The 72089-nt window shown below is 33.8% G+C and overlaps 7 protein-coding genes across 9 annotated transcripts in view; 5 read left to right on the top strand and 2 right to left on the bottom strand.

Moving 5' to 3' along the window:
- LOC109712040 lies at positions 12675–14299 on the top strand. The gene is made up of 2 exons (XM_020235459.1): positions 12675–13308; positions 13806–14299. Exons 1-2 carry the CDS (start codon positions 12898–12900, stop codon positions 13818–13820), a joined length of 426 nt encoding a protein of 141 aa, XP_020091048.1. The 5' UTR covers positions 12675–12897; the 3' UTR covers positions 13821–14299.
- Positions 16905–26412, bottom strand: LOC109711356 (DNA repair and recombination protein RAD54). 2 transcript variants are annotated; one of them, XM_020234354.1, is made up of 22 exons: positions 26089–26412; positions 25191–25346; positions 24969–25115; positions 24485–24571; positions 24110–24350; positions 23891–24016; positions 23584–23640; positions 23399–23485; positions 21864–21959; positions 21626–21676; positions 21366–21440; positions 21168–21254; positions 20123–20214; positions 19916–20048; positions 19546–19665; positions 19351–19464; positions 19168–19251; positions 18958–19032; positions 18827–18885; positions 18214–18403; positions 18009–18107; positions 16905–17616 (listed from the first exon to the last, which is right to left on the bottom strand). In XM_020234354.1, exons 1-22 carry the CDS (start codon positions 26358–26360, stop codon positions 17269–17271), a joined length of 2796 nt encoding a protein of 931 aa, XP_020089943.1. In that variant the 5' UTR covers positions 26361–26412; the 3' UTR covers positions 16905–17268. The 2 variants fall into 2 exon arrangements, with proteins under 2 accessions (XP_020089943.1, XP_020089942.1); XM_020234353.1 differs by having other exon boundaries at positions 24969–25346.
- LOC109712074 (cell number regulator 1-like) lies at positions 30112–39065 on the top strand. Its single transcript, XM_020235502.1, has 4 exons — positions 30112–30348; positions 30659–30730; positions 32867–33076; positions 38816–39065. The coding sequence occupies exons 1-4, from the start codon at positions 30186–30188 to the stop codon at positions 38905–38907; spliced, it is 537 nt and encodes a 178-aa protein (XP_020091091.1). The 5' UTR covers positions 30112–30185; the 3' UTR covers positions 38908–39065.
- LOC109711907 (calmodulin-beta-like) lies at positions 39306–40375 on the bottom strand. The gene has a single exon (XM_020235269.1). It carries the CDS (start codon positions 40264–40266, stop codon positions 39721–39723), a length of 546 nt encoding a protein of 181 aa, XP_020090858.1. The 5' UTR covers positions 40267–40375; the 3' UTR covers positions 39306–39720.
- Positions 43390–48829, top strand: LOC109712093 (protein TIC 22, chloroplastic). 2 transcript variants are annotated; one of them, XR_002216779.1, is made up of 9 exons: positions 43390–43943; positions 44061–44123; positions 45276–45350; positions 47454–47504; positions 47860–47919; positions 48008–48079; positions 48155–48190; positions 48274–48423; positions 48485–48805. XR_002216779.1 is itself a non-coding variant. In XM_020235524.1 (8 exons), the coding sequence occupies exons 1-8, from the start codon at positions 43497–43499 to the stop codon at positions 48361–48363; spliced, it is 894 nt and encodes a 297-aa protein (XP_020091113.1). In that variant the 5' UTR covers positions 43390–43496; the 3' UTR covers positions 48364–48829. The 2 variants fall into 2 exon arrangements, 1 of the variants encoding a protein (XP_020091113.1); XM_020235524.1 differs by having other exon boundaries at positions 48274–48829.
- On the top strand, positions 61755–65392 carry LOC109712201 (galactoside 2-alpha-L-fucosyltransferase-like). Its single transcript, XM_020235634.1, has 2 exons — positions 61755–62266; positions 63772–65392. Exons 1-2 carry the CDS (start codon positions 61912–61914, stop codon positions 65229–65231), a joined length of 1815 nt encoding a protein of 604 aa, XP_020091223.1. The 5' UTR covers positions 61755–61911; the 3' UTR covers positions 65232–65392.
- Positions 70476–72089, top strand: part of LOC109712124 (galactoside 2-alpha-L-fucosyltransferase-like) — a 2086-nt gene continuing 472 nt past the window's right edge. The window contains exons 1-2 of the mRNA XM_020235549.1: positions 70476–70716; positions 71072–72089. The exon at positions 71072–72089 is cut by the window's right edge and continues 472 nt beyond it. Coding sequence (XP_020091138.1) covers positions 70476–70716; positions 71072–72089 — 1259 coding nt within the window. The remainder of the gene's footprint in view (positions 70717–71071) is intronic.

Genomic DNA, 72089 nt, shown 5'->3' with positions numbered 1-72089 from the left:
ACTATTTATTTTTTAACAAAATTATTTTTACAATTCAAATTTTCAATTTGTTTAATTTGAATATGTCAACAGCATGCATTTTGACTCTAACATTTAAATGTATTATTTATTTTTACAAATTTAACTAGCATATTTNCAAGTTAGAGTTATTTAAAAAAAAAAAAAAACTTTGCGTAGAAACTGTTATTAAATTTTTCCTCCCATTCAAATAGTCAAAAGTAATGCTGGCTCCAGCCTAGCACACAATTGAATACGGGACGCGAATCTCAAGGCCATAGTTTCAGTAGTAAAAGCCTCTTTATTATTTTTACATCAAAATAATATAAAATTTATCTAAATTATGAATTATGTTGACTTAACTATTTATTTTTTAACAAAATTATTTTTACAATTCAAATTTTCAATTTGTTTAATTTGAATATGTCAACAGCATGCATTTTGACTCTAACATTTAAATGTATTATTTATTTTTACAAATTTAACTAGCATATTTTGCACAACTCGTGCAGCTGTATATTTATTAAAGGTTAACAATTAACTTACACTTTTTTTCAAAAAAATCATTAGCTTACACTTTAAAGTCAAAATAATCTTAATTGATTCAAATCAAACAAATTAAAATCTTGAACAATAAAATTCCAGACATTTTTACCTTATTTTTCTATTTTGGGCACTTTTATAAGCATATGATTAGTGTATCCTTTCAACTTTTTAGTTTTTAAATATATAATAGTACCACGACGGAATAGTAAATTCTAGATTTCTATAAAGGAAAAAAAAGTTAGGAGTATGTTCTGTTTATGTACTCTAAAAGTATTCTAAATCCTTTAGTATTAGTATTAAAGAGTAAATCTAAGAGTTAGAAACTTAGAATTGATGCTTCTAAAAGTATTCTAGCTCAATTATATATATATATATATAATGTTTAAATTTGATTTCAAATTAATTTAATTTGGAGCTTACAAGTGTACTCAAGCTCATTTATTTAATTTTAGATCTAACCTAGTCAATTTCAGAATCAAACCCGAACGCGAGCAAACCCTGCAAAAGCTTGCGACGTAACTAGTTGAGAAGTGAGAACTCCGATTTCTATACGGGCATCCAGCTTAGATGTGTTACGTGTCATGTTATGGTGATCTCTGGGGGTACATCACGTGATCTCTTGGTTGTCACGTGCTACCGAAGAGCTGTCAACGTCGCCAGCTCATTTTTTCCCAAGAGACCAGTCAACCACTGGTCAAACATGCTCCCCCTTTCGCATCAACATTTTAAGCACGCTCTGCACCTAGGGCTGGCAAATGAGTGAGGCGGCTCGCGTTCGACTCGTGTTCGAATCGATATTTGGCTCGCTCGAGCTCGACTCGAAATTAAATGAACCGAGCTTGAACAAAAAAAAAGGCTCGAAATTCATTTCAAGTCGAGCTTGAGCATTACTTTGCTCGTTCGAATTAGGCTCGAAAAGCTCGAATATATATATATATAGTATAATAATATATATATATATATATATATATATATATATATAATGATATGAATATATAGGCTGGATATACAATTAATAGTAAAACGTCTTTTTGCTATCAGTTTTTAACCCTTGGATGAAAAATTGTAAGTGTCAGGATGATATTAGTCGGTTAGAGTTGAGTGGTCCTCTAGGGTTGAGTGGTCCCACTGGGTTATAGTATTTAATCCAATGGTTAGAAATAATGAAAAGAGTTGATCCAAAGGCTAAAAACTGGTAGCAAATAATGAATTTTACTACTAATAGTAGCCCAGTCAAACTCTATATATATATATATAATATATATATATTATATATTATATATATATATATAGGGGATAATTTCATAGATGCCCTTCTAGGAACTATTAATTTCATCAATACCCTTCTAAAAATTAATAATATCAAAATGCCCTCCAAAATGTGAAAAATTATCAAATACCCTTCTCTAGTTAAGCTCCGTTAAAGCCCATTTGAATGCGAGTTAAATTTTAAAATACCATTTTTTACCCCTTTATCTCTTTTAATAGTCGAAATACTAATAGGTATTTCAAAATAAATTTTGTAAATCTAAATTTGAGTATTTAATATATAAATAGTAAATTAAATTATTAATATATATTAATTAATAAAAAATATATAAAATTGTATTTTAAATATAGTATTTTTTATGTGATTTTGGTTTTGTTTTTGGTTTTGGGTTTCGGTTCAGATTCGGTTTAAATATAGACCAAACTATATACTGAATTTACATACGACGGAATTTTATTTTTTGGTACCTATAACTAAAACTATCCTTATTCAGCATTGATTAAACTTACCCATTTAAATCGAGTTGAGATAAAATTCCGTATCTATATCAATTCACATTCCTAATTAGTAATAGTTTATAGATTTTATTTTTTCCTATTTAAAATAAATCACATAATCGTTTTGTCGATTGAATAAAAAGAGAGTTTTGTTCAAAAGCTAAAATATATTAATTTCAGTTTTTAATACACTTAATGCAGATAAAATTATCGAGAATAATTTTGATATAAAAATTAAGTTTTTTCAAGATTAAAGAAAGTCGGATAATTCCTTACATTATTTTCATTTAAATTTTTATATATAGTTATTTATTTGATAAAAATAAATAGAGCCATTAGATTTGTAAAATCATCAAAAAAAAAACTAAAAAATTCTTTTTTTTTTATACACTGAATTAGGTTTTTTTTAAAAATAAAAAGTTAATAGGATATCACTAAAAATGAAAGTTGAGGGAGCTGTTTCAAAATGGCATATAGTTGAGGGGGTTTCCATACATTAGTTAAAAGATATAGGGTTTGAGGGTAAATAAGTCATTTTAAAAGTTAACACCATCTTTAACATTTAATAACTATAGTAAAACTAACATACTAACAGTAGGGGTATTAATGATAATTTTTGTGTTTACAGGGGTATTGGTTGATATTTTAAACTTTATAGGGCATCTATGATATTTTAACTTGGGAGGGTGTCCATTGAAATTGCCCCATATATATATATATATGTAGAACTATTATGCTATCGAAAGTATAGAATCTGCGTGCATGCTTTCGATTTTTTGATTCTTAGATCAACCTTTAATATATTTCTAATCTTTGAATAATACTATATTACTTGTAGGGACGCACTCAATCCTAGGGGTATTATTTAATCTAGGAGAGACGCGCAATCATCAACCTACAATTCTTAATCAAAAGGTCAAAATTTGAAAACATCAAATCCTCTATATTGTCGATGCATATTAGTTCTAACTATATATATATATATATATAATATTATATATATTATATATTATATAATATATTATATATATATATATATATATATATATTAAAAAATATATAAATATAATATATTTTATTATATATAGGCTGAGTGAATAATCTCAGTTTAGTTAAAATTGGCCAATGTTGTGGCCGATAAAAAACAAATCTAATATACAAATAAAAGAGCAAAATTTAACTAAATTTATACATTTTTCTCTTTGTTTTTTCTTTCACAGAGCTCTAAATTTTCAATATGTTTCTCTTTTTTTTTTTTTCTCTCTCTCACCAAGTAGCCAAGCCGGAAGCCTCCAAGTTAACAAGTAACAGCATATGCCGCCATTGCCTACTGCTATTAATTGTATGCTTGAGAAAATATACACAATTATTTTTAATAAAAAAATTATTATTCTATAAAATATTATTTTAGTTATATATGATTGGATAGTTTAATTCAATATTTATCTATATATTTTATTTATTTTTGACTGCATAAATGAAAATGAATAATATGGAGATTGAAGGCGGAAGAAAAGACACGTGAGAGGCTGAAAGATTAGATATTCAACTCATAAACTATTTTTTCTTATATATAATACTATATTTCATATAATTATTTTGTACTTTGAACTATTAGATATAATTTTTGTATCAATTATAGATATTTTCTATACAAATTAAACTATTGATTGTTGATGTTGGGAATTTCAAGCGGTTCGTTTAGGGCTCGAGCTCGCTCATTCAAAATTAGGCTCGCTCGATGTCGCTCGAATTAATTAATTTCAACCACTTGAGCTTAAATTTAGGCTCGAAATTAATTTCAAGCTGAATTTGAGCCGAGATAAGCTCGCTCGGAGCTCAGCTCATTTCGCACGCTCCTACTGCACCCTCTGAAGAACCCTTTTGAGATTGATATATATAAATGAGAAAAATGCTATTCATATATACTATATACATCTTACATTTTTATAGGATAAACTTTAAATATCACCTTGTGATTTCGTGCTTTCTCATCTTAATACTTTATAATTTAAAATGTACTAATTTACTATTCTGTTATTTTATTTTTGTCTTTTCGTCGGCTCCTTCGTTAATATTTCGGTAAATTATATACAAAAACTTTTGTATACTCCATCTAAGTTTATCAAATATTCACTTTAATATCTTTTAGTTTTAACTTTCTCACTGATTTAACGAAAAAAAATAATGAAGAGGATAATAAAAAGAGAGTTTAAATATTTAGTAGAGTAGAAAATAAAAATATATAAAGCTTATTTAAACTATAGATCATTTTGATTCAACTATTTAATCTTTTAGAATTTTAATTTTACTATTCAATCTGTCAAATTATTTGATTTAAGTGGTTTGATGACTTTTTCAAGTATAAAATTTAAACTAATTGTTTATTTTAATGAATTTATAGCTATGTAAATTGTATAAAATTTGCTAACTAAATTCGTTAAAATAAACAACACATGCAAAATTTGAAGTTACAGTGTCATTAACTAGCTCAAATCAAATAAATTTAAAGGATAGATAGTAAAACTCAAATTAAATAAAATTAAAATTTAAATATATATTTAAAATTAAATTTAATTTTGATTATTGGTTGCAATAAATAAAAAGCTAATATAAGATTTAAATATTAGTGGATAGAATTGAGATACTTTTTAAGTATTCACCTAAAAAGAAAAGATATTGAATGATATAAAAATATTTAATAAAAAATGTCAAAAAATGATAAATATTATAGTAGATAGAATTGAGATATTTTTAAATATTTACCTAAAAAGAAAAGATATTGAATGATGTAAAAATATTTAATAAAAAAGATTAAAAATAGATAAATTAATTTTTTTCATTGTTAATTCATTCCCTTCCTATTCTTATCCTTATATTTTTATTCTCATCTTTATAATTTTTAAAATAAATCTGTCGACATACCAAAATTTAAAATATGTGCTTTTATATATAGTATAGATAAGATTCAAAATTAATTTTTTTCATATAAAGGATGAGACATAATAGATTAAATTAAATGGAAGAAAATAATATAATATTAAGAGTCTAGTAGGATTCAACCTTGAAATTTTTGGTCCGCGAACAACATTTCTAAATATTGGTTAATATTGGCACCAAGTGCCCTAATATCAAGGAAACATAATGAAAAGCGAGTTTTTTAAACAACTTCTCTATTTAAATAAATGAGAAAAGTTTGGGCCTTCCATGGAGTGAAAGGATACAACGATCTTCTATTTGAAACCTTTGCCTTTTGACTCCAATCGCTGAAAAAAATAGTGAAAGAAAAGTCAATTAAAGCTTCTTAAAAGCTCGATCTCTAAATCATCAAATCCACATATAATGCAACACAAAAGGAGGAAAAAAAAAAAAAAGTAGATGGTCATAATTAAGACAATTGCATGCGACTTCTCCCAGAAATTTTGGCACTGTTTACGGTCAACTCAACAAATAAATTGTTTTAATTCAAAAATATTTAAATCTATTCAGTTGACCACTTGTAGTTGAAGCAAAAACTATATATATTTGCATTTACACTATGCTAAATTTGAGCATATTTAAAAGTCAAATACAATTATATATATATATATATATATATATATATATATATATATATATATATATATATATATATATATATATATATATATATATATATATATATATATATATATATATATAGTAAGACTACTATACTCTTATGAGTATTGGGCCCTTCGTATTCATAAGTTGTTCTCGATGATGGAGCTTCCGAATCAACGATCCACTCCATTAAATATGATCTAAAGTATTTGAAACTTCTAAAAAATAAATTTCGTAATTTTTCGAAATCATAATAAAGTCCATCAAATGGGCATGAAATGAGTGGTCAAAATCGAACGACGTCCTAAAAATGGATGATCGGATCTTTCAATTTAAGGTCGGAGTTATTGATCTTTATCTAAGTAGTGAATAGAATTTTCTATCAAAAATTCAACCTATTCCAATTCTTTTACACCGTTAAACTAACAAATATCCCATACCGACCGTTAAAAATTGCCAATTTTGTGAGCTTTTGATCGTAAGGTAAATGATGTCGAAAAATTATAAAATTTGATTTCTAAAAGTTTTAAATGCTCTATATAACGTTTAACGGTGTGGATCATTGATTCGAAAGCTCTATCATCGAAAACAACTTATGAGTACGAGAGCGATCGTACTTATAAGAGTATAGTAGCCGGACTATATATATATATATAGAGAGAGAGAGAGAGAGAGAGAGAGAGAGAGAGAGTGGGCTGGTATGCTTCTGGAAGCACGGAGCCCTCCGTGCTTCCAAGTTATTTTCGATGTTCAGACTTTCGAATCGACGATCGGCTCTGTTAGAGTTGATCTAGAGTATTTGAAGTACTGAGAAAATAAATTTTGTGATTTTTCAATATCATTTGCCTAGTGATCGAAGGTGCTCAAAATCAATAATTTTAATGGCCGTAATAGCCATTTGCAAGTTTAACGGTGTAGAAATATCCAAATCACATGAAATTTTGATAGAAAATTCTTTATACCATATAAAACAAGATCAATAACTTTGATCTAAAATTTTAATGTCATATCATCATATTTTGTAAGATTTTTATTTTCAGCCGTTGATTTTGAGCTACTTCGATCACTAGGCAAATGATATCGAAAAATCGCAAAATTTATTTTCNTATTAATTATATATTAAAGTATAGTTATTATTGTGATTCATGAAGCTAATTACTTTCGGTTACTAATCATGGAAGCCAAAAAGATTATTGACAATATTAGGTTAATTATATGTATTAATTATATATTAAACTATAGTTATTATTGTGATTATATTTATATCAATTATTAATTATTAAATTTTTCATTTTGTTCTTTCAAAGAGGGATGAAAGATAACTTGCCATGTGGCAAGAATTATTCTGGCTTCATATAGTTTCATAGATATATATATTGTAAAGGTCAGATGTAACTCAATAATAAATAAAATATAAACACCTTAAAAGTCAAATTAAATACAACTATTCTTAATTCTATCCTAGCACTCAGGTAGATCCTTTAATTAAATTCGTCACACACGTGCAGGTACTAATAACTGATATTATGAATTCCTGTTATGTAGAGATCGAAAGCCTTTTTTTTTTTAGCACCTTCGCAGAAAAGCACAACACTACCGCAAGATACAATAACCTATTAATATTTTTTTATTTTTCAACTTATAATAACTAATAGTCCCACATATTGATATTATCTAAAAGATCATCTTTTTATTGGTGCCCATAAGAGTTCCTTTTTTTTTTTTAATCAAGAGGATTGAAAACTATTATATGATAAGAAACTGCTTTTCCTTTCTGCAGCATAATCGTTTATTAGCTCTTCTACATCTTCTTAATTAAAAATAACTCTAAATCTTCATATATATAAAAAGTGGGGGCAACATGTATCAGAGGCATAGTTTCTAAGTTCTGTGCTTCATTGATTTTGGCATGTTTGGTAAGTTTGAGATCCTACGCAAGTAAATAATTATGTAACTCGATCGTAAACATTGCTCACAATCTATCAAGTGGTAAGTTTGTGCCTCTGATTTACTCAGCTCTTCATCGATCCGCTGAGGAGCGAGCTCCGAAGGTAACTTCGTGCTTACCAAACACGCCAAACTGGTGTCGTAGCTGAACCATACTATGTCCATCAAAATTGTTATATAACATGTACGTGCAAAGCGTAGACTTTTTCACTTTAAGAAAGATTTTATTAGTCGAATGGCACGTCTACTTGTCTCTTACATGAACCATGCATGCAATATATTAAAAGAACGTACGTAGCAACCTACGTACGCTGCGGTCCCAACTCTACAAGGAGACATGCATGCACTACACAGCCAGTATGCAACAAATAACTAATCAAAAGCACAACTTCGTTTAAGTCTTGAAGAACTTTCCAACAAAATATCGCTGAAGCAGCTTGGTGAGACAACATGTGTGATTTATCACGCACACGAATTTTAAAGATTTTTTTTTTTTGAGAAAAGGTAGCGTGCTACCGCTTCATTCATTTGGAAAATGAACTTGGCTACAAAGTGAGGCAGCCGTGGCCTCTTAAGGAAAAGGAAAAAGAAAACACACTAAACTAAAAAAGCAAGGAGAAAAAGAGAGAAAAGATAGATAGCAGAACATCAACTCAAAGTACGGGTGCCGAAGCTACTCCAAAAGTCTTTGAGGGTTCTAATCTCAGCCAACAGGTACCCCAGCGGTCGTTTTGTCTTCTCGAAGATTCTTCTGTTCCTTTCCAACCAGAGGATCCACCAAGTAGCAGTAATAATCGCTAATTCTCTACCCCCTGTGCACCTCCGATGCTACCGCTCCCCTTCCAAATCCCCTTGACAGATGCACAATTACGTACGAAATGTTTGTTAGGTAAAAGTCTCTCCAGCAGAGCTTTGACACCACCACATTCTGCGAACAGGTGATTCACCGTCTCCAGTTCCTCCAAACAGTATACACATCGGTTATCCCCGCTCCAGCCCCTTCTCTAGAGATTGTCCGCCGTTAGTATTTTATTTTTCAATACTAACCACGCGAAAATCTTGACTTTAAAGATTTATTTCAATTTATAATTATATTTCCTCAAATCTCAACATTGTATTAAATGACAAATTTAGAAGGACCCGATAAAGAGGAATGAGGTGCTGTTCATTTTAAGCTTTTTCGTATAATAATATTATTAATTCTCCATCGAAGACTATATATTGGCTGCTCCAACTAGCGCAAATAATAGCTCCAGAGGCCAAAAGTAACGTGACATGTGTGATTTTGTATATGCGGGTCTCATAAGCCTGTCGTGCTCGTGTCCAGTGCCATCTCGAAAGTCAAACTCTTGACCTTTTTTTGGAGAAAAGTCAACTCGTTGGCTTTACACACACGGATGGATTAATTGTGGATTGAGAAAAAGATTATGATCCCTCAGTTTTGTTCAAAATGTATGGCTCAACCAATTAGAACACCGAGAGCATGCTGCTGCTTCGTTTTTTTTTTCCTTTTTCTTTTTTTGAGGAAAAAAATGATACAGAGTTTTTTTTTCCTTTTTCTTTTTTCGAAATGCGCTTACTTAGCTGTTAATGTGAATTATTACGCTTCAAACTTACAAACTCAAATACTAATCGACCGTCAAGCTCTTTGCTAGCTACTTGCACTAGAGATAGTCAGTGAGAGATTGAGTGATTAATATCACGTTAACGTAAATTCTATATAAAAATCATCTTGAGAAGAGTTTTACTTAAAAACCTTAGGGGCTGTTTAAATGCACTAATATCTAATTCTACATGTTTATTCTTTACTTATTCAAGGAATTTATAGCACTTAATAAATAAAAAAATATGATCAAATTAATACTCGGAAAGGCAAACAAAAGTCAGAATTCAAGTCATATTTTGGAATAAGACAAATTATCTTGTAATATTTATGTCACTAGATTATGACAATAAAGACTTTCCAGAATATAAAAATCGAACTTCTAATATGCCATTATAATTAAAAAAAAAAATCTTCATAGTGTATAAAATGTTATTTAATAATATATTTTGGCATTCAAACAGAATCTTAAACTTATTTTGGATAAGAGTTGAGCAATCTGGTAACTTGGGACACTTGAATTGTAGCAGCACTATTACAAATTACCAATCAAAAAGTTAATTAAAAGAACAAAATTCACTATGATGCTTCAATTAATTGACCACTCATTCCAGAAATAACGTTAATTCTATCAATAATTATATATTGTCTGGGAAAGTTCAAGTGTGTCACAGGTGTTTAAATTTTTAGAAATGGTGTGCACATACATATGTTCTACATATGTATGTAGGAGTAATTATTTAATATTTATGAAGTATCTGCGACACCTTCATTTGTCACACAAACAATCAAAATAATAGTCAATTTGGAGTTGGTACCTGAGGTCCCAAGTTCGAATCCTAGTTGATTCACATTTCCAGCTAAATTTATTTCTTAATGAAATAAACGGAACAGGTAGCGAGCTACCTATTTTTTAAAAAATAGTCAATTTGGAGTCCCTTTCCACGTTTTTACTCCAAACAGATAGTAAATACGTATCCGCAGGTAGTAGCTACGTACAACCGACCTAGATGCTACCCTAGATCCCCAAATCCAAATCCAACCACTCCATGTCATGCATTGGGAAATGCTCCGTGTCATCCAGAGTGCTACTTTTATTTTATATATTATTATTAATGTGTTGACATAATCATAAAATTTAAAATTTAATAATTAATATTAAAAATTTCAAATTCAATTTGTAACTGAGTTTATTTTTTTTAAAAAAAAGAATGAAGTCAGTAATTTGTTACTTATCTCTTAAAATGTTAACAAACACATATTAGTAGGAGAGATGGTCGGTTTACGATGAAAAAAGAATTATAATCTTAACTTTATAATGTAAGGAAAATTTCTTTCACATTAGTCTTACTGTTTTTTATATTTAATTCCAAAATCCAAAAAAAAATTGTTAATATTCTGGGATGGAGGTAGGAAAGTTACATCCCATTTTGAATGGTAACCTTATCAATTTTCTATTCCCACATGAGTATAACTCGGCGATTAAGGGGCGTTTAACAAATTATTTTGTAAAGATTTTATTCTCGTTGTGTACATTTCACTCAAATGGAATCTTTTAAATGATCTAATCTTGATTTTAGATAAATCACAATAATAATAAAATCAATGCATGATAAAAAGAGAGTTTTGAAGATATAGTTTGTTAGTGAATCTTTTACTAAAAATAAATTCGGACAACGTGGACTGCAAATTATAAATATTGACATTATATATACCAATATGTTAACATAGTTGACTTCGATAATATATAATATTGATAGTAAAGAAATAATATTTACTATCAACTTTCTATGATTTAGATGTATATTAGTCCGACCATCCAACAGTAAGTCCTAAAAACATCCAAAAAATAAAAACTTTAAAGCAAACATTATTATTATTTTTTTACTATTAATTGTATTCTAACCTACCAGCCAAGCAATAAAAAATTTAATAATAAATATTCTAATTTCAAATTTAGCCATGAATTAATGTAGCATTTCATTCTGATCCATACATAACCAAGCTACTCTTCTTTACTCTATATAACCGGAGTGAGGCTGGTATGCTTCTGAAAGTATGGAGCCCTCCGTGCTTCTAAGTCGTTTTCGATGTTGGGACTTTTGAATCGATGATCGGCTCCGTTAGATTTGATCTAGAGTATTTGAAATACCTAGAAAATAAATTTTTAATTTTTCGGTACATATCATTTGCCTAGTGATCGAAGAGGCTCAAAATCAACGGCTGAAAATAAAAATCTTACAAAATGTGATGATATAACATTAAAATTTTAAATCAAAAATATTAATCTTGTTTTATATAGTACAAAAAATTTTCTATTAAAATTTCACGTGATTTGAATATTTCTACATCATTAAACTTACAAACAGCTCACCACGGTCATTAAAATTATTGATTTTGAGTCCATTTAATTACTAGACAAATGATATCGAAAAATCACAAAATTTATTTTCTAAACAATTCAAATACTCTAGATCAAGTCAAACCGAACCAATCGTTGATTCAAAAGTCTTAATATCGAAAATGACTTGAAAGTACGGAGGACTCCGTACACACTTCCAAAAAAATACCAGCCTCACTCATATATATATATATATATAGGCTGGGGATACTATACTTTTATGAGTATAGAACCCCTTATACTCATAAATTTTTAACCGTTGATTGATGGGATGTGTGGTTAGGATGATGGCGGTCCCCACTTAGAATAATAGTGGTCCCCTAGGTTTGAGTGGGTAGTTGGTTGAATAGTATAATCTAACGGATGGAAATGATCATGGAATAAATTATCTAAGAGCCGAAAACTTATGAGTATAAGGGAGCCAATACTCATANTATCGATGCGCTTGGTGCTACCGAGTTTTCCATCGTTAAATTTAACCTTTTGACTATTTTCATCCGTTAGATTATATTATTCAACCAACAACTTACTCAACCTTAGAATGTTCACATCATCCTAACCGTACATTCCTTCATCTGAGGGCCGAAAACTTAATAGCACCGATACCTTGATGCTATTGGTAGCATACCAGAGGCCGAAAATTAACTTAATAGCACCGCCACCTTGATGCTATTGGTAGCATACCAGACTAGTTCTAAATTAACTTAATAGCACCGACACCTTGATGCTATTGGTAGCATACCAGACTAGTTCTATATATATATATATATATATATATATATATATATACACCCCATAGAACCTTGATGTAATGCTAAACTCGCATCTTTCTCCCTCTCACACATATCAAAACTTCACCGGCCTTTTCTCTTGTTTGTACTCAAAAGTATTCTCCGGAGTCGATACTAGCTAGTTCTTGTTGTAATAATATATAATTAACATTAATAAATTAATGTGAAGAAGATAAAAAGAAGAGAGAGAGGGAGAGCTAGGGAGAGAGAGAGGGGGATATATAGATGAGTGAGGAGGATACGTAGGTGGAGTGCTGCATGTGATGAATCAGCGGCCGCCGCCTCCTCCCTTCGCGCCTGGGCGCATCTCCTTCTCGACGGACTTCGCCCTCGACCAGCCTCCTCCTCGGCCGCCGCCGGCCGCGGCCGCCGACTTCGAATTCGCGGGGGTGGGCAGCCGGCCCATGATGGCGGCGGACCAGCTCTTCTTCAAGGGCCGCATCCTCCCCTTCAAGGACACCCCCGCCGGGGCCCACCCCCACCACGCCGCCGGCAGCAGGGTCACCACCCTGCGCGACGAGCTGCGGGCCCACGACGACGGCGAGCGGCCCGTCAAGGGCTCGGCCCGCTGGAAGGAGCTCCTCGGCCTCCGCAAGCCGCATTGCTCCTCCGCCAAGAAGAACGCCGGCGCAGGAGGAACGTCGGGGGCGGAGGCCGCGGCGGAGTCACCGCAGGTCGGTATACATTTTTGCTACTGTTATTATTATTATTATTTTCTTTCCTCTCGCTGGAGTAACGAAATATAATTACTTAGCGGGGGTGACTGAAGAGCGCCACTTTTATTTGTATATCAGAAGTTGAAAAAAAAAAAAGAAGAAGCTTAAATGAGATCCAAATTCCGCGACCTAGCCAGTTGTTGGTAATATATTTTCAATGACGTGCAAATTTTATATTCATACTTTCAAAGGTCTAAAAATATTCACTAAGTTAAAACTGCCTTTAGATTTTTTTTTTTTTTGATCAGGTATTTTTGACAACGCGTTACCTAACTAGGTCTTAGTATAGGACGGTTGTCACTATACTTTTGTATATATGTTTAAAAAAATATTAAAATTATTTTAAAATTTTAAAATTTTAAAATATATATATATATATATAAAATTTTATACATAATCATGCGGCTTTTTGTATATATGGCTGGTTCGTGTGCTTTACTTTTTGTGCATTACAGTTCCACAGGAGCTAAGTACCGGAAAGATTGGTGATGTTGGTGAAACGCATGGTACTGAACTAGCAAAGGAAGCTGAGAGGGTAGTAGCAATACGTTTCTCTTTACTTTTCCTCATCTAAACTTGAAGAAGATGATGATGATGGTGATGCTTTTCTTTTTCTTTTTCTCCCTTTTTCTGAAAGCTTGATGATGATGTAATTGTTGTAAGTTAGCGGAAGAGGATAGGTTTGTAGGAATCTGAACTCAAAAAGGCAACTCTTCTTTTTTTTTTTTGTTTCTTGGTAATTCAAATGCCCATTAATTGGACAAACGCTGTGTGTTGTGTTTGAGATGGCTTAGTTTAGTACTTTAGTTTAGTTTAGTTTAGTTTAGTTTAGTTTTTTTTTTTTCGGGGGGGGAGTATTGTGAGATAAGTTGGTTGAGTGGTATTAACTCTCTTTCTCTATCTCTTTTTTCTATCTCTGTGCATTGAGGAAGAGTAATTAATTTGTAGTCTTCCACCAGGGTGGACTGTAGCTGTCAAGCTAGTCTTTTGTTTTTTATTTCTTTGGGTAGTACAGATGCTGGTTGCTGGCTGGGTAATCAATGATGCCATGCTTCTGGGTTCAGATACGCCACTTTTGTGGCTTTAATGCTGATTGGGCCTTTTTAGATGGGTAGCAGTGCTCTGCTTGTCTTTTTTGTGGAAATGGGAAAGCCAAAGAGGCCAAAAACAGAAAAAGCCTAACCTCAGTAAATGGGTAATTACCATGTAAACAGGCTGAGATCAAAAAAAAAAAAAAAAAAAAATGCTGTAAGAGTGTACATCTTACGCCAGTATTAAAACATTGAAAATAATTACTTGTAGAATTACCGACTATCCTTAGAGCAAGTGGTAAAGGGCTTGGTGGTTGGTATCCGAGATCCCAAGTTCGAATCTTAGTTGATTCACATTTCCAGCTAAGTTTATTTCTAAATAAAATAAACGAAGCGAGTAGCATGCTACCTATTTTTCTCAAAAAAAAAAAATTACTTGTAGAGTTTTAGTTAAAAAAAAAAAAGAAGATAAAACTGGTAAATAAATTCTAATCATAGAAAACTTAGGGCGTTCACTAACACCTATATTATAAATGTAGAGATAGCATTGCACAATAACCAAATATGGAATTGACCGTTAAGCAATATCTTCCTCAAGCAATAGGCCTTGTATTCAATCCGCCTTTTTTATTGTGACCGCTTGTATACGAGAAAACCTACGGACATGTTCAAAAAAACAAATAAATAAATTGAAGGTTCTTATTGAAAGAACCAATTTGAAACCATGTAGAATGATCATATCATCTTTCCCATCTGCTTACACTATAGGGGGTACACGCATTTTTTGCCTTTGAATATATTGGTCCTTCAGGTTTATCATCAACAATGTGGTGTTCATTTACTTGACCTTTTTTTGTTGTTTTTCGTTGAGCAGCGAACTGGATACTAGGATCCATGCCAGCATGAAAAATCAAGCACTGTAAATATGCAGAAACATTGCGACGAAACAGACATACAGTAGAAAACAACAGGAAGAGCTTTGGGAAAATCGCTCGGCACTTTGAAAGTTAGGTTACCTTTGGCCATGCTCTCTCGTTCTCTCTCTCTCTCTCTCTCTCTCTCTCTCTCTCTCTCTCTCTCTCTCTCTTTAAAAAAAAAAAGAAAAAAAAATGGTCATCCTTTACTCCAGTTGATTTCTTGAAGCTTCGTTTCAATTGCTTCATTTTGCTGGGAGAACTTTGATTTAGCTAGAATCTTCATGCGTAGGTTAGCTATAAGACAGAGCTGACAGTTCATATGGCCGGAAATGCAAATGAACAAACAGTATGCTAACAAGCTCTGTAACTGTAAGGATTCTTTTGTTTGCTATCAAAAAGTGAAAAAGAATTAAAAAGGTGAACAATTTTCAGATGTATGAATGACTAGTATGTAACTGTAGACACGGATCTATCGGCGCCCAGTGGTTCTGAAAACTTAGGCTGCGTTTGGTTCGGATATAAGTAAGAACTGCCCGTTCTATGGATAGTTACAAGTTCAGGTATAAGCAGGAATTAGACCAATTTTGCGTTTGGATAAAAATTAGATTGTTTCTAAAAATAAGATAAATAGTATTTGGATGGTTAAATTGGAATAAGAGGAATAAGAGTTATAATTTAAAATTAAAATTATATTATGTAATTAATTAACATAAAAATATTACTTAAAAATAAATAAAAAATTAATTATTAATAATTAATTATAAATAATAATTAATAATAATAATTAATTATAAATAATAAATTATTAATAACGATTATCTAATTAATAATAATTATTATTATTATTAATTATTAATAAATAATAATAATTATTAATTATTCTTATTAATTAATTATAAATAATAAATTATTAATAATATTGATTATCTAATTATTAATAATAATTAATATTAATATTTATTAATAAATAATAATAATAATTATTAATAATTAATTATAAATAATAAATTAATAATAACATCGATTATCTAATTATTAAGAATAATAATTATTAATTAATTATTAATAAATAATAATATTAATTATTAATTATTAATTATAAATAATATATTAATAATAATATCGATTATCATTAAGATTAATAATTATTAATAAAAAATTAATAAATATTATTAATTATTAATAATTAATTATAAATAATAAATTAATAATAATTATTATTTAATTATTAATAATTAATTATAATTAATTAATTATTTATTTATTTAATTATTAAAGTAATAAATAATGATTTAAATATATTAATTAGATTAATTAATAATTTACTGCCATTAAAATTAATTTTAGATTTTAATTAATCTTATTCTCATCAAAAAACAAGTTTGTTCCAGTAAACGGATGAAACAGTAATTCCAGTCTTATACCAGCTTATTCTAAAAATCCGAAAATTACTGTTCTCGGAAACCAAATATACCGTTTGGGAACAAAGAGGGAACAAGGGCTTATTTCCCCTTTGTTTCCGAACCAATAGTTAGCTTACTGAGTAGATATGCCCCATGTGGCTTCCTCTTTTCAGTTGTAATTAGTCCCACCGAAGCGAGATGCATTTGTTGTACATTCATCGTGGTACTCTTATATATCTTCTTAAGCATCACGATCACGAGGTCTATTCGAGCTAGTTAATTGAAAACCTATGATAACACAACAACAAAAAAAAAAAGCAGCAGGGAGAGTATAACACCATTTGTAATTCAGTATGCAGATCATGCTACACACTTTAATCCCCCAGAGATGTAGTCATTCATAGGACTTGCAGATCCCAACACTTTTGTTCCTGAAGCAGCATCCGAGCAGTAAATTGTGTCTTGCAGATATAAATTGACTCCGGTCTCCAGCTGTTTGCAAGGAACACTTGTCTGACCATTTTACCATCCCTTACCTTTGTATTTCCTCCAGTAAAAGAAACATTACTACAGAAAATCATCATCGGATATATCCGTAGCAACATGAATCCTTTTAAGCGAAAATTGATCGCCCCAAGCGGCATTGGGTCTCCTCAAGGAACGCACACTATTCAATGATGTTCTTATAGATGCGGTAGGCTCGTTAAGGGTTGAACTTTGTAACTGAGGATTTGTACTATTTGAAAATTTACTGGGCGATGAAGGTAGTAGCCTGCTTTGCTGAGGAACAATAATTGCAGTCTCATCCTTTTGCATGCAGTCCTCCTGGTGATTCGACTGCTGACCTGTTAATCCTCGTCCTGATTCAACTGGAACTAACTTCCCATCTACTTGATTCGTAAAAACAAATGTAACCTGAGATAGCAGAGAGGTTAAAAACATGCTTATTGTTTGTGGTGTTTAAGAACTTTGAAGTGGTGGTTATTTAAGCATTATTTCACTAGGTGTTCATTTTGTTCTTTTAACTTTTAAGTGAGCATTCTCATCTTGAATTTTTTTTTTTTTTTTGAATGAAAGGAATCTCATCTTGATTGAGGATTATGATTCGTATCCAGTCAAAACTGTTATTTATTGATCATCTGTTAGCCAGCATTAGAAGAAATAATACAATCAAGTAACTTCTGATCTCCCAAGTTAGTTGAAATAACTGTAATCACACCTTTCGAAAGAAAAAAAAAAAAAAGAACTGCAATTGCAATAATTAAAACTACTTGAATGAAAAATGAAAATTTAAGATGTTGTCACACCTCGTCACCAGCTGAAGATTGAAGTATAGCATCAGGTACTGATGATGGATCAAAATGATGACCCCAACTTACTAAATCCTCTTCAGAAGGCGTTCCAACCTGAAACAAAAAGGGCTTAGTGGAGTGCGTCAAAAAGAAAAACAGCTGCAAAGCGAAAAGAATGGGCATCATTTGAATTATTGCATATGATTATGTGTGAAATTACCTGTTTCTCTGAGTTTTTCAACTTGTGTAAGCATCCAGTAATTTCTGCAAATCCACCAACATCATTGTGATGCCCTCCTGTGATTGAATCCTTGTCACCAATTATTTCCGAAAGATCATCCATGTCATCTGTGACCGTCAAATTCTCTCTTTCACAGCGTGTGCACTTCATGTTTTCATGTATCTCAGACCTGCGATTAAGTTAATACCGCATGAGAATGGGTAATTCCAGGCCCAAACTGCTGTCTTTAAACAACAACACAGAATAGAAATCAGAGAATGACATATACAATAAAGTTGACAGGGCGCTCGGGCAAGGTGAAACACAAAAAGAGCACCCCGGTACTGCAAGATAAAAATGCCTTTAATGAGGCAATACATAAATCAGAGTGCTGCAGCACCTATATCACTGCGAGACATCCTAAACCATTGCTTCTGAAAGTAAGCCACATATTCAGTTGTTGATCACGTACACTTATCATTAATATATAAATTATGTCTAAACTATATAGCTTTCAAATGGCAGGATAATACTGAGAAACATCAAAACAAGCCGTGTAATACATGGAGGGTCAGTGCCTAGAGTTCGATAGCCAAGTATACAAAATACCAACCTGACATGCTCATGGAAAGTGAAAAGATCACGCAGATCTTCCATTGAGAAAAAACTTACCTGTAAAAAAGATTTGTAAGAAACCTGAAGGTGATGAGGAATGAAAAGAGTGAATACTCGAAGTTCTCTAACCTGCTTCTGATTGTCCACGTGCTCCTGCTGAATAATTTTTTGAAGCCCTTCTTTCGACATTTGGCGCTTGTACACCTACAAAGGAATCTCAATATCATAATTTTCTACAAAAATGTCAATGAAAATTTGACAAACAATAAAGACTACTGATTGAATTAACAGGTAAAAATAATGATTTACTGAAATGTTTATGGATCCAGGGTTTCAAACCTTTTCTTCAATAGTTCCTGTGCTTAAAAACCTATAGATATAAACTCGCTTTTTTTGGCCATCTCTCCAAACTCTTGCAGCAGCCTTTCTCACATGCATTAAGAGAGATAGATGAGAAAGAATCTAACACTATCATTATCTTTGGATTACAATGGATTGATGGCCCAAAAGGCAGATGATTACCTGCTTGTCATTAGCAGGATTCCAGTCAGGATCAAAGAGGACTAGTCGATTTCCACCAATCAAATTAAGCCCACAACCACCAGCCTTGCTGCTTAAGAGAAAGGCAAATTCATCCTGCAAAAAGTGTTTCATTCTCATTTACCAACAAAAATATCATAAAATGTTACTTTGGGAAGCCAATAAGATTATACCCACTTTAGATTGATCATTAAATTGGTTAACCAACTTTTGCCTCTTACTAATCGAAGTCGTTCCGTCAAGCCTGACATATGGGTATCTTCTCTCCCGGCATAATTGTGCAAAAAGATCTAACGTCTGAAGAATTTTGAGAAGAAGAAAGAAAAAGTGAGTCAATTAGTTAACTGGAACAGTAAGCACTCAAGATGCGTACAAAGATCATGAAGTAGTATTATGTAGTATGCTAAACCTTGCACCCAGAAAAAACAAGAAGTTTTATGGAATTTGAGTTTCACTTATTTTGCAAGGCATTGTTTGACAACAATTAAGGATACACACTCAAATCTAACTATTAAAAGTACGGAAACCAAAATAGTTGCCTGTTCACCTGAGTGTAATTTGATACAAGGACAATACGGTCATTGGTTCTTTGACGAAGATGGCCCAGTAGTCGAGCTAAGACATGCATTTTACCTGATAATTCCACCCACATTCCCCCTCCACCAGTCCATGATCCAGATCTTGCGAAAAATAGATGATATATTGTAAAAAAAGAAATGTTAATCCTAAAGACTAGTGAGAGTATGATGACTACCTCCCAGAGAATAATTCTGGAGGAAAAAAGCGCATGCAGTCCTCAAATCCAGTTGTTCCAGAGCTACTGCTTTTAATACTGTCATAAATAAGCTGCAAAGTATGATATAATCAAGGGGAAAAATGTCATTGTTTTCACTGCACAGGAAAGAGCAAACTAAATAGAAGAACAAAACAATCAATTCCAAGAATAATTAAACTTAAAATGACAAATCATTGTTAAAAAGAAGAAAAAAATTGCTAAGAAGATACTGGAGGTGTAATCTGACTTCTTTATGAAGTTACAATAGAAAATACGAGGACTTTTGCAGCACCATATGAATTAGTAGCTTTATATTGTCATAAAATTTTTGTCTTAAACTATCAGTGAGATGATTGGATCCCATTAAACCTGAGTGCAACAGTACTCCCTAAAAAAGGTGCCTGAACAATGTTAACTCTTATAGCTCACCTTCTTCTAACCTTTTGCTCACCATAACTGCAATATCATACCATACTGCAAGTAAGAATAGACATGACAATTATGTTCACGTACCCTGTAGTAACATGTCAATCCTTCTAGGCTAAGATAGCAGCCCAAGTTGGTCTTTGAGGGCTTCGGAATTCGAGGTCTTAATGCAAATTTTCAGTCTCCATGCTATTTGAATTTATCCTCTCCTTACCCTGTGTGCCGCTTTGTTTATTGCTGTTGTGCGCATGTCAAAGGGAGCTAAATTTTTTACGTTGTAAATCAAGCCCCTTTGGCCAGTACTACAACCAGGCTTTTATTAATTGTGGCTCAGAGCTTGTTCGCCAGTCCATTACCCACAATCATGAGCCTACAGTATTATAGACCTTGTTTACTGCAGCTTGAGTACTCGTACAACTAGAAACAATTAGAGTGTTATGGACTATGTATAATATGTTCAAAAGATACATAAATAGTAAAAATCTAAATTGTATATTGACAACTTTCGGATAGTTTAGCTAAAATTACAATTTCCACGCAAGCAAAATATGAAAAGTTGATTAAGATTTAAGCGGAATAATATTTGTCAGCGACTTACCTTTGGATGATTGCATAACTTCTTCAGAGCAGTAATATATGCTAAAATTTTGGCTTGCTTTGTTTCTTCAGATATGAGACGCTTAACCTAAAATGAATGAAAGCAATAAGATGAAACAAGCCTGATAAAATAGTTGAAGGTGCTATTATTTCTTCAACACGTTATTGAGGAAGGCGGCAGCTAGGAATGGATTCTCACATTTTTGGAATGTATTAAGTGGTTGTACAATTCAAGTTGCAAAGGAGTCAACTTGCAGCAGACTACCTCAACGATCTACAATACATAATCACTCAGAGTGAATCTTCAAAAGAAAAAGTGAGAATGGCATAGAACCTGGACAAATCAACAATACTACCAATATTGTTATCTACTCTAAGACACTTATCTAATCTAATGCAAATCTGCTGAAGATAAGAATTAGAAAATCGCAAAAAAAAAAAAAGAAGAGATGAGCTTACCTTTGGCGGTAGGTGATTTGACAACAAGGCATTTGTCCGCCTCAAAATAAACTGAAATTATCAAAAATATCATTAGGGAAGAATTAAAACTTTATTTGCTTTTCCATATTAAGCTGGAGTTTCTCAATGATGATTGGTCTAAAAAAGTTAACATATATCAAACTGGATCATGTGCATGGCACCAAAACAGAGTGAGTACTGCACAATACCATTGGATGACGAGTTTAAAGAACCTTACCTGGTTTACTTTTGCACTTAGCTCCACGGATCTCTCAGCACCCAACTTTCTCTCGTCTTCGCTAGCCATTGGCTCTCTTCCACAAATTATTGGTGTCTTGGTTTAAGACAATTGGAAAAGTTAACAACAATGGTAAGACACTCTGGCAACAAGCTGCAATGATTGCAATATATTTGCGATAGCTCAATATACCATTTTTTTAATTAGCATCCAAGCCTACCAAATTATAGCCTCCCAAATGACTGGCCGTATTAAAAAGAACAGGAAAGTTATCATGGTTACCAGCCTTAAATTAAGAAATTGATAAGCTATAAGTTGGCTTCTGTTTATGAATAGTAAACTCATCACTTGCGAACATCACAACAGGATTTTTTTACAAAATAACCATTTAAAATTTTGTAATTTGCAAAATAATCCTACTAAATTTATATTTTGGCAAACTAACCCTCTCTTTGATTTTTTTTTTGAAACATGGTGAATCGTTCACCGCATTCTCTCATGCCTTTTAAAAGGTATGAACCTTTTAAAGGTGGTGAATCGTCCACCACATTCTCTTATGCCTTGTATAGACGGTAAATTATTTACCGCATTCATTAAGATCATATGTGAATTATATGGAAAATAGAAAAAAAAAAAAGAGGTTGTTAGGATTATACGTGGATTATTAGAATTTTTATTTGATAGTTAGAATTGTATGAATAGATTATTAGGATTTTCAGGTTGTTAAGATTATATGGAATTATACGGATGGATTTCAGGTTGTTAAGATTATATGTAATTTATTGAAATTTTTATGTGGTGATTAGAATTTTATATGGGATATAGAAAGAAACAGTAAATAAGCAAAAAACAGTGAATGATTCACCGCTTTTGTGTGAAATTAGGAAGGCAGTGAATTGTTCACCATCTTTATGAAAGCGGTGAATCGTTCGCCGTTTTTAAGAGAAAATTCCAATGTGGCTCCTACATGACAAAAGAAGGATTAGTTTGCCAAAAAAAATTCTCATAGGGTCATATACCCAATTAAAAAATTTTATAGGGTTATGTTCAAAAAAAGTCCTCACAACACTATAGTAAGATACCTAAGTAAAACAGTATAAAGATGCAATATCAGAATATATGCATTAAGACATGTATATAACAGCTGTATTTTGTGTAAAGATCTTATAGAGTCATTTTGGTTACTTTGAAATGGGTTATGAACCAGGCTCTAGCTACTCTGAAGATCTTTGCTTAATGATATCACAAATGACTTTTACAACAGGATGGTACTTTTGAAGCATGACTTTTTTATTTGAAAAGGGCAAAAGTGTAAAAACAAAACTGTAAACGTTGCAAATCAAAGATCAGGAGAAGGCTGTGTGGATATCTACATGTACTTTCAATCTGCTATGTGACAGCAAGCTTATTGTGAATTTGTGATTGCTTAAAGGAGGAAACATCACCAGAAAAAGAAAATACTCCACAAAGCACAAGTAATGTACTTGGTGTCCATCTATTCAATAATTAGTAAGGTAAAAATGATGTAGGCTTACTTCATAATATCGACGGAAATAAGCCACATCCCCTAAAACGCCTGGATTCGTGAAGTTTACCATGGAAAAGAATTCCTCTAGATCATTCTATACAATTTGAACAGATTGATGGATTATTATAAAAGACAAAAGAAAGTAAAAGAAATTTAGATAGTCAAAGCTACTAGAGGTGAGATGCCAATAACCTGCATTGGGGTTCCTGATAGTAGAATGCGTCGATTACACGGAAGGGCAGCCAAAGCCTACCACAAGAATATGATCAGGTAAGAGCTAGAAAAATAAATGATTGGCCAGTCTAATTCTTCAAAAGAAAAGAATCTGGGAGAAAACTTAAGTAGGTCAACTTCCAATATTAGCACAGTTATGAACTAACAGCCAAATTTCTAACAGAAATGTACAAAGGCCTATATTTATAGGTAACTAGGTAGTTGAAGAAAAAAAACAATATAGTGCCTTCTTAGCTACAAGTGAATTTGCAGTAATTTTGCGTACCCTGTTTGTCAATGTTTGATCATTTTTCAGCCTGTGGGCCTCATCGCATATGAGGAGGTCACAGCTTCCTGTTCTTTCGAATTTTGAGGAATGCATCCGAAATGTCTCATAAGATATGATGAGCACCTGAAAGTGGTTGTATTTCCAGGTAGATTTCGTATGTACATTAAGTATTCTGGTTAAATTAGTATGAAACTTGAAAAGAGGCAATGAGAAAACCTGAAAAGGACTTCTGGGTTTCAAGAAACTTTCAATCCCAGAAAGAACATCTGCACGTGTGCTTTCACACAGCGAAAGTAGCTGAACTTTTCCTCCAAGCCACTTATTAATCTCAGACTCCCAATTACTAACTAGGCTTGTAGGGGTTACAATAAGAGCCCTCTTGACAATTGGCTTGCCATCAAATCCCTGTCGAAGAAGGGTATAAAGTAATGTAATTGATTGCAGAGTCTTTCCCAATCTGCATAAATATAAGGAAGATAATTAACAGGAGATACCCAAACAGCAATAAACACTCTAAAACATGTGTATGACAATATTAATAGCTAATAGGACGTTTGAACAAAGTCAAAAGCAGGTGGATAGATTCGTTACCCCATGTCATCAGCTAGAATGCACCCAGAAATACCTTCAGCACTGGACAGACCAGAAACACAATCAAACATAAATTGAACTCCTTCCCTGCAGTAAAATGTTAAAGCATGATAAGTGGAAGCAAGTGAATCCACAACTATAACATCTGATGTAAAATGTTCAATATTATATATGGATGTTCTACAAATATTCGGAAAGTAAATATCATTGTGTCTCTTGATTCCACGGATATTTTTGTCGGCTTATTGAAGTGACAAGGATGAATTATTTTGTTCCCATCCAAAATAATCCAACAAGGCAACAGCCTTATGGGCCAATGGCACAAGTAACATGTGTGTCTCACGCTGGCATGCATCGTAAAACTCTATAGCAGCTGTTGTCTTAATTTTAAAGGACCCTCAGAATAACAGAGAGTTCTTAATGAGGTGAAGCTGAAAATAACAGCAAACACAACACAGAACACTATCTTATTGAAGAGTTCTACCTTTGATGAGGTCGAAGATATCGAACGAGTGAGGGATCTACTTCAATTGGAGTACATTGGCCATTTTCTTCATCATGTCCCTCATGTTGCCACAATACAAGAGGCTCGACTCCAGGCGGAAGAGCTTGATCCTTTGAGGACCCTTCGCTGACATCAACAGGCACTTGTGAGAGGTTGCTTATAGGAGCCAGTGGCTGCCTAGGAGAACCCCAGGGGACAAACCTTTTGCGTGCCAAAAGGCGCCGAGCAAGTTCTTCATTAAAATTGCTGTATTCGTTCTTGAACGGAGGTTTGAATGGCTTTCTAACCATTGCTACTCCATCAGAAACTGAGAGAATTCGTGGAATAAGTGGCTGCCTTCTCACAAGAAGGTTTCCTCTGTCAGAGGTAGAGAAGAAAGTATTAATACCAATTAGCCTACATTGTTAGATACATAACTAAATTACAAACACCGCTCCTCTACTTTCCCCTCTTTCTCATTTACTCCCTGCATCTTAAATTCCTGACAAAGCAGCCTAACAATTTACATCACAAATAGGCCCAGAAAAATTCATGAAAATGAGTAGGCATATGCCATGGGTCCTATCTGTAAGTTGCAATGTAACAAACATATCTAAACAGAAAAAACGCGAAAGAAAGATCTTCTTTATTAGTGCTACCTAAATTGACAATTTTTGGACAATTTATACACATGTGCAATTCATTTCCACTGAATATAACAGCATCCTTTTTGTGAATTTTTGCAAATAGAAATGTAAGGAATTAAGATAGGATAGAAGTTCATTGGGCAGGTGGAAGATATGAAGAAGTTCATCATCATTTTCATCTACAGCTAGCATATAAGTAGGGATCGATGATAGCAGATTTGCGCCACACAAGTAGTCAACTAGATTATTTTCAGAATCAGAAGCCATTTAACTGAATGCAGTAAAGAGTTCAACAAGATAATTGCAACTTCAACAAATGCAGATCACCTAAACAACCCTAGAATCTAAAATCAGCATCAGGCGCCAAAATTTTCCCAATAAGAGAGCATTACAAGCAGATCCACAGCGAAAACCCTAATCCAACTCCAAAATGCTCCGATTAAAGGGAAACGAAGTAACGATCCACGCCATACCTCACAAGATCGGCGACGTTCTGCGACTTCCTCTCGCGATCGGACGACGGAGGGCAAAGGGAACACCCTTCTCCTCCTCTCTCGCCCTCTTCGCTCACATCCTCCTCTCGATCTCCCCCCTCCTCCTCTTCTCCTTCGTCTTCGTCGTCGTCTCCCTCGTCCGCCTCAGCGGAGTAGTCGTCGTCGTCGGAGGAGGAGGCGATCTCGAGCTCCTCCTCGCTCTCGCCCTCGTCCTCGCCCTCGTCGCGTCCTCTCCTTCTTCGAGGGGCCATTTCGACTCTTTACATGAGGTGAGGGGAGGGGTGCGCGAGTGCTCCCCCTCGCGTTTCCTCGCACTATGCGGGGATTTTTCATTTTCGCTTTTGGGACGGTGATGGGGTGCGAAATTTTGGCGGTAGAGTGAGCAAAAATGAGTTGAAGTTCCCAAAGTGCCCTCGTGTTTTGGGATATTTGCACTCCCATCCTCGTGTGAAATTATTTGCTGGACCTGGTCCACCGTGTTAAAATAAATCATATTTATTTTATTTTATTATTTTTTTTGATAGAGATAGGTAACATGCTACCAGCTTCGTTTATTTCATTTAGAAATAAACTTAGCTGGAAATGTGAATCAACTAGGATTCGAACTTGGGTCTTGAGTACCAAATTACCAAGTCTTTTGTCACTTGCTTTAGGGACGGTCGGATTTATTCGTACAGAAATTCTTTGGTTGTCATATATCAAATATGTTAATTTGATATTCTAATCTTTTTTTAAGAAATGTATGATTAAGTTTGCAAGACCAATTCATTTTAAACCATGGTTCAGGCAACAATTTTCCACGCTTCCTGTGGAAGGTAGAGAAAATTACAGTGGACTATTCGTCTACCTTCTAGATAAATTTATTAACCCTTGATATAATCAACTGAATTAGGATCATAAAATAGTAATGTTTCAAATTTCTGACTGATTTTTGCTAACTTCATTTTTTTATTATGAAAAGCGAAACTTAAAAACTTGTAGCTACTTAATTAGTATAAAAATCGGTATTTTATAATTAAAGATGAATGTATAATACTAAAACATTAACATGTATTGTATAATTTTCTATATAATAAAATTTAAAAATTAATTAAGTATTTTTGACGGAGTACTAACTCATTGGTTGAACCAGTAACTTTTGACCAAATAATATTTTTCGGTCGCTATTCGACCTGTTTTTTAAAACTTTCATAGCAGACTTAGGCTGAACTCATTGGTTTACATTACGGGCCTAATATATGCCCACATCAACAGAGTTAGGCCTAACCGTTAGTAATTAGGCCCAACAAATGCAGGTTATGTTTTAAGGCCATTAGTGGACGGCCGTGGGCCCGTGGGCAGACTCTTGCCCCGTTTAGATATAATTTGGTAATACAGTGGTAATTTTTATAGAATTTGGCTGGGATACTATCGATAGCACTAAGCGTTTGATGCTACCGAGTTTTCTGCCGTTAGATTTAACTTTTTGACTATTTTTATCTATTAGATTATACTATTCAACTAATAACTCACTCAATTCTAGAAGGCCCACATAATTGTAACCGTACATTTTCCTCACCCAATGGCCAAAAACCTAATAGTATTAATAGCTTTGGTGCTATTGATAGTCTAGCCTAGTTCTATTTTTATATTATAAAATATCTACAAAAATTTAGAAGTGTTTATTATCTTTCCTCTTTTAATACTTTAAGATAATTATTTTTATATTATAAAATATCTACAAAAATTTAGAAGTGTTTACTGTCTTTCCTCTTTTAATACTTTAAGATAATAATTATAACTAATAATAGTTATAACCACAATATTATATTATATAAAAAAAATGCTTCTAAATATTTTGAACCTTCTAGGATATATGATTAATACTTTTACCTACAACGTTACGAAACTGGACTTAGGCTTCGTTTGAGATTATAGGGAGATTGCGTTACGTACAGTGAGAAAGTATGATAAAATATTACTCTATTTGTTTCCGTATGTAATATTACATTTCGCATATCACGATGAGTCGGTTACTATATATTTTCTATAGTTCCATCGGAGAACGCAGAAGCATATTCATGTATGCTTTTTGTTGGAAAAACTTTCTGATCTTTCATTACAATATTCTTTAAAAACCAATTCGAGAATTTAATTACAGGTTTAGGAAAATCCCGAAACGAAATTAAATAACAAATACGGTAAAGAAAAGGTTTAGATAAGGCCTGTGGATCAAGGCGTGCAGAGGACTGTCCTAGAAGCGAAATTGCCCCTCCACGTGCGAGGCTTCTCGGAAATTACTCATAACGATACAACGACTACGTTGTACCTCGTCGGCACGTTTCTAAGGTGGCGCAAGACGAATCCAATCAGCTTCAGATCCAGCAAAAGAAAACTCGGCGAAAATTCAGAAAGTAAAAAAAGACGAGAGGGTTTAGGTATTCTCGGGTTATTAATTAACTCGTATAACATCGCCCTGTATTTATAACCTAGGCGAGAATCTTGCTTCAACGCGTCAAATCCGTGTATAACAAGATAAGCCTAAGATTATACGGATAAAGATAAGGATTATGACCAGTAAAAAAATAAGTATTAAATAAAGATAAAATCGACAAAATAAAATAAACCGAATATATGGACCGCTCGTGCCGTGCGTGCATGTATTTAAACTAGATCATTACTCTCATTTTTTTTCCAAGCAACTAGCTTGAGGATAAAGCAATACATAAAAACCACAAACACCCTTTTGGTTTCCAAAATGGGACTAAACATCTTACATGAAAATTTTAGTTGGTCTCCTTAAGCGGCCCATTAATAATTATTGGACTCTCCAGAGGCTTTAATAAATTTTAAATCATAACAAACCCAATAAAATCCAATACTTTTATCGTAACTTCATTTTATCTAATAGGGTCGGATGAGTCTCAATACCAAACTAAGTCTTAATTAATCACCTTCACAGAAGCACAATAACCAAGGGAAAGAATTTGTTGGAAAGAGTGTGCACAAAACTTGTGAGGCAAGTCGTTTACTATATCTTAAGTTTGCGAGCCGTTATATATATTATTAATAAATATACTATATATATATAATATATAATTATATATATTATATATATATATAATATATATATATATATGAGGTGAGGCCATGCTATCACGTCAGCAATGGACTTCCGTGCTAGCTCGTTTTGATGTTGCGACTTTCGAATCGTGATCGTCGTCCGTTAACTTGACTAGAGTATCTTGAGTACCCTAGAAAATAAATTATTATTTCGATATAATTTGCCTAGTGATCGCATGGTTCTCAAAAATCAACAAATTCAATGGCTGTCGAGTGAGCCGTGTTGGCAAGTTTAACGGCGGAAATATCCACATACACTGAATTTTGATAGAAAATTTTTATATATATAAACAAACAGATCAAATCTTGATTAAATTGTAATGTATATCATGACATTTTGAAATTTTTATTGCAGCGTTATTTTGAGCCCCCTTCGATTCACTAAGCAAATAATATTGTAAAATCATAAAATTTATTTTATAGGTACTATCAAAATACTCTAAGATCAAAGTTAAGAGCCGATGCGAGCGATTCGAAGTCCTAAGCATCGAAACGGCTGGACAGCACGAAAACTCGTGCTTCCGATAGCATTAAGCCTCAACTATAATATATATATATATATATATATATATATATATAACATTCTCAACAAACTACTAATTCGATATACGTAAATAATGAATAGCAGTGTGCATATGACTATTACAAATGATTTAACTGTTCGGATTTGATAACTGTGGCATGCTAGAGTCAATCATAGCTGTGGAATGTTTAGATAAGATAAAAAAGGAGAGAAATAGGGAACCCTTGTGTAGTTTGAATTCAAATTTAAATGTAGATGATTAGGTCAAACACTACGTTGGAAACCGGCCAAAGTACGTACTCTTCATACTGAAGGATTAGAGAGCTAATACAAGAGACACACCATGTGAGCCTTCTAGGAGCCAGTGTGGTTAAGTTACAAATAAGCATTATACATTGGAGCATTTACCTCTAACACAGTTGACAAAAAAAGAAGTACTGGGCCAAAACAAATGTATCCTGCTCCTCCTCCACAAGCCTACCACAGCTACGGCGTCGCTGCGGTTCCGTCACCGGTGCCGCCCGCAAACTGTCAACCGATGCATCCGCCACCTCACGGCGGCCTAACGCGGTGGTCGACCGGCCTTTTCCACTGCCTCGACGACCCCGGCAACTGTAAGGATTAATTATTTCTAGAGCAAGTGGCAAAGGATTTGGTGGTTGGTACCCGAGGTCCTAAGTTTGAATTAATCCTAGTTGATTCACATTTTCAGCTAAGTTTATTTCTAAATGAAATAAACGAAGTGGGAAGTGTGCTACCTATCTCTCAAAAAAAAAAAAAAAGAAGCTAAACAAGTGCTCATCGCAAACCATTGCGACTCGTTTGAGAACTAGTTCTTTATTAAGTTGATCGAGTTTGATCTAGTTTATCTTTTTGTTTTGTTTTAATTTTTTATTTTTTGTGGTTGGTTTGTTGATGTTGAAGGTGTGATAACGTGCTTATGCCCATGCATCACGTTCGGCCAGATCGCTGACATAGTCGACAGAGGGTCATGCTGTAAGAAACGTTTCTTAACCCGAATCTCCCTTCTTCTCAGTCTTCATATTCTAGTAGTTTTTTTTTTTTTTTAGGCAAATATTTGACCCGATATATGTACCAGAAGCATTAAAGTGAAAAAGAAATGCTCACATGTTTGGTTTTAGGGGGCGTTTGGTTCTCCGTAAAACTGGTTAGAAAATTTTTTTTCAGTGAAAAACTATTTTTCTAGCGTTTGATTCCATGTAAAAAAATTTTACAGAAAAAATATTTTCACAGATTTCATGTAAAAGGAAGGTTTTCGTTTTCCGCCAAATCTCGGCGGAAAANTCTCAAAAAAAAAAAAAAAAAGAAGCTAAACAAGTGCTCATCGCAAACCATTGCGACTCGTTTGAGAACTAGTTCTTTATTAAGTTGATCGAGTTTGATCTAGTTTATCTTTTTGTTTTGTTTTAATTTTTTATTTTTTGTGGTTGGTTTGTTGATGTTGAAGGTGTGATAACGTGCTTATGCCCATGCATCACGTTCGGCCAGATCGCTGACATAGTCGACAGAGGGTCATGCTGTAAGAAACGTTTCTTAACCCGAATCTCCCTTCTTCTCAGTCTTCATATTCTAGTAGGGTTGTAGCAAAAAGAAATTATTAATATTTATTTGGTTGAAAAGAAAAAAAAAATTTTTTATATTAAAAAAAATAAATGAAAAAAAATTTATGTAGCTTAATTGAGTTTTTATTTTCCACAGCGAAAAATAAGAACTTCAATTTTTTCCCAAATTTTTAAAAAGCTTTTACAAAAAAAATATTTTTACGTCGAATCAAGTAAGCGGAAAAGTATTTTTCATATCGAAAATAATTTTTCAATTTATTTTACGTCGATCCATACACCCATAAGCTATGACGCAAAAAATTTGTAGGATTACAATTCTCCATTTAAACTTCTAGGTTTAAAAATTCAGGTTTTAGTTAAAAAAAGGAGTGATAATATTAGTGGACAAAAGTTGAAGTAATACTTATATCCTTTTTTTTTTTTTTTTAACTAATAACACTATTTTGACAGTATTTTATTGCCCTTTCTAATTTATTGAACACTTGAGTAGAAACAAATGACCAGGCGAAAGAAACTAAGGTCACGCTTAGTTTATGATTGAAATAGAAATAAAAAATAGAATGACGAATTATCCAAAAATATTTGATTTATTATTACAATGAAAATCGAATAAATATCTAGAATTTTAAAAGAGAATTTTGATTACGAAAGAGAAGAGTGATGAAGGAAGAGGAGAGGGTGTGAGAGAGGATTTGAATGAGTCAATTCAGAATTCAAAATCAAATTGGGCTATAAATGAACTGGGCAGCTCATTTAAGAGGGAAAAGAGAATCAAAATTAGATTACTATAAAATAAAAATTAAATGTCAGAATCAATAGATCTCATTCCGACTCTATAGTTTAAAATAGATGGACTTCGGGATGTCAACGGGTAGAATTCAGAGTGGATTTTCAAGAATCCAAATCCGAACCCGAATCCGACAACCAATCCAAAACCAAACCTGAATTTGATGGATTTTAAAAATTTATATCCAAATCCAAATTCAACGAAAAATTCGAAACCCAAACCTGAGCCCAAACCCGAAATAATTATTTCTCTTTACATCTTCTTCTTTTTTTTTTGAGAGATAGGTAGCACGCTACCCGCTTCATTTATTTCATTTAGAAATAAACTTAGCTAGAAATGTGAATCAACTAGGATTCGAACTTGGGTTTCGGGTACCAACCACCAAGCCCTTTGCCGCTTGCTCAGGGACGGTCGGTATTACATCTAAATTTTTAAAATATAAAATTTAAGTACAACATCAAGCATATATATATATAATAATAATAATAATAATAATAATAATAATAATAATTTCGGGGTCGGATAGGGTACAATCAAAATCCATATCCGAATCCAAATCTGTCAGCTTTCATTTTTAATATCCATATTTGAAACTATATTCATTTAGTATCGAATAAATCTACTTTGTTTGGATTTGAATTCGGATAAAATTTCATATATGACAATCCTAGATGGGCCAAACAAGTCCTAAAATTTTTTTTGTAAATTGTATCACTTTGCTGGGCAATGTATGAGTTTTGTTAATTTGATGGCAACATGCAGCATGTGTGGAGGGTGGGATGGCTTATGGGCTGCTGTGCTTGACGGGGCTGGCATGCCTATACTCGTGCTTCTACCGGTCGAAAATGCGCGGCCAGTACGACTTAGAAGACGGCCCCGTCCCCGACTGCCTCGTTCACTTCTGCTGCGAGACCTGCGCGCTGTGCCAGGAGTACAGAGAGCTCAAGAGCAGAGGCTTCGATCTGGGAATCGGTCAGTATATATCTGCATCTAGCTCTCCACACACCATATATATAGATATATATAGTCCGGCTAGTATACAGTCTATATTCTTTTGAGTACGATCGTCCTCGTACTCATAAGTTGTTTTCTATGACAAAGCTTCAAAATTGACGATCCACACCGTTAAACATTATCTAGAATATTTAAAACTTATAGAAATCAAATTTCATAATTTTTCGACATCATTTGCCTTGCGATCAAAAGCTCACAAAACTGACAATTTTTAACGGCCGGTATAAGATACTTGCTAGTTTAACGATGTAAATGAATAGGAATAGGTTGAAGTTTTGATAGAAAATTTTATTCACTACCTAGATAAAGATCAATAACTCCGATCATAAATTAAAGGATCCGATCATTCATTTTTAGGACGCCATTCGATTTTGACTGTTCATTTTATGCCCGCTTGATGGGCTTTATTATGATTTCGAAAAATTACGAAATTTATTTTCTAAAAGTTTCAAATACTCTAGATCATATTGAACAGAGTGGATCGTCGATTCGGAAGCTCCATCATCAAAAACAACTTATGAGTACGAAGGGCTCAATACTCATAAAAGTATAGTAGCCCTACTATATATATAATATTATATATATATATTATATATTATATATATTAGATATATATATAGAGTCCACTACTATATATTATAGACGAAGCACTTTGTGCTACCAGGTTTTCCGCCGTTAGATTATCCTTTTGATCATTTTTCACCCGTTAGATAATATCAACCAACCACCCACTCAACCCTAGGCCACATCTTCCTAACCGCACATCTCTTAATTAATTGGCTAAAAAATTGGTTGGGGCACCAATGACTTGGTTGTATTAATTAGCTATCAGCCCTAGTTAAGTATATAGAGTCCGACTACATATACTTTTAATACCGAAGCACTTAGTGCTACCAAGTTTTCCGCCGTGGTAGATCATCCTTTGGATCATTTTCACCCGTTAGATCATACTATTCAACAACCACCACTCAAACCCTAGGGACCCACATCATCCTAACCGACATCTCTTAATCTAATGGCTAAAAACTTGGTAGGCACCAATGATTGGTTGTATTAATTAGCATAGTAGCTAGTTATATTATAGAGTCCGACTACTATACTATTAATAGCACGAGCACTTAGTGCTACAAGTTTTCCGCGTTAGATCTATCCTTTTGATCATTTTCACCGTAGATCATTTTTTACTATTCAACAAACACCCATTAACCCTATAGGGCCCACATCATCCTAACCGCATTCTCTAATCTAATGCGCTAAATTGTGCACCAATCTTGGTGCTATTAATACATATAGCCTATGTTATAATATATATATATATATATATACAATTATAATATATATACATATAGTATATATATTAGATCATAGATGAGCGAAGGTTCTTATGCTATCGAAGCACGGGAGCTTCCCGCTGTCTAGGCTCATGTTTTCGAATGTTTGCGGCTTTCAAATCGTCGTCGGCTCCCGTTAAATTTGATTAGAGTATTTTGACATACTAGAAAAAAATTTTATGTTTTTACGTATATCATTTGCCTATGTGACGAAGGGGCTCATAAATCAACGGCTAAAATAAAATCTTATAAAATGTAATTAATATGACATTAAAATTTTTAAATCACAAGATATTGATGCTTGTTTCTAGTTGCTATAAAGAATTTTCTATCAAAATTTTCACAGGATTTGGATATTTTAACCGTTAAACTCTGCAAACGGCTCAACTATGCGCCATTGAAATTTATTTGATTTTGAGCCCATGTCCGGATCACTAGGCAAATGATACTCGAAAAATATAAAATTTATTTTCTAGGTACTCCAAATACTCTAGAATCAAGTTACATGAGCCGATCGACGATACTCAGAAAATCGCAACAGTCGAAAACGGTAGGAAGCACGGAAGGCTCCGTGTTGCAGATAGCATAGTAGGGGCCTCTCGTCTCTCTCTCTCTCTCTCTTCTCTCTTCTCTCTCTCTCTCTCTCTCTTCTCTCTATTAACTATAAGTATATATTAATATTAATATATATACACACACAGTCCGGCTACTATACTATCGATAGTACCAAGCCTTGGTATTATCGAGTTTTCTACCATTAGATCTACCCTTTGGTTATTCCCACCCGTTAGATTATACTATTAAACCAACCACCTACTCAACACTAGGGGACCACTATCAATTTAATCGGGGACCGCTATCATCCTAACCGCACATCTATTCATCCAACGGTCGAAAACTCAATAGTACCAAGAGCTTGGTACTATTGATAGTATAGTAGCATATATATATATATAGAGTTGAGCTGGAATGCTATCAGTAGCAAAACGGCTCCGTTGCCACCCATTTATTTTCGATGATGGAGCCTTCAAATCGACGATCGGTACTGTTGAACATGATCTATACCACTTGAACTGTTTAGAAACCAAATTTCAAATCTTTTCGACAACATTGACCTAATGATCAAAGGATTTCAAAAGGATTTCAAAATTTGTAATTTTAATGGTAGATATGAGGCGTTTTCTCATTTAACGATGTAAAGCTTTCTAAATCAATTGAATTTTGGTTAGAAAATTCTTTAAACTATTTAGAACAAGATCTATAATAGTGATCTTGATTACAAAATTTCTATCATCACTTTTTAGAAGATATTCATTTTCAGCCGTTCATTTTTACGCCCACTTGATGGACAAGAGAACAATATCGAAAAAACATAAAATTTGATTTCTAGATACTTCAAATAGTATAGATCATGTTCAACGGTGCCGATCGTTGATTTGGAGGCTCCATCATAAAAAACAAATGGGTGGCAACGTAGCCCGTTTGCTACCGATAGTATTCTAGCTCAACTCTCTCTCTCTCTCTCTCTCTCTCTCTCTCTCTCTCTCTCTATATATATATATATATATATATATATATATATATATATATATATATAGAACTAGGCTACTATGCTATTAATAGCACCAAGTCATTGATGCTACCAAGTTTTTGGCCATTGGATTAAGAGATGTGTTGTGTAGGATGATGTGGCCCATAGGTGGTGGATGTGGTTGGTTGAAATAGTATGAATAACGGTGAAAATGCATCAAAAGGTAGATCTAACGGCGAAACTTGGTAGTATATTTATATAGAACTAGGTACAACTATACTTATAGACGTTTAGCACATGAGTGTACTCTCGTCGCTACCAAGTTGTTTTCGATGTGCGGCTTCCAAATCGACGATCGCGTCCGTTAGCGTTTATCTACACTATTGAAAGTTATCTTAGAAATAAATTCTTATAAAATTTTTTTTCGATTATTTACTATCAAACCAAGTAGTCAAAGTTTGAACGGTCTGAAGAATAAAAATTCTATGAATAATATATTAAAGATTTAATTCAAGATCAGTATACTGATCTTACTACTATAGTGAATAAGAATTTTCTATAAAATTTTCATCGCATTTTGGTTGTTTTACACCGGTTTAATCACAAACCACCAGCATCGGCATTTAAAATTGTCACTATTTGAATCTGTTGATCACTAGTCAAATGATGGTTCTCAAAAAATCTGAAATTTGTTTCAAATTACTTTCATAGTGTTAGATCAAGTCTAACGGAAGCCGATCGTCGATTTGGAAGCCATCATCGAAAAAATTGGTAGCACGGTGCGCTCGTGTACGATGCATAGTAGCGACTTTATAATATATATTAATATATTATGAGTGAGCTATATGCTCTTCTGGAAGCACGGAGCCTCGTGCTTGTCAGGTCGTTTTCGATGTTGCGATTTTCAAATAGTTCGACTACGGCTCCGTTAACTTTGATCTGAGTATTGAAGTACTTGGGAAAATAAATTTATATGATTTTCAATAGCATTTGACCTAGTGTCAGAAGGAGCTCAAATCAATAGTTTTAAATGCGTGGCTGAGCCGTGTTTGCAAGTTTAACGGTATAGAAATATCAAAATCACGTGAAATTTTGATAGAAAATTCTTATTACATATTATAAACAAGATCAATATCTTGATCATAAATTTTAATGTCATATTATACGTTTTGTAAGTTTTTTTTTCCAGCCGTTGATTTGAACTTTAGTTCACTAGGCAAATGCATATCGAAAAATTACAAAATTTATTTTTGATACTTAAATACTTAGATCAAGTTCATTGGAGCCGATTGACGATTCGAACCGTCGCAACATGGAAAACGACTGGAAAGCACGGAAGGGCTCCATCTTTCGAGCATAGTAGCTAATCTATTATATATATATATATATATAATATATTATATATATATATATAATATTAGGCAGGGCTGCTGTCTGCGTTCAGGGAGCACGGAGGCTCTGTGCTCCTGAGCCTTTTCTGATGATGGAATTTTGAATCGCGATCGGCTCGTTAGACTTTGATCTATGCTATTTGAAGTTTCTAGAAATATATTTTTTGCGATTTTTCGATATCATTTACCTAGTGATCTACAAGGATTCCAAAATCCATAATTTTTATGTGTTGATAGTCTGCCGTTTTCAGTTTAACGTGTGTAGAAGTATTCAAATCAGATGAATTTTGATAGAAAATTCTTCTATACTATCTACAACAAGATCTATATTTTGATAGAAAAATTTAGTACTATATCACACTTTTTAAAGGATTTATTTCAGCCGTTAAAAATTAATTGATTTTGAATCCTTTCGATTGCTTAGGTAAATGATATCGAAAATCACAAAAATTATTTTCTAGAAAATTAAAATACGCTAGATCAAGTTTAACGGAGCCGATCGCGATTCGAAAACTCCATCATCGAAAACGGCTCAGAGCACGGAGGCCTCCGTGCTCGCTATGAGCACAGCAGCCTGCTCTATATATATATATATATATATATATATAGTCCGTTGTTTGACATCGTTATGGATTTTTTAGGTATTGGGTAATTGAGAAGTTTGATTAAATGTCTAAATAGACATAGTATATTCGTTCTCTAAACCATTTTTTTGAAATAAGATAAAATATTTTGTACTTAAAATACAATTATGCCAAATATAACAAATTATGAAAGTTAAGACTTTTCAATGGATAAAAACTATTGGACATGGCTTATGATTGATTACTGTATATATACCACCGCTAAATGAGAGACAACAACCTTCCAAAAAATTTTTTAAAAAAAAAAAGATAAAGAAGTAAGAAAAATTTTATCTCCGAGTTTTAATTTTTTTGTTGTTTATCAATCATCTTAATCGGTAGAATTACGAGCAATGCTCTGACCACTTCTATATCTTTTTTACATGCATGAAAACTTCGTTTAAAAAACAAACAATACAGAACTTGGCATAAGACGAATTTATCACGAAAATTATGTAAATGATGCGATTCACATGATCAAACAGATATTTGCAGAATTTGTTCGTAGATTGGCCAGATTCTACTTTATTAAATCAGTTAAAAAGCGAAAACGTAATTAGTGTTTATTTCTTTTTCTCTTCAAGTCTAAAAGAAATTCTTTTCCTATTCATAGGTTAATTGGATGAGAAAGAACAAGCCATCCTTTCTTAAGAAGGGTCCAAATCATTAACAACATGAGCGCCGTGAATTAGATAATATACCAACTATTTATTTTCAAGCCATTTCATTACTACTAGTAATAGAAAAAACAAACCATGAGCTTTTTTTTTTTCGAAATTATTAGGATGTTTAATGTAATTTAGTATGTATTGTAAATGAAGGTTGGAACGCTAATATGGATCGGCAGAAGCGCGGTGTAATGGGGAACATAGTCGTCGGAGCCCCAGCCATCCCAGGAGGCATGATCAGATGAGAAAAGAGAGACCAAAATCATGTTTTCGCCCTTAATTGATGAATTTATGGAGCTATGGTTACTATGTATTTTCTGTTTTATCTTCTACTATCATACTGAGACAATGCTCAGGAAATTGGAATCCGTATGCTCTGCAGCTTTTCTTTCATTGCAGAAAATATGGCATCAATTAGTTAAATTTGAATTACTTAGTGAATCGTATTCCATGAATATGGCATTAACTAATGTGATATATGGAATATATGACAAAGGTGAAGTGTTAGAGTATTTCTATCAATCAGTCATATAGGCCTGAGTCAGACATCAAATTGCTTCGATTTGAATTATCCGGAGGATACCTTATATATATCAAAAAGATGTACGATCAAACATATTTCTTGATTCAATAGAATCCCAAATAAGTAAATATGGAACCCAAATTATTTGCTAATTCTAAATAAAATGTACGGACGTAGGAATCCATATGTAAACATAGTTTTTCTCCTAATAAGAACGTACATAATTCTATTCCAGTCTGGTACGATATGAAATGAACTTATAATCTGATAATCGAGTCGATTCCATGATTATAAGTTCACAACCTTATTTTGAGCAGAACAGATCTACTAATTCTTTTGCTCTAGTTAGTATGAAGGATGTTGAGCTAAGAAATAGAAGTTTTGCTCTCCTTAATGATAATAATAGAGAGTCGGAGGAGATTCCGAGTGACAACAGGAAAGCAGGATGCTGCACGACAACCATAAAAACCGCTCAAATTAATGTAAAATCTGAACGTATCATAACATGTTTTGGCATAGTCTTTTGCTGGGATATTCATGGCTTCTTCCGTGGGCGGGTCATCATGGCCATGAAGTCCTGCATGTCGAGGCCGTCCCCGTCTCTGTCCACCCGCTTCACCATCATCTCGCACTGCGCCAAGCAGTAGCTCTCCCCGAGCTTCAGCAACATGTCCCTCAGCTCCTCCGCGCTGATCCGCCCGTCTCTGTCGCGATCGTACATAAGGAACGCCTGCTTGATGTCGCTCATCCGCACCCCCTTCTTGTGCACCTCCATGAACTCGCTGAAATCTATGAACCCGTCTTTGTTCGTATCCGCAGCCCACACCATATCTCCGGCCAGCTGACACGCCTCATCGGGCGCCTTCCCCAGCTTCTGCAGCAGCCGCTTGAGATCCTTCGTGCTGATCTTCCCGTTTGGGCCCGCCATCTTCCCGAACACTTTCTTCATGTCGTCGACGTCCGGCTCGAAGGTAAGCAACATGTCGGAGAATTGCCGGTCTTTGAAGGATAGCCCCTTCACGGGCTTCAATGGGAGCTTGGATAAATGGTACTTGAAACTGAGAATTCTCAACTGCGACATGTTTCGGTTTCTTTGATGTAGGAACTAATCGCGAACGGCTACAAACAAGAAACTTTCTATGAACAAACAAACGTAGATATCTTTTGTGTTATATATGTTGCCGAGATTCCTGATAGTTACAGAAAGATTTTGGGGTTTCAAATTCTCTGAGGTTACTTTCTGGACCAAGGAATAGCATTCTTCCTTTAAGCTTAAGAATATGGAAGAATGGAAGAAAAGATGGATTATGTGGTCATCAGTGATCGGAAGAAAGAATAAGAATATCAAGTGCCTTTCATGAATTAGATGCTTCCTCAAACTAAATATTATTTCCCCACCCTGTTTCTTGTGATGTTAGAACATATAATTTGGGCTTTTCTACGAAAAGTGCTCGTATAATTTGCCAGATGAATAAGAGATTTCGCATCTGCTATGACCGAGTGAGTTAGAACATATAATTTGCTACGGCCGAGTGAGTTGGGCTTTTCTACGAAAAGTGCTCGTATGGCTTGGGGCAAGCCGTAAATGGTGTGAGTGGATCGACCTATGCGTTACTAGGGCTAAAGTAGCGGTCTTGGTCAACAAAGAACCGACTAAATGGATTAAGACCAAACGGGGACTGCGACAGGGTGATCCTTTATTCCCGTACCTCTTCCTACTGGTAGCGGAAGGGCTGGCTAGAATGACAGAATGAGCTGCCCAAAATGGATTGTTGAGAGGTGTAGGACCGAATGAAAACACTAAGATAACTATCCTACAGTACGCTGATGACACTATTTTCTTTTGTCAAGCCAAAAGAAACCAGATACGAAATCTCTTATTCATCTGGCAAGCCTTCGAATGGGCATCGGGATTAAAGATCAATCGCTGTAAGTCGGAACTATTCTATATGGGTGAGAATACCAACCTGGGCAGCAGATTTGCGATAATACTGGGATGTAAATTAGGGGCCTTACCGATGCGATATCTAGGACTACCATTGCAGATTGGCTGCTTGAAAAAGGACGACTGGTGGGCCATTATAGGTAAAATGGAGAAAAGGATCGAAGGATGACAATCTAAACTCCTTTCGAAAGGAGGTCGGCTGGTACTCGTCAATTCGGTCCTTTTGAATCTGCCGTTATACTTCTTCTCAGTGTTCAAAGCACCAAAATGGGTTTTGCGTCGCCTTGAAGGACTGAGAAGGGCTTTTTTCTGGAGGGGGACTACAACAGTCGTGGGGGGTCAATGCCTTGTACAGTGGAAATCAGTGTGCAGGAGCAGAAATGAGGGAGGATTAGGGGTCAAGGATCTTGAAACCATGAACATTGCACTAGTGGCTAAATGGTGGTGGAGGTTCTTTGCCAAAAGAAACCATCAGTGGGGTGCTCTTCTAAATGCAATATATTACCATAGGAGGAAACCACTATTGGAAGGTCAATCGTTCAAACCGTTCTCGTTCTGGTGGTGGAGTGTTCTCACGACCAGAGAGATCTTCAAGTGTGGAATATCATTCTCAATCGGTGACGGAAAAAGGGTAGATTTCTGGAACGACATCTGGTGTGATCACCTTTCCCTCCGCATTAGTCAGTTGGGAATCTTTGACAAAGTCACTAGCAGAAATCTAAGAGTACATGAGTGCTGGAATGGGAATGGGTGGAGGTGGCATAAAATAATGGCAGGGTTCTCTTGTACTTCACAAACTGATAATACCCTAGCACAACAATTTATGGACTCGGTCGACGCCTTGGCCCTTACTAACTGTCCGGATGACGTTAGATGGAGGTGGACGCCTTCAGAAATATTTTTGGTGAAATCATTGTATCTTTTCCTTCAAGATAGTGGAGTAGCCGTTAAAAGATATGATTGTATGTGGAAGATGGGATCACCACTTAAAGTCAAAATTTTCGTGTGGCTAGTTCTGAAAAACAAAGTGCTCACTGCGGACAATCTCCTAAAGAGGCCGCTAGAGTGGTGACGAGTACAGGGAGAGTGTCAACCACCTGTTTGCTGAATGTTCGAGTACCACGGCTCTTGTCGAAGGACTTCTTTCAAACAAACGTCGTTATCGTTTTTGCTTGTCTGTTATTGAGATTTGGGAAGAGACATGTAATAAGCGGGGAGTGCAGGGGGAAAGAGATATGGTGCTTATATCCACAATGTGGTGGGTTTTGTGGTTAGAGCGAAACAGAAGAATTTTCGAAAAGACAAAACGCTCGATGGGGTCCCTGCTGTTTGAGATCAGATCCCTCAAGGAGTTATGGTGCCGAGGACCATGTAGTAAACCTGGTTGACTTTTTTTTTTTTTTCGTATCATATCGCAAGGCCTTTGTTGCTTCCTTTTGTAGCTAAATTCATTTTCTAAATGAATGAAGCGGTAGCATGCTATCTTCTCTCTCTCTCAAAAAAAAAGAACATATAATTTGCAGTGAGTAATTTTTGGCCAAAAAAGGTGATTCACCAGAAAATAAACTCTTGTTAAGCATTCAGATATGTCAATGTTGTTTCGCCTAAGGAGAAATCAACGATCCTTTTAAGTAAAATCACCTGCTCATTAAATAGTTATAACACATGTATCTTTAAGTAGGATGCTTCTCGTACACGTTGAGATACATGTGGATCAATTTTGGTTGATATTATTCGCTTCCCTGTAATAATGCAAGGTCATAATAGACCGCAAAGTGAAGAAACTTAACATGCGAAAAATAATTTCTCTTAAAAAAGTCACCAGTAAAAGAAAACGAGTACATCTAGGACCTTAATCTTCAATCTTGGTTGTAGAAAAATACAATTATTTTTCAGAACAGATGAAATAATTATAAGATAGACAAAGATTACAGAAAAAAGTAATTTTAAGGGAGACAAAAAAATTTAGCAATTTAGCGGCATTATACTGGTCTGTTAAGATGCAAAATAACCATGCCGTTCCAACATTGCTTTTTCATCTTGCGGTGTTCAATTCAATTAAAAAATAATTTGGTGTTAATAATTATTATCTATGATCATTATTAAGATAATTTAAGATAATTTTGTTCTAATATGGTATCCAAACCAAAAGTCATCCACTTGACCAGGTTGCAGCAGTATTCTGCATCCTGTTCCGCACAGGATCCGCGCCCGACGCAAACCCCTCACCCAGCAAAACGAACACCTCGCCGAAGAAAAGGAACCGCATCCAAAGCCATGATACACAAAGCTGACACGACAATAAAAACGAAGAAAAAAAAGAAAAAAAGAAAAAAACGAGACCTCGCGAGAGAGAACTCCAAGAAATGCCGAGTGCTCCTTCTCTCCCCCTCTCCGCCGCTCCCATGAAGTCGTCGTCGTCGTCGTCGTCGTCGTCGTCGTTCTCCCCTTCTCCCTCCCCAAACCCTATTGAGTCGCTCTCGTCCTTCATCCACCACCACCTCTCCCGCCTCGGCTCCGACCTCTCCGCGCGCGTCGAGGAGGGCCGCCGCATCGCTGGAGCAGCCGCCGCCGCCGCCCTCGCCGCGCAGCGCCCGGCCATCGCGGCTGCGGCGGCGCCGCCGCGGGAAAAGCGAGCGTTCGACCTCGCGCTGAGCCCCGAGGCCGTGGCGAGGACTCTCACGGGGACGGCGGTGTACACCGTGAGCAACTCCAACAACGAGTTCGTGCTCATCTCCGATCCCAACAATAGCCTCAGATCCCTAGGGCTCCTTTGCTTTCGCCAAGAAGACGCCCAATCGCTCCTCTCTCAGGTCTCTTTCTTTTCTTATTTTTTGCCCTACCTTTTCTTTGTGTGTCTTCTCTCTCGTGGGATTCTTTGAAAGAGTGGGGATTTGCTGTAAATATGGGTTCTTTGTGATTGTTTACAGGTCCAGCTTCGACAGCCGGTGCTGGGAAAGGGGGCGAGAGTGGTGCCAATTACCCTCGACCAGGTTTGTTTTCCTTTCTTGCATTTCATCTTGTAAATCTCTACGAGTCTGCACTGATTGGCTCACATTTGAAGAGATGTGAAATAGATGATAAGTGTATTTATATCCCTAAGAGTGAAAGGAAAAAATATGATGAATTTGCAAGAAGAGCAATGGTAGCTTGATAAAAAAATGCCGTGCGGTACTGCAATTTCATGTGGAATAGAAGAGAATTGTATTAATTCGAAAGTTCCTGCTATTTTTATATAATGTCAACAGAGTTAAAAATTTGAGATTCAAGATAGATTAGTTTGAATTGGAAAGGTAAAATTTGTTCATGTTAAAAGACATCTTGAAAGAGCTAATAAGAAGAGTGAGCCTTTTTGTTGTATTTAGCATCATTTTCCAGACAATCAGGGAATCTTTGTTGAAATCTTTTTTCGTATCTACATTGTGAAAGGGGAATGCAGAATCATTTTGTGATGTCTGAAAGTGTCGATAAACATTCTATAACAAGATGACATTATTAATGGATCACATTATGAAACGTAAGATAATTCTTTATTGCGTAGATCTGTATTTTCTAGGTTCTTATCCCCAGGCAACTACACATGTTTTTAAAGAAATATTGGGATTGGAGATCAACTTGATCAAGAATGTTTAGCTTTCGATTTTGCAATCTTTGTGAGACAATTCGTTTGAGATGGTAACATGCTATCTTCTGAATTATAGTATAAGCGGAAAGACACAGTCCGGTGAATATCTAAAATATTAGCGGTAATATTGATCTCAGTATGTTAATGGTTTGGACATGATCAATAAGCTTGCTGGTAAGGAGGGAAGTAATTTGAGGGTTCTTTACGAGGGAGAGTAAGATCAAATTGACCTGAGAAGTGGTAAGAAAGACATAGTATAGCTTTCTTGTGTTTGTTTTGGCTAAATGGAATATAACCATATGAGTGAAAATACAACTGACCATACCTCCCCTTCTATTCCTCTTTCCGCTATTTATATGATTAGTCACTAGTTCATTGTGCCTGTTTTACGTCAAAGTATGCAAATGGGCCAGTGAGGGCATGCCATCCTAGTAGACTTCGTGGTTGTTTTTACGACCTTATGAATCCTCCTTTTTTTATTAGTATAATATGCCTATTTTGGTAATTTTTAAATTTGCAGGTTTATATGCTGAAGGTTGAAGGTATTGCTTTCCGGTTCTTGCCTGATCCTCTTCAGATTAAAAATGCTCTCGAGGTATGCACTTTAAGTTTTCTTCTTTAGCTGATTTCAAATTTAGTAATGTGGGATATACATGTATATCATCTAATTCAGTGCGTACTTGGCTGTTGCTCTTTGAAATGGCACCATGTAATGTAAAAATGTTCTTCCTTGTAAGAAAGTTAAATAAGTACATTGTCAATGTGTCTTAGGGCAATTAGAGGATCGTGACTTGTTAGTGTTAGTGTCATGTCTCTTCTCGCTAATAAAATTTTTATTATGAGTACTAATTAGTTGGTAGAAAAAATTGCCATGGTCCATGTTTGGAGATCATCTAAGTGGATTAATGGATTATGGACTGCATGAAGTATGAAAATATTATTACTGTAAGCATAGAAATTCTAAATGAAAATTTGAAACGTTAAATCTATTACAGCATTACTTGTGATGTGTTTTGTCATCAGAAAAAATAGGAGATGATTTGAGAATGGATACTAGAATTTGTCTGACACATAGATCTTGTATTCCTATCGATATTGGTCCAACTGACAGAAAGAGTCTCTGGAAATAATAAATAAGTGTTTTTGGGTGAGATGTGAGTAATTATTCGTTTATTGATAATAAAGATTTGTTCCCCTCTTGACGATTATAGGTCGCAATACACATAATACTACACTATATGTATATGGATAAGACAAGTAGTCTACTGAGATGATGCAAATGAATAACGTTGGGGAAAGGGTGTGAAACAAGTTTATTAGGAGAAGTGCCGAAGTTTCAAGGTGAAATGGTCAGAGTGGTCTTATCATGCTGAATGGAGATCTTAGGAGGCCCCTACATGGGCTTGCGCTTTTGTTTAGGATCCTGAAGATGGGGAAGACCTAAGGTCCGAAGAAAGGCTAGCACACTAGTACTACATAACAAAATCAAGTAAAAGTAGGTGGTGCATAATTTCTCTATTATATTATTCATTTGTTGCTTTGATCTGTATGCTAGATGATGCATCAAGGAATGCCGTATCACTTAAAATTTTATGCTGAAGGATAGCTCAAAGAGTTCTGAATCTCTTAGATGAGTGTACACCATTTAGTTTCTTTAATCAATTTAATGATTTTATTAGAAAAGCTTCTCCATAGCTACTTGATTTCTTGCTAGATTGGTTAAGATGCACCAGCACTGCCAACTATCATCTTTTCTCATGTCCTAAGAGTTGCAAAGAACTTAAAATTGTGCGCTATCATGCCAGCATAATATATTGAATTATTAATATCTGCTAATCAGAAACTTTTTATGGACACTAATTTCGGATATTATTTAACCTAAGGGATTATTTTGTTTTATCTAGAGCTAATCTTCTTTGACAAATTTCAAGTAGATTTCTTACACAGTGCTATGGCTTGTAGACCTCGCTGCTGAGGAAAAGGTATTAAGACAAGTTAAGGACAGTGAGATAACCAAGTTATATTTAGTTGCTGCCTGCCGATAGCTGAAAATTATGTTTCTCTGATTGACTTGACTATGCAAAGGATTAAAGCCATTTTGGATATTGGAATAAGTTGTCTGGTTATAAGTTATAACTTGTGCGAACCCATGATTGTTGTTTGTAATGGCAACCTGGGAGTTTGATTTTAGTTTGTTATAAGGTCCTCATAATCATGATTTCTCTTAATGCATTCCACTTATAAGATGATTTATTATTTGTCAAGAAAAGTGACTTAGAGGTTATATATGCTATATGGCCGTGGACGCCTTTGCATACTTACCCTCAACCATTTACCACATGACTCTAAACTAAACAAAAGAGATATGCCGACCAAGATGTTCATGGATCCAGACAAACCCTCAATTTCATTGATTTTTGCACTTGTTTTAATTCCAATTGTTGAGTGGTTTTACTTTCCTGCTGACTTTAGACTTAAAGAATCCTTGTAGATATAATTTTTCCTCACCTAATCTTTTCTATCTTTTGCTTACCAAAGCATGTTCGACTTAGACAGTTAGAAGCTCTTGGTACTATACAGGCTCTTGATCTTTTAGGAACTATAAATTAGTTACCGACTTCCATATTTTTGCAACTGCCTCAATTTATTTCTTGCTGCCCTTTCTTCCACTGTCTTGATACATTTCTTGGATTTTCAGTTGAAATCCTCTGATCTATCAAAAGGTTTTGATGGAGTTCCGGTGTTCCAGGTACATCTTGTTCCGACTTCTATTATATTTTCAGAATACTGTATTTCTGTGTGAGGTTGTTTAGATATGGAAAACTTCCAAATTTTTTTTTAATTGTTGGAATGATGGAGAACTTTATTCCTGCATCGAGAACAAAGGTCTAAAGTACGAACGTAATTGATAAATTTCGATGAAAATTTGAATTAGACCTCCTTTCTTTTTATGTATTGTGAAGAATGAGTTTTGTTTCATGTTCACTTTGTGCTAACTGCTTGAGGCTTCTTACTTAAGTGATTCCTTTGTTTGTTATGGTCTACATATAAAGCCAAATTCACTTTTTCTTGGTTACAACAACTCTGTCTTTGCTTTGGCGCAGTCAGATCTTTTGGTTATTAAGAAGAAGAACAGGCGGTACTGCCCCATATATTTCCAAAAGGTCTGGCACTACTTGGTTTATGTCATGAGATTTGGCTAAAAATGTGAAGAAAATAATATAGTTGCGCATTTTTTCCTTTTCCGTTCAGGAAGATATAGAAAGAGAACTTTTAAAAGTCTCAAAAGCTTCGAGAGGATCTGGCTTTTCTCAACAAATTATGGTATTTCTTCTCTACTCCCACTTCTGTTTCTTTTCTTTCTCGAAGAACTGATCTGTCATGTTTGCTTCTTTCCAGGTCGGGAGTTTGGAAGACGTCTTAAAAAAAATGGAGGTGGGTCGAAACTAGCATGTTATTTCTGATAACTGGACAAATTTTTGAGTAGACAAAATTCTTATTCTATCTCCTATCTACAGATTAACGATAAAAACTCTGGTTGGGATGATTTGATTTTCATCCCACCTGGGAAAAGCTACACCCAACACATTAATGAGGTGGCTGCATGATGCTGCGAGGGCTTTAAAGCTAATGACTAACAACTCTCCTATGGTTCCTTCGTATACCAGGTCAGTTGTCAACAAACTATATTTTTTTTAAAAAAATCCACTTATTTTTTTTTGACTGCAGCTGTAAGCAAGATTAAGATCGAGTGTTACGAGTTTTTCTGAAAACTTCGAGTTGTTCATTGGCGATAGCTCACACCGTTGAGAGGAGATATAGAGTTCATACTTGCGGATGAGGTAAAAGAATATGAGGGACCCTAATCTGTTTTTTTTTTTTTTTTTTTCTTGGTTATGTAAGTTTATTAAACGTGTTCTTTGTCTTTAATTATCTCTGTTTAGTAATTCTTATGGTTGGGAGCACAAAGATTTTCTAAGGTGTAGTAATCTAGTGTCCTATTGTGAACCTCTTGTTGCATCATCATAACGATTTTCTGAATTGATATAATGCGAACGCCAGCACATCTATCTATCTATTAGAATATATGAATTCTCACTATAGATGGGTCGCATCTAAAAAAATAAAGAGCCAACAATGAACTAATAAGAAGTTGCCAAATGTCCAATGAAAATTTGGATGCACCGATTGCATTGTAAACTGACTCTAAAATACGCATTAAAAATAAATTTATACTATACAATAAACTATTTAAATATTTTATATTATATTTTATTTTACAGTACTAATTCTGAAATATTTTATCAATCATTTAATATACTGTGCGGTATATGGAGTATTATTATACACTGAGTTGCAAGTAAAGATTTATCCTTTCTTTCTTGGGTTAAATATTTATTTTTATTTAAATTTGGATTCTAGAACTTAAATTTAATTAGATCACATGTTGAATTTTATTTGTAAATTCAAATTCAACATAAAATTTTTAAATTCAAATTTATAACTTTTCTATTTAAATTTAAATATTTAAATATTTATTTTTATTTAAATTTGAATTCTAGAATTTAAATTTCAAATTTAATTTGAAGTTTAAACTTTAATCACATTATTTTTCCTTAGGAACTTCAATTTGAACTTTGAATTCAAATTATTCTAACTATAAATTCAAATTATTGACTGAAAATTTATATTTTCAAGTGGAAATTCAAATTCAAATTTAAATTTGCTATTTATATTTAATTTCAATAATGATCTCAGTTTGAACTTTGAATTTGAATTATGAATTCAATATTCAGTTATTGTGATATAAACTCAAATTTTAATTTTAATTTAAATATTAATGCAAATTGCGAATTCATATTTGAATTCAAAATTTTGAGATAAAAAATTAAATTAAAATAAAGAATCAAATTGTAAATTTATATTATGAATTCAAATTCGAATAAATATTCTAATTTTTATGTTAAACTTTTATTTTAGAATTTAATTTTAGTTACGAGTTATAGGCTTATAGCTTAAACTTTAAATTCAAATTATAAATTTAATTTATGTCTTAAATTTTAATTATAAATTCATCTCAGTTTAAGTTTAAATTTAAATTTTAAAAATAATTTTTTAATTCTAAATTTAAATTATTTAAAATTTTAATTTAAATTGCGAGTATATATCGTTTGTTTACAATTTCACCTTTGTAAATATAATTAAAGAATTAAAATTACAAAACTATAGTTTTTATATTTCATTTTATAGCCAACCAAACAATCGAACCGAAAAATTACTTCTACAAAAATTACTTTTGCAAAAATATCTTTTTTCACTTCAGTTACTTTTGGACAACAAAATATGCCTTTAAGCAAAGTCCAATATTTTAGAAATCCTTTATATTTTTTAAATTTTAATATATTTAAATTATCAGTGTGAAAATCAAGTTGGAAAGTGGTTAGTGTAGCGGTGGAATCTAGGCTTTTAACTAGTAGATATATTACAGTATCATAATTAAAGAAATTTTGCCATTTCTTTATGTGGTTGGATCGTTAATCACAATGTACAATTTTCCAACAACCTTTCAACCTAATTGGTATGGTAAATAAATTACAAACTTGTGGTTCCAAATAAAAATATGTAATATTTTTTGAAAGTTATAAATTGTTGAAACGAAATATGAGGGTTTGTTTGGTATTGAAACTTATTTAACGACAGTAAGTAAGGTTTGTTTGGTATTGAAGTTCATTTAACAGTAAATGGGAATTGAGGTGAAAATACATAAGGATCTATATTTTTTGTTTTTCGATTGGTTTGTAGAAAATATATTTTAATTGATTTATTATGATGTACTGAATATGAAATTATCTATAGAAATAAATAGAGTATCTTTTATATCGTATTTTTTTATTGTATATATTGGCTTAAATGGGATAGTATCCTGTCCTGTAGCCAAGTTATGTTAGAAGTGGCGTAAGGTTGAGTGGGCTAAGTTACAATTGAGACCGGTGGACGCTGTATCTGTACTCTTTAAATGAATTAATTGCATATTTTTAATAGCTCAAGCTTTTGGGATTACTGATTAGCGCCGACGATCCGACAAGTGGTATCAAAGTCAGAGGTCACGGGTCGATTTTCGCATGCTGCGAATATGTACAGGTGCTGAAGGGATTGGCTTAAATGGGCGAGCTTCTTGTCCTGTGACGGAGAGCTAAGTGGCCCAAATCACATTCGAAAAGTCACAATTGAAATTGTAGATATTGTATCTATATGCTTTAAATTAATTAATTATATATTTTTAATAATACAAATTTTTGACATTAATTATCGGCGTCAACTATCCGAAAGTATAAACCACCGTAAATTCTTTCCGGTAACAAACTAAATCTCGGAACAACTGGGAGAGAAACGAAGTCCTCTTTCTGGAGTCTGGACGTGCAGAGGACATGCAGATGAATCAGCTGACGGCAGGCACAGGAATCAGTAATCATTTTAGCTTTATTTTTATTTAAAAAATTTACTATTAAATAAAATAGTAAAATAATTTTTTTGTTAATTATAGAATAATCAAATATAATTTATTGAACAACAGAATGAGAAAATAAAAATGACCCAACCTACGGGATAGCTAAATGTAATTTTTTAAATTATATGATGACAAAGTAAAAATAAATTAAATTATAAAACCTAAAATTATTATTTTGGAATAGTTATCATTATTCTCCTCAAACTTTTTGAAATATTAGATATATTCTTTTTTTAAGTTTCAAATATACTCCTTGTATATTTTTTTTATTATTTAAAAATATATAATTTTTTTGACGAAATATAATTTATTGAGCAATAGAATGACAAAAAAAAAAAGAGCCAAACTACATGATAGCTAAGTGTAATTTTTAAATCACATAATGACAAAGTAAAAATAAGTTAAATCAAAAGATTCTGAAATTATTATTTTGGGATAATTATCTTTATTCCCCTCAAAATTTTTGAAATATTAGATATATTCTTTTTTTTAAATTTCAAATATACCCCTTGTATATTTTTCTATTATTTAAACATACTCTTTATATCAGTATCCGTTAAGTCATCTTGGATTAAATCTCTACCAGAGTTAGAAAAAAGTCAAAATAACTTATTGGCCCCTAACCTGAGGACAAATAAGAAAATATAGTAATGATAGAAAGTTATATTTGAAAGAAAAAAAGTCAAAATATATAATTTTGTCTCTAACTTAATAATAAATAAGAAAAAGGTGACAGCTGAAGAATATATTTGAAATGGCAATATAGTCATTTTACAGAGATAACAGTTATTTCTAATAGTTCACTAATATAATCTAACTCTAGGAATATATTTAGAAGAACTTGAAATGTTAAGAAAATATTTTAATATTAGCCTTGAAAAATTTTTAGAAGTCGATAAGCAATTGCCCTTATTTTAAGTTTTTTTTTCTTAAAAGTCTGTTTGGAGGGGTGAATTTAAATATTTAGTAAGGATGATAATCCCCACGTACAATAGGGAGATCCTTCCAGACTATTTGACCAAAAGAAGGCTGATAGTTGTTTGGTAAATTGGAATGGGATTAGTTGTCTCACAACTTGAACTTCATAGCATTTTTGGGGTATTAACTAAGGAATCAAATTTTTATACTATGTAATTAATTTTTATAAGCCGTTGGGTGCTGACAATTTTCGTAATAGTTTTGGAGCTTAGCACGACAAAAATTTGCCGGGCATCGTCCCCATTTTGTTTGGGGACAATGCCGATGGGTGCCGCATCGCGACCCTTGGAAAAAAGAAAAAAAAAATTTTGGTGGGCTCCGTTTTTTAGAAAGAGAGAGAGAAAGGGGAAAGGGGCTGTGGTGATGGGCGCCAATACACACGCGGCGCCCATCCTCTTCCGCGCCCAAACAAATTGTTTGGGTACGGATGCCCAGCAAATTTTTGTCCAGCTTAGCACCAACCATCCTCAAATTTTTTTACTTTTTAATGTTGCTATTACAATAATAGAATCGAGTTAGAATACACTTAGAAGCACCAATTTTTTGGTGCTTTTAGATTTCTAACCTTTAAATCTACTCTTTGACTACTAATAGCCTTTGGATCAAACACTATTTCACCTACCACCATTTATCACGATCATCCTACTCCTACATCACTCCATCTGAGAACTATAAATCTAAAAGCACCAACCCTTTAGTATTTTTAAGCGAATTCTAGCTTAACTCTATAATAATATATACAAATAATGTTATAAAATACATATAGCAGTATTCTATTAGGACCGCTCTAGAGTGGAATAAAGAGAAGCAAAAAAAAAAACATAAAAATGATGGAAGTCAGCTTACGCATTATGACTTTGGAATACTATTGATTGTATAAGCATATTATTTACTATCAATTTTTTAATCATTAGATGGCTAGAATTTAGTGAGGATTGGTAAAATAGTAAATAATATGCTTATACAATCAATAGTATTCCAAAGTCATAATGCGTAAGCTGACTTCCATCATTTTTATGTTTTTTTTTTTGCTTCTCTTTATTCCACTCTAGAGCGGTCCTAATAGAATACTGCTATATGTATTTTATAACATTATTTGTATATATTATTATAGAGTTAAGCTAGAATTCGCTTAAAAATACTAAAGGGTTGGTGCTTTTAGATTTATAGTTCTCAGATGGAGTGATGTAGGAGTAGGATGATCGTGATAAATGGTGGTAGGTGAAATAGTGTTTGATCCAAAGGCTATTAGTAGTCAAAGAGTAGATTTAAAGGTTAGAAATCTAAAAGCACCAAAAAATTGGTGCTTCTAAGTGTATTCTAACTCGATTCTATTATTGTAATAGCAACATTAAAAAGTAAAAAAATTTGAGGATGGTTGGTGCTAAGCTGGACAAAAATTTGCTGGGCATCCGTACCCAAACAATTTGTTTGGGCGCGGAAGAGGATGGGCGCCGCGTGTGTATTGGCGCCCATCACCACAGCCCCTTTCCCCTTTCTCTCTCTCTTTCTAAAAAACGGAGCCCACCAAAATTTTTTTTTTCTTTTTTCCAAGGGTCGCGATGCGGCACCCATCGGCATTGTCCCCAAACAAAATGGGGACGATGCCCGGCAAATNTACTATTTAAAAAAATTGTAATGTTGGTAAATATTTTAATTCAACATATTTAATATGTTTAAAAAACTTTTAAATTTCTATAGTTTAGACATTAGCCATCGCAAAATTCAACAAGTTATTCCTATCAAAACTAAAAAAAAAATAATATCCTATAATCTGATAAAATTTGAAAATTCTCAGATCGAACTAGAAAAAAAATAACTAACAAATTAAATCACAAAATAATCTAAATTTCATTTTTATTTTATTAAAAAAAGATTTAGAAAGCAATAGATATGGAAAGAAATTTTAATGCATAGTTTCTTAAAATTATTATGAAAGGAAAGATAAAGAGAGAAAAAGGAAATAAAGAAAAAATAAAAAATTTGAGGTAAACTATAGTAAAGATAAAATGACTAAATTGCCCATATATTAAAAGACAAAAATATCCTTCTTTGAGGTACCTGGTAACCGGTACCTCTTCCAAAGTGACATGCTATTACAGGTTACAATTTAAAAAAAATTAAATCTGAGCCGTTGAATACGCGTGAATGAATGGTAACGAAAAAAAAAAAGTATAGAAACATTACTCTAGTAAATAATAAAAGGGCTATATATATATATATATATATATATAGAGTTCGGCTGGAATGCTATCGATAGCACGATGCATTTGGTGCTATCAAGTTTTCTGCCGTTAGATTTACTTCTTTATTATTTTCATCCGTTCGATTATACTATTCAACAAACCACCCACTCAACCCTAGGAGGCCGACATCATCCTAACCGCACATCCTTTAATCCAAGGATAGAAAACTTAATAGTACCAAGTCATTGGTGCTATTAATAGTATTCCAGCATAGTTCTATATATATAGAGAGAGAGAGAGAGAGAGAGAGGTCATATTACAGAAGTCCGGCTACTATGCTGTTAATAGTTTAAGAAGTTGGTGCTATCAAAGCCGTTAGATCTACTTCTTCGACCATTTCCACCACTTACATTATATTATTTAATCAACCACCCACTCAATCATAGAGAATCACTATTATCTTAACAGCACATCTCTTTATTCAATGACCGAAAACTTAATAGTACCAATGACTTGGTACTATTAATAGTATAATAGTATAGTTCCTTACTACAAATACAGTTAAATAATTATTTGATTTTGATTCTTATTAATTTTTACTCTATCTACATTGAGTACATAATCTCTAGTAGTGGCCTTTCCCACCAATCTTCCTATGTAATACTTTGTGCTTGATTATTTAATCGATATTCGTATGCATAAATATCTTATTCAGTGTATTTTTTAATTTATTTAAAAAATTTGTACATTTGGTATCTGAAGAGTATTATCAAACTTTTAAAATAAAATATTATATTCCACCTTTCAATTATTTTTTTATAATATGATAAATTATGTGGTAAGTGAAATATATTGTCTTAGCGAATTATTTGAATAGTAACGTTTGGAGAAGGAAAAATCAATTCCTTAATTACAATCATACTAAAAAAATTTTATACCAAATAAATTATCGTGGAATAATTCATTTCGACATCTAAACAGAGCCTAAGTCAAAAATGTGAATTTGGGGATTCTTATCAGTAGGGATGCAAACGGGGCGGATCTGGAAGCCGGAGCCCCGCCCCGCCTCCCGCTTCGAATCCGTGACGGTTTAAAAAATACATCCCATAATCCGCCCCGCCTCGTAACCCGCCTCCCGTCGGGGCCCCGAATCCGCCCCGCCAACTAATATTTTTTATAAAATTATAATATTATTAATATTTTGTAAAATATAAATTAATAATTTTTAATAATATTATATATATAATTTAATAATATTAATTTATAAAAATAAAAAATATAAATTATAATTCAAAATAAAATTCAAAAGTTTCAAATACATTAGAAATGAGAGTACTAAGTTATTTGTATTTTAAACTTTTTTTGTAAATATATTATTTTTTAGGAATATTTTTTAAAAATATAAATACTTTTCGGGGCGGATTAGGGACGGATTCGGGGCGGGTCAAAATTTCTCCCGTTTCCTGTTCCGAATCCGTCGTCTCGGATCGTAAAATTTACTCTGTTTCCCGCCTCGAATCCGTTTATTTTCTCCTATTTACTGCCCCGCCGGGGCGGATCGGGGCGGGAGCTCCATCAACCCGGATCCGTTTGCATCCCTACTTATCAGTTTATAGTATTCCAAAAATATCAATATATTTTGTATTTGGAATCGTAAGTTCGTTATTATCTAATCACGCTACTTCGATTGTGCAATTGTTGTGACACGTATTTTCAATATATTATAAATCGTGAGACAAATGGTTCGTTAGTGTCATCTATTAAAAACACCAAGCTTGCGAACTATTTGAAATGTACTAAGATTGAGAATAATCAATCGATCAAATATCCATCTATGCCGTTAAGAAATGTTATAAAGACTTATACTGGTAGTACTTGATCGATCTACAACTAGTTACACTATACATTATTCGGTAAAATTGATTTAAATATAACAATATTTAATTTGCACCATACTTAATTGGAAACAACGTGCAAAAAAAATAAAAAATAAAAAAATAAAATTGCGAAAGTTCTTCATGAACAGTTCACGAGGATAGTCAACGCAATTAATTTTGAAATTAATTAGATTTGGCCTCACCAACCATGATGGGACAAACTCATCACACGACTTTAAAATTTAATTTAGTTAAATTAAACTAAAATTATAATCTATATATAAACAAAATAAAGAACTATACATATACATTTAATAACTGTAATCGAGGATACATTATTAATTTAAGTGATTGTTTCCCATAAAAAGTGAAAATTTCAGTTCTCCACCTTTATTTTACCTGGTTTAATGTTCTTCTTTTAATAGTGACTATTAAATCTTAGGTAAAAATGTAAGGAGATCTCATGCGATACATTCTTTTATTATTAATTTTTTGATTGAGACCTTTAACTTTTAATCTTTCAGAATTAAATGATTTAAGTGAAAAAAAAGTCTCTCAAATTCATCACTAATTTTATTAATTTTAATCACTTTAATAAGTTTTAGTAAATAAAGCTATATAAACTTGCGTTAACAACTAATAGAATTATTAAATTTGATGCAAGTTCTTAAATTTGAGGGGTCTCAAGTTAAAAATTGCTCCCTAGACTTGGTCTATGGACTGGTCGACTCAAACAGTATTTTAATAGTAGAGAAACTGATCTACAATCAAGAACAAGAAAAATGATACTTATATATCTAATAAATCTTACACTCAATCCTTGGAATGTTTTAAATAAGTCTTTTAAAGTTTTAATATTAAAAAATAAAATATAATGAAATTAGTTTGAAAAAATAAAATAAGATGTAAAATTTTATCCATCTATGCTATTTATTAGTATATTATTATATTGAGTCCGGCTATTATATTTTTATAAGTATAAGTTCCTTTATAATTATAAATTTTCGACCGTTAGATCTACTCATTTGATCATTTTCACTCGTTAGATTATACTATTCAACCAACCACTCACTCAACCTAGGGGACCAGTATCATCCACCTGTTAGATCAGACTATTCAACCAACCATCGACTCAACCATACGGGACCACTATTATCCCAGCCGGAGACCACTATCATCTTAACCGTACATATCTTCATTCAATGGTTGAAAACTTATCAATATAAAAAAGATTATTACACTTATAAGGGTACAGTAGCTCTACCCTTATTATTATAGATAGCATTATTCCAGGAAGCGAAAATTTGATAGAGTGCAGGTCTATTGATGATGTGGTACACCTGGTTCTGCAGAAAAAGTGTAAGGTGTGTGGTGACGCATTTAAGAACTGCTACTAATGGAGTGGCGGGTGCAGCCAAAATCAGAAGCACATGCCAAATGTCGTGCGAAACGTACAGTTGGCTTAATTTATTAGCTGGATCTCTGTGTGATTCGGCAGCCATTTTTCCCGCCGGACACCACCAAGCAAAATATTTTTATATTGGTAGAAAAAAATGTACGGAGATTCCCTCAAACTGTAGGATATTCTCATGTAGCCCCCTCAACTTTAAATATATTTTTTTGCGGACATATCTTTAACTTTATTTTTTTTTTCCTTAGATTTTTTTTATAGTTGATTAAGTTAATAATTTTTGTTAAATTTTATGACTCAATTAGCCATTGACAGTTAGTTAGTTTAGCTATATTCTCTGTGGATAGTTCAAACTATTAAATTTGGCAGAATAATCAGTTAATCTTATAAATTTTTTTTATTTAGTCGAAGTCTTTCAATTCAAGAAACCAAAGTTGAGAGGACAGCGGCCAAAAAATTTATAGTTGAGGGTGTCTCCGTACATTTTTTTTATTTACTTATATACCCCAAAGGGGTGGGTATAGATCTTGCGCCATCGTCTCAAAATTCACAAAAATAAAACAAATTTAATTTTTTAAAAAATTGAAGTTACAAGTAAAAAAAAGATGATTCTTGAATAAAGAGGATATAAGATCGTACAGCCCATTTTACTGGCAAATACTTTTCAAAAAATTATACTTTTATGCCCAAAAAGGATATAGATATTGCATCCTCCATCTTAAGATTTATAAAAATTTAAATATTTTTTGGTATAAGAAAATTAATATGATAAGTAGAGAATGATGATCTTTGAATGAAGAGACTATAAGATGTAGACCTAATTTTAAAATGTTCTAATAGTATTGCTAAAAGAATTAAAAATACAAACAATTCGTAATACCATAATTATATTTTCACCTGTTTTTTTTACCTTTGGGGATGAGAGTTCTTCGCCTATAAGTTTTTAATTTATTTGTTTTGCTATTAAAAACATTGTTTGCAAATATTATTTATATATGAGATAATAATAATATTTTAGAAAAAAATAACTTACAAATTTTTGATTGAGAAGATAAATAGATAGGTGAGATTTTACTAACAAATTACTCTCTTTAGTTATTGTATTCTCATGTATTTAAGTTCATCCTGGAAAACAGTAGCTGAATCTTCATGACTAGTTTAACTATATATAATTGTCGCAAATTAAATAGAATTTTATGTGGGCGACAACGAGTGATGAAACACACTATTAGCATTACTTAAAAAATAATCCATCAAATTAATGCACAAGAGTATAGAAAGACCGCTTGAGAGGGACAAAAATTTTATGGGCATCGTCCTGTGTAGTCATCCCATGAGCGCCCTCATCTTTTTCTCTTCTATATATTTATCTCTCTCTTTAAAAACATAGAACATCTTTTTTTATTTTTTTTTACTTCTATGGGTGCCCATCGGATGTGCCATGCAGTGTCCATCCGCATCGTCTCCAAACCAAACTAAATAATTTGGAAATAATGCCCATAAAATTTTTATTCTCTTGAGAGCATGCTACATTTTGGGTGCTAAAAAGATTGGGTGCATGCTAACATGCAATTTTTTTTTTTTTTGGTTGATCAATAACCTTACCTCATCCTATCTTACCTCACCCTATTCCTGGACCGAGATCCCCTGACGAATTCTTGGACCGGGATCCCCTGACTGCACCTCCTTTTATTTTTTATTTTTACTTTTTCTTTACTTTATTATTTTTTATTTTATTTTTTTTTGTCTCACACTCGCCTTTTCCTATCTTACCTCACCCCATTCGGCTCTAATTTTTTTCCTTTTTGGGCTTGCTCCGGAGGTCTGCTTTCACACTGTACGTTTAGTTCATTTTGCTTAATGAATAAAACAGGTAGCTTGCTATTTCTTTCTAAAAAAAAAAAAAATCTTACCTCATCCTAAACTAATTTATTATAAATTTTAACTGACTGTAGGCTAAGGTTAATTTTCGAAATCCCAAATTTAAAGTTTAATTACTTCATACTTTTAACTTTTCCACCCAATCTAAAATACTGTATTAGAGAATGATTCTTTGCGAGTATCTGTAGTTGGTGCGAACTCTACGCACTTCAAACCGGAATTAATAGTGATAATAATAGCTAAAAATAAAAACAATTAGAAAAATAAAGCATCAAAGAATCAAACCACATGCATGTAAACATCTACATCAGTTCCTTACTTTCTCGAATCGTAAAGCAGAAGAGGTCGAAGGAGAATCGCGCACGAAAGTGGGGGTTACCGGGGTAGGTGGGTAGTTATACATACGTCTGTAGGGTTTTTCTTTTTCTTTTTTAGATAAAAATGTATGGGAACCCCTCAACTATAGAATATATGAAAAAAAGGGCCCTCAAACTTTAATTTTAAATTTTTAATTTGAGGTTTTTATATAATTAATCAGTTTAAAAATATTATTAAATTTAATAACGCCGTCAATTGTTTAATTTTTTTTGTTTTATTTGCTAAAGAGTAATTAGAATTATTAAATTTAATAAAGTTTCTAACATGTGCTTTGTCTTGCATTTTTGTAAGTAAACAAACATTTATCATAATTGCAGATAATTCACCGTCCACTCCTAAACAACTTTATTAAAAGACTCATTTAAAAAACAAAAAAAGATAAAAATGCCAAATGAAATCTAAATTTACGATTTAAGTAAAAAAAAGGACAACTAAAAAATATTGTAATTAAAAAAAGAAAAAAAATATAAAAAGTACTCCCTACCACTTTTGTAGAATAAGTATTTTGAGCTTTTATTTTGGCAATTCCTTATCTAAAATGTTATCAAGGCGTTCCATGTCTTCTTTTATAATCTAATTCAAATAATTATTATAATTATTTTGATCATAAATACACATATATCTAGATACATATATACATATATTAATATATATACGGTATATATATATATATATAATGTTGGCTTGGGGAATAAGGGCGGAATTAAAGGATTTATATCATCTATCCTTCAAACACTAAACAAAAAATGGTGGGAACACTAATTCTCTTCTTAACTAGAATAGACCGTTAAGGAATGGAAACTAGTGTTCCACCCCAAAGTGGAACAAGCTGGGATAACCAGCTTGTTACTGTGAAGAGAGGAGAGAGAATTTTTAATTTATTATAAAATTTAAATTTCGTAAGTTTAAAAATTTAAAATTTATAATTTTTAAAATTACAAAATTTAAAATTAAAATTATTATTGTTTAATTTTAATTTTAAAATTTGATATTTTAAATTTTTTTATTTAGAATTTGATATTTGTATTTTTTAAATTAAAATTTCATCTTAAATTAAAGTTTAAAATTTAAAATTTTAATTTTTAAAATTATAATTTGAGATTTTAAATTTTAAAATTTAAAAGTTTATATTTTAAATTTTAAAATATAAATATAAAATATAAAAATTTAAATTCTAATATAAAGAAAAGAATAATATTATTATTTTTTATTTATAACTATCAATTTTAATTTTTATTCCATCTTTCTTAGCCAAACGTTATTTGACTTATTTTCACGAACAAAATTGATCTAATTCTCACTTATACCTCAATTTATACCTATCCCCGGAGTACCCACTTTTTGCTTATCCTCGAACCAAACGATACAAAATTTTAAAAAAATAATTTTTAATTTCTAATTTTAATAATTAATTATAGTGATTGAAAAGTGGAGTCAACCTAACTTTAATTTTTTTAGACATTAGAATAGGAATTTTTTTCGCAATTGCAATTTAAAACTTCATAAAATTATACGTTAGACACGCAACTAAATTATTCATATTAGTAGTAACTTTAATTGAAAGGAGAAGTATGTTAAATTATTTAAAAAAAGTTTAAAAAATTAAATCGTCAAAATTAGAAGTTCATGTGCTTGTGATAAAAGCGCTGAAGTTTGGGGTATCTCGGAACATTCTTTTTTCACTTGAAAAAGGAAAAGTTAAAGTTAGAGGGGCCACTGTGCGAATTTGCAATAGGTGAGGAGGGTGTTTATACAGTTTATTTGATTTTATTGTTGAACAATTCAACGAGTAGTCCAATTATCCATCGTTCTCATCTCGCTACCTAATAATAACATTATTTTTAGTCCGCTACACGTTTACATCACCACTCCCCCTACCGCCGTAGTTGACTAGACCAGCTCGATCGCGTAAATAGGTCGGTGGGGTCGATCGATCGATGCCGATCCCGCGATCGCGAGTGGGGGAAGGGGCGAAGCAGGAGGAGGAGGAGGAGATCGTGGTGGAGGAGGCGGCGGCGGCGCCGGCGATGGAGATGAAGCGGATGCGGAGCCCGCGGGGGCCAATCGATCGCGCTGCGGCGGCGGCGGCGGCGGAGGAGGAGGAGGCGGAGGAGGAGAAGAAGCGGGCGGCGTGGCGGTGGGCGGCGCGGAGGGAGATGGCGATGGTGGTCGCCTTCCTCCTCAGCCTCCCCCTCCTCGTCTACCTCCTCGGCGGCCGCTGGAGCGGCTCCTCGGCGGTGGCGACTTCGCTCGGGTCTCGCAGGGACGGGGACGAAGCCATTGGAGCCGGAGGTGAGTTTTTCTTTTTTCTTTTTTCTTTTTCTCTCTCTTTTTATTTTGGTTTTTCATTGAGATTTTGATTTAAAATGGAGATGGGTTTTAGTGCTCTTTTTAGTTTTCCTTTTTNCTTTTTTTTTTTTTTTTTTACTTAAAAACTCTATCATGGGTTTGTCGCCGGAGGAGGATTCCGGGAGAAGGAAGGTCCGAGATGGGGACACCGCCGGTTAGTTCGGGTTGGGCTTGGACACGGGGGTAGGTGGGTCCCACTAATGTCGGTGACAGCGTGAAATTATTGGCTGCGCCTGGTGTAGCTTGGTGTATAATTTAATCATATACATCGTGCCCTAAAAATTTCCGTAGAAAAACAAAATGCGACCTGTATGCGCTGCGTATTGGATGTAAATCTTACGCCACCAATCTAGAGGTCTAATTTTTTATTTTTATATTTAAATTTTTAGTATTGAAAAGAGAGGTTGATAAGATAAATAAATATTTTTTTTTTTGAGAGATAAATAGCATACTATCCGCTTCTTTTATTTTATTTAGAAATAAACTTAGCTAGAAATGTGAATCAATTAGGATTTGAATTTGGATCTTGGATACCAACCACCAATTGCTCTAGGGACGATCAATGATAAGACAAATAAATATTAGTTTTCGGATATAATATTTATACCTTATATATGTATAAGTATTTGGACAGTATTGCTCATCTTATTATATAGATCTCAATATCAAAATTTTACTTGTTAGATATGGTAGATGACATTTAAATGTTGAACACATGATTCATGCAAATTATACAATGCTCCTTTTTTTTAATAGTTAATGTGTTAATTTTAGGTTTCATACCTTCTCATTTTTGAAAAATGTGTATCAAGGAATCTAATCCCTCTGCGCCATAGTGTCGGTATGTTCTTAATAATATGAATGTATCATATTATGTATTAATTATTAGAAATTAAGTTGGGTGTATGAGGTGTGTGAATACACCGTAGGGGGGCTGTAATTCCTCCGCGGTAGGTGGGTCCCACTAATGTGTGGTTGGAGCCGAGCGTCGGCTACCTGTGGGCCCCACTGCACAGTTTAATCCTGTGCGTTGATTAGACGAGACTATTAACTACAGTGCCTGCTCAATTATTGGGCATTCCAATCTCACACCACAAAAAAAAAGAAAAAAGAAAAAAAGAAAAAAAGAAAAAGAAAAACGATAGACCTAATTTGTTGCACCGTTTGTCCAACGATAGGCCTAAACTCTGTTACAAGTTATTGCTTTTGATACAAACAAACGCTGTAGCAAAATATGTTTATGATCAAAGTTTATGCCAATCTTTATTCAATAAAGAAAACCATTCTTATTCTAAGAAAGTGAATCATAATGGTTAATGAAGATCTAGCATAACTTATATGTGATTTTTTAGCTGTATATCACTTACTTTTCTCACTTCATTTTCCATTTATCTTCGGCAAAACATACTTTCGATTGTGTAGCTTACTCTCTGCTGCCTAAACTTTAGGTTCCATAAATACATCATCTACAACCTCTCCCATCTTGGAGGACAAGCTTCTTGACGGATTACTTTCTCCCGTCTTCGACGAACTATCCTGCATGAGCCGTTATAGATCCTCGCTCTATCGTAAGCCATCACCGTTTCCGCTTTCCCCTTACCTTACAAAGAGGCTCAGAACATACGAAGCCTACCACAAAAGATGCGGCCCAAACACCAGACGCTATAGAAGAGCAATCAAGCAGCTCAAATCCGGTCGCAACATACGAGAAATGGAGTGCAAATATGTTGTATGGTATCCGTGTAATGGCTTAGGCAACAGGATGTTAACCCTCGCCTCTACGTTCCTGTATGCTCTTCTCACGAACAGAGTTCTTCTGACTTACATGACGAAGGAATCGCAGAACCTCTTTTGCGAGCCATTTCCGGGGAGTTCGTGGCTGCTACCTTCCGATTTCCCTATACAAGATACATACAACTTTCACAAGGATGCTCCGCAGAGCTACGTGAATATGTTGAGAAACAAGGTGATTGATAATAGTGTGAATGTTTCAGCGGACTCACTACCTGCTTATATCTATCTCCATTTAGAGCAATTTCGTCTTCGGTTGGAGAACAACATTTTCTGTGAAGATGACCAGTTAACTCTCGCAAAGTTCAACTGGATGATATTGAAATCGGATAGTTACTTCGTGCCTGCTTTGTTTCTGATGCCCTCCTATGAAGAAGAACTGCGTCGGCTATTTCCGGTGAAGGAGTCGGTTTTCCATCATTTGGGGCGGTATCTCTTTCATCCGACAAACCCGGTTTGGGGAATTATAAGTAGGTATTATGAAGCTTATCTTGCCAAGGCAGATGAAAAGCTAGGGCTTCAGATTAGAATATTTCCGGAAGCTCCTATGTCGTTTGAAGACATGTATGACCAAATCCTTGCATGTTCACGGAAAGAGAAGTTGCTTCCCGAAATCGGTACTACGGAGCCCTTCATCAACTCAACTTCAAATAAAACAAAGGTCAAGGCGATTTTGATCACTTCTCTGTATCCTGGCTACTACGAGAAGCTCAAATCCATGTACTACGTGAACCCGACTGCCACAGGAGAAGTAGTAGCTATGTATCAGCCTAGCCATGAAGAGCTCCAGCACACTGAAGCACAGAATCACAATCAGAAAGCGTTAGCAGAAATGTACTTGTTGAGTTACTGTGACAACGTGGTTATGAGTGCTTGGTCTACATTCGGATACGTAGCTCACGGTCTAGCCGGTTTGAAGCCGTGGATTCTACTCAGGCCAGGTTGGATGCAGAAGAAGGCGGATCCGGCCTGCGTCCGATCCATGTCGGTGGAGCCGTGCTTGCATTCACCTCCCAATCTCGATTGCAAGGCGAAGAAAGACGTCGATGCCGCGACTTTGGTCCCTTATGTGAGGCATTGCGAAGATGTGAGCTTTGGTCTTAAGCTGTTTAGTTAGATTGGCTGGTTGGTCTCCTATTCTTTTCCTCTATTTATATGTTCAATTAAGTGTATGAAAAATTTGTTATTCTTATGGAAAAGGATGCAGAAATTCTTCGATTTCTACTTGTAACTTGAATGAACATTCTTTTTGAAATTCCTAAAAGCAAATTCATTATATGCAAAATTTGCACTTTTGAGTGATTTTTAAAACAGTAAAAGAAACCGACCGTCCTTAGTACAAGTGACAAAAGGTTTGGTGGTTGATATCGGAGGTCTTAAGTTCGAATTCTAATTGATTCATATTTTTGTTCGGCTTTGAAATAGTGCGGGGTCTCAAACAAACTGTTCGCTGCAAAAGCACTCAGGGCTTTTGCTGCAAGGATTTTCACGAACGATGTATCGAGCGAATCGCTAATTTCGGCTCGCTCAGAAGTGCTTCGGTCGGAAACGCTATGGGCGTGTTTGCTTTGATCCAGTGTGGGGCCAAATAGACCCAAATATGGTGTTAGTACATAATGCTAAAACTTCATTCTCTATTAGTCGCAGTTTTTCGAATAATTATTTCGCACAGGCTATAGATAGGACTAGCAATTCAACTCGTTGTTTGCAAATCAATTCGTGTTTGGTTCGAAATGAGCTTGAAATCAATCGCTCATTTAATAAACGAGCCCAATATAAGTTAAATTTTTTAACTCAAAATCTTATCTTAATGAGCTGAACACGAGCTGAGGCCAACTTATTTCTATTCGTCGGTACCACTGCTGCCATCAAAATTGTGTGCCCTTGGATTCTCGATGTTGTCGCTGCCTCTGCCATTGAGTTCCACATAGAGGCGTGCCTCGGCTTCCGCCCCACCGTTGTGAGAAGAAACTCTTTCGAAATTATCGCTCTCACATCCATGTTCTGGATCCATGATAACGGCGGAGGAGGAGGAAAAGGAGGTCAAAGAGGAAGGGGCAGAAGGCAGTGGGGAATGAGGAAGGAGAGAAAGGGTATGACGATGACGTTGGCGATGATGGCATTGATCACGGCAAGGGATCAAACGGATCCTAGTTAGTGGAGCTCCCATATCCATCTGCTCCGAATGGGGCAGTAGGCGAAAAGAAATAAACGGATTCAGAGCAAGAAACGAGATAATTTTGATGATTGGAGACAGATTTGGAATAGAAAATGAAATTTTTTTTGACCCACATCGAATCTGCCCTGCCATGCCTCATAATCCGTCCCGAAAATTATTTATATTTTTAAAAAATATTTCTAAAAAATAATATATTTAGTAAAAAGTCTAAAATACAAATAAATTAGTGCTCTCATTTCTTATATATTTGAAATTTTTAAATTTTGCTTTAAATTGTGATTGTTATTTTTGATTTTTATAATCGATATTGTTAATTTTATATATAACTTAGTAATATTATTTATTATTATTAAAAAATTATTAATTTATATTTTACAAGATATTAATAATATTATAATTTTTTTAAAAAAATATTAATTGGTCGAGCTGATTCAGAGCACCGGCAGGAGATGGGTTATGAGGCAGGACGAATTATGAAATATATTTTTTAACTTGTCACGGATTTAGAGCGAAAGGTCAAGTAAGATTTTTGTAGTCAGGGCGGGAGGCAGGGCAGGGATCCCACCCCGAGTTCCGCCCTGTTAGTATCCCTAACCACAGCGAAGGAGACGAGAGATGAGGAATAGGAAGAGTGGAATTAGTTAGATTTCTAAATATTCGGCCCAACTTTACAAAATAGAAAAATATGACTTAGTTTTATAAAAATGTTAAATTGGTAGATTTTTTATGCAAAAGGCCTTTCCACTATTATTGCGAATATTCAGATTATAATACGAGTAAAAGCTAAAGGTCCGGTTGGCCAAGTTATTGGAGAATGATTTACGCTGAATTAATTCTAATTTGAAGAATTACTTTTAGGGCTTGTTTGGTTCAAGGGTGGAATTGGATTGGATAATGGAATGGGAATGAATTGGAATGGTAATTGGAATGGTCCACTCTCTCAAGACGTTTGGTTTATTTGTGGATTGAGAATTGGAATTAGTTATTCACATTTCATTGTTTGGTTCGTATAAACTAAAAAAATTATAGGATACTGTAATACTAATTTTATTCTCAAATATAAATTTATATTATTTAAAATTTATAAAAAATATAATATTATTCTCTAATAAGTTTTTCAAAAAAAATATCAAATTTATTTTTAAAAACTTATATTGATGTGGGTTAGGAATAGGGTTTTGAGAGAGGATAGATTTTTTTTTTTTTCTTTGATGAGAAAGGAGTGAAGAGAAGGAGGGTGAAATGGTCACATGGGCTTCCAGAACTTAGTGGGCTTTCGGAATGAAATCTCAATCCGTGCTAGAAGACCGGAATCAAGTTGAAGGCTAATGAGCCATTCCCATTCCAGTCCGGAATAGAAATCCCAAACCGATTCATGCGAACCAAACAAAATTAACCGGATTTGATCAAACCGATTCCCATTCCATACCTAAAATGGATGAACCAAACGAGCCCTTAATTAAAAGCTGTATATTGTTTGCCTGAGTTTGACAGAAAAGTAAATTTTCTCGAGTAATTTCTTATAACTCTTTGACTATTTTCTATATTATGGCTATTGAGATAATTTAGCTTCATGCAGATCTTTCACCTCATCACCTGTAAGAGCTTTTAGCCTGCAATTAATACATTGTGCTCTTCTAGTTTTATGCAATTTGTTTATTTATTTATTTGCTTTATTTAAGATACCTGTAGGCAGAGACCGTTTACAGAGCAAGTGGCAAAAGATTTAGTGGTTGGTATCCGAGATTTCAAATTCGAATCCCAGTTGATTTATATTTTCAGCTAAATTCATTTCTAAATAAAATAAAACGAAGCGAGTAACAAACTAACACGTTACCTATTTCTCCAAAAAAAAAAAAAAAAAAAACAAACTGTAGGCAAATTCCACACAATACTAATCATAAATCTTTGTGAAATAATGAAATAATTACTTGGCTGTACATCAGTACATCATTTTCTTGTTTATATATCTCCATTATTATATACATAATCGCTAGCTGGTTCATTTGTGCGCGTTGACTCCTGATTATTTGCAGTTTCACCAAACATTTTATATCATACATAGGCACATGATCTGATTTGTCTTGGCTTTAAGTTTACGCGAAGTTAATTTAGTTATTAGAGACTTAAACCCTGATCGAAGAGCCCTGCAATAAGTTAAGGAGCTTGAATGAAAAGAATCAATGTCAATACGGATCAAAGCATACAAAGCCAATAAAATACGAAACTAATTGTTAAGGCTTGTCGTTTGCAACCCTATCAATTAATTAATGGTTATCTTGCAGTTTACACAATCAGCAATGAGTTGAATTTTTAGCTCTCTTCGCAGGTCTCTATGGAGTGCTAAAAAGTTCAACTTCTCAGTTCTCACATTATTTTTCTCTTGTTGAAGATTCAAAACTTTGATCACCTTGTCACATGTAAACCTATTTTTGCACATACTATATAAAAATGTGCATTGTTATTTATGCTTAAATTCTGGTACTCGTACCGTGTTAGAGTACTAGTTTTTAATCTGAGTAGAGCTAGAATACCTCTCGAACTAGGCAAGATAGTCTACTTCATTATTTTCAGGTGTAAAGCTTTCGAGTCTATGATCAATACTATTAAATTAATATTATCCAGACTATTTGAATTTTTTAGAAACCAAAGTTCGTAATTTTTCGACATAATCCGTTTAACATTGATCTAGCATTTAAAAAAATTCTAGCATTTTAGTAGTTCCAGAATTGGGAATTTTTAACATCTAATATATATAATATAAATTTAAAAGCTCTTAAATAACTAGATAAATAATGTCGTGAAATGAAAAACTCCTTTTTCATGAATATCAAATAACCTAGGTCGTGTTTAATAATACTGATCATCAATATGAATATCTCACTGTCAAAAACGACGATAAACTAAACTAAACTAATTATTCTTATTATCTAATCTAATTTATTACCATTTTAAATAATGTGATTCGTACGTCTTAATAAGAAACCTAGTTCTCATAGCAAGTTCCTATAGAAAAAATAAAAATCCCCCCCTCAAATTAAAGAAACGTTGTATAGCAAGTTGCTTGAGACTTGAGCCTAATCCGAGGTCAAGTGTAAGCACATGTAACCACATGTGCGTCCCACGAATCCCTAAGTCAACTGTCTAAAAATCATCATATTTTTAACGTTGTTAATAATATAAATATTTTATTGTGAGAAAGATTTTATGTCATATATCAATATCATCTAACCAAAATTATTTGCCATGTTCATTAAAACAAATGCACAAATTATAATATTTTGCTATATTTTCAACTTCTTTTTAGTGTCATGTTATTCTTAACTACTATAAATATTTATTTATACAATAAAGAGAAAACTTCAAATACCACTCTTGTGATTTCATTTTTTTTTTATTTTAATATACTGTGGTTTAAAGTGTATCAATTTAGTATCCTATGTTTTGAATATTCAATAAAATTTAGATGGGATATCTGAAATTTTTTGTATATAATTTAACGAAATATTAATGAAAAAACTGATACAAAAAAAAGGAATCACAGGGTAATATATTGATATACTTTAAATCGTAGGATACTAAAATAAGAAAGTGCAAAATCACATGGATGGTATTTGAAGTTACCCTAAAAATAAATTGATTTGGACTAGAAATTATATAGTAAACTCTTAAGGTAAACACTTTGCTTGCAAACGCGATACTTATTTATTATACTCTGGAGGCTTACATACCAACGTAATTAAACAATTAGTCAAGAGTATAATCAGTCAAGGATGAATTATTTAATTAGTCTAGGGGCCTCCACGTAAAAAGAATATAAAATAGGTGAAAATGTATGGACACCCTCTAACTAAGGACATTTTTAAATGAGCCCCTCAACTTTAACTTTTTGAATGAGACCTACTTAACTTTCAATCTTTTAAAATTAAGTAATTTCAATTGAGACGTTACCACAATGACTAATGATAATAGCTATACTTGAGCAACAAATTTGATCAAAATTTTTAACTAAATAACTAGTATAATTCAATTCCAACAATTAAAAGTTCAGATGAGGAAGCAACTTCAAATTTGCCTATAGTTGATTGGGTCAGGGTACATTTTTACCAAGAATATATAAGAAACAGTCCAAACGAAGCAGTTTCACGTTAGCCAAGTTGCAAAAAAGTTGCAGCATATATCATGGACTCGGAGAAGAGTAGTAGGATGCAGCAGCCACACGCAGATTCAGAAATGGATGCAGCAGCTCCGCGCCTGACGAGGTTCGAGAAGAAGGGTTGGGATGTCGCAGCGGTGCGGCCTGCGGTGGTGCTCGTCGCGACGATGCTAGCTGTGTTGCTGCTCGTCACACTCGTTTCTCGACCCCGTTGGACCGCGTCGCAAGTTTGCGTCCCGGGACTTACAATGAGATCTGTACGAGCAGGTAAACAACCATCTCAATTTTGCCGTTTCGCAAAGTAGCTGTTAATGAAGGCTCAAGTACTGTGGTAAGTACATAATAAGGTTTCTGATCTACAGGCAATTTGGAAATAATTAATGTTTCAACTATTTGTTTCAAGAACACTTCTAAATTTATGATTCTTAGTGTACATTTTTCGCGATATGATTAATTGGCTCCCAAATCCACAGTCATTCTTGTTTGAGCTAGATGTTTTTTTTTTTTTTAATAAATAACCCTTCATAATCTTGAAATTTGATTTATATCCTCTAAACTTTAAGATGAATTTGATACCATATATATACCTCGTTTGTTATAACTTTTTTCACTACACTGGAAGGTACTGATAATGCTCTGTTGCTTGTCTATGGCAAAGGTGCAGGAGAAGCTTCATTTGTAACCGTCGCTGAGCCGAACGATAAACTTCTCGGCGGATTACTTTCCCACGATTTCGACGAGCAATCGTGTCTGAGCCGGTACCAGTCCATCCTCTACCGCAATCCGTCTCACCACATACTCTCTTCGTACCTCATCTCCAAGCTTAGGAAATACGAAGCACTCCACAAAAAATGCGGTCCGGGAACTCCGCTTTTCCGAAAATCCCTCGAGCAGCTAAAACACAACCACAGCGCCGAGCTCGAGTGCAACTACGCATTGTGGACCCCCAACGGAGGGTTAGGGAATAGAATGCTAAGCATTGCTTCCGTATTTCTCTACGCGCTCCTGAACAACAAAGTGTTGTTGATCCACGAAACCGACGACTTAGTCGATATCTTCTGCGAGCCGTTCCCCGGAACCTCCTGGGTTATACCTAAAGATTTCCCTATCAAAGACTTGCAAAATTTTCACCGCGGTAACCAACAAAGCTACGGCGAGATGCTAGGGAAACACTCGATCAGCAACAATGCCACGATTCCGATGGAGTCGTTACCGCCGTTTGTTTACGCTCATCTGCGATACGATTATACGCATTTAGATAGACTCTTCTACTGCAGCGATGATCAGTCAGTGCTCAGAAAGGTGAACTGGGTGCTTATTCGAACCGACAACTACTTTGTTCCTGCTCTGTTCATGATTCCAGAGTACGAAGATGAACTCCGCCGGATGTTTCCGAACGGAGAGACCGTTTTCCACCACCTGGGACGGTACCTTTTCCACCCGAGCAATACGGTGTGGGGAATGATCATCAGATATCACGAATCATATCTAGCCAAGGCCAAGGAGAGAGTGGGGGTTCAAATTCGAATCTTTTCGTGGGCGCCGATTCCGTCAGACGGTCTCTTTGATCAGATCATCAGATGTGCGCAGGACAAAAACATACTACCCGCGATCAATCCGAAAGAAACCGAGTCTCCGAG

The sequence above is a fragment of the Ananas comosus genome, linkage group 6 (assembly GCF_001540865.1).
Source record: "Ananas comosus cultivar F153 linkage group 6, ASM154086v1, whole genome shotgun sequence".
NCBI classification, from domain to species: domain Eukaryota; kingdom Viridiplantae; phylum Streptophyta; class Magnoliopsida; order Poales; family Bromeliaceae; genus Ananas; species Ananas comosus.
Note: the sequence above shows the minus strand (reverse complement) of the source record. Positions and strands in the feature narration are given on the sequence as shown.

Excerpts from the sequence above, each read along its gene's own strand:
- LOC109712040 (XM_020235459.1), top strand. The coding sequence starts at position 12,898 with ATGAATCAGCGGCCGCCGCCTCCTCCCTTCGCGCCTGGGCGCATCTCC.
- LOC109711356 (XM_020234353.1), bottom strand. The coding sequence starts at position 26,360 with ATGGCCCCTCGAAGAAGGAGAGGACGCGACGAGGGCGAGGACGAGGGC. Across the intron at positions 19,033-19,167 it reads CAGGAACTATTGAAGAAAAG|GTGTACAAGCGCCAAATGTC; the intron begins GTTTGAAACCCT and ends ATTCCTTTGTAG. Across the intron at positions 18,404-18,826 it reads ACTTTCCATGAGCATGTCAG|GTCTGAGATACATGAAAACA; the intron begins GTTGGTATTTTG and ends ACTTAATCGCAG.
- LOC109712074 (XM_020235502.1), top strand. The coding sequence starts at position 30,186 with ATGTATCCTGCTCCTCCTCCACAAGCCTACCACAGCTACGGCGTCGCT. Across the intron at positions 30,349-30,658 it reads CCTCGACGACCCCGGCAACT|GTGTGATAACGTGCTTATGC; the intron begins GTAAGGATTAAT and ends TTGATGTTGAAG. Across the intron at positions 30,731-32,866 it reads AGTCGACAGAGGGTCATGCT|CATGTGTGGAGGGTGGGATG; the intron begins GTAAGAAACGTT and ends GGCAACATGCAG.
- LOC109711907 (XM_020235269.1), bottom strand. The coding sequence starts at position 40,266 with ATGTCGCAGTTGAGAATTCTCAGTTTCAAGTACCATTTATCCAAGCTC.
- LOC109712093 (XM_020235524.1), top strand. The coding sequence starts at position 43,497 with ATGCCGAGTGCTCCTTCTCTCCCCCTCTCCGCCGCTCCCATGAAGTCG. Across the intron at positions 44,124-45,275 it reads TGCCAATTACCCTCGACCAG|GTTTATATGCTGAAGGTTGA; the intron begins GTTTGTTTTCCT and ends TTAAATTTGCAG. Across the intron at positions 48,191-48,273 it reads ACGTCTTAAAAAAAATGGAG|ATTAACGATAAAAACTCTGG; the intron begins GTGGGTCGAAAC and ends TCCTATCTACAG.
- LOC109712201 (XM_020235634.1), top strand. The coding sequence starts at position 61,912 with ATGCCGATCCCGCGATCGCGAGTGGGGGAAGGGGCGAAGCAGGAGGAG. Across the intron at positions 62,267-63,771 it reads CGAAGCCATTGGAGCCGGAG|GTTCCATAAATACATCATCT; the intron begins GTGAGTTTTTCT and ends CCTAAACTTTAG.